The sequence below is a fragment of the Carcharhinus amblyrhynchos genome, chromosome 13 (genome assembly GCF_965287045.1).
Source record: "Carcharhinus amblyrhynchos chromosome 13, sCarAmb.v2.hapA, whole genome shotgun sequence".
In the NCBI taxonomy this organism is placed as follows: Eukaryota; Metazoa; Chordata; class Chondrichthyes; order Carcharhiniformes; family Carcharhinidae; genus Carcharhinus; species Carcharhinus amblyrhynchos.
Window position 1 is genome coordinate 48199099 of NC_137336.1, and position 67639 is coordinate 48266737.

General features: G+C 40.1%; 1 protein-coding gene across 7 annotated transcripts; it reads right to left on the reverse strand.

The window, feature by feature from the left end:
• Positions 1–6087: 6087 nt before the first annotated feature.
• On the reverse strand, positions 6088–57530 carry LOC145351894 (uncharacterized). 7 transcript variants are annotated; one of them, XM_080201659.1, is made up of 8 exons: positions 57457–57530; positions 54071–54134; positions 52177–52269; positions 24854–24932; positions 16368–19267; positions 14059–14149; positions 11750–11829; positions 6088–9010 (listed from the first exon to the last, which is right to left on the reverse strand). In XM_080201659.1, the coding sequence occupies exons 5-8, from the start codon at positions 19065–19067 to the stop codon at positions 8921–8923; spliced, it is 2961 nt and encodes a 986-aa protein (XP_080057785.1). In that variant the 5' UTR covers positions 19068–19267; positions 24854–24932; positions 52177–52269; positions 54071–54134; positions 57457–57530; the 3' UTR covers positions 6088–8920. The 7 variants fall into 7 exon arrangements, with proteins under 7 accessions (XP_080057785.1, XP_080057783.1, XP_080057786.1 ...); XM_080201657.1 differs by having other exon boundaries at positions 54066–54134; XM_080201660.1 differs by lacking the exon at positions 52177–52269.
• Positions 57531–67639: the final 10109 nt, after the last annotated feature.

Genomic DNA, 67639 nt, shown 5'->3' on the forward strand with positions numbered 1-67639 from the left:
GAATAAAGGTGTAGATTATTTTCCACTTGGGGAAAAATTTGGAAATCTGAAGCACAAAGGGACTCGGGAGTCCTGATTCAAGACTCTCTTAAGGTTGACAAGTTGGCAGTTAGGAAGGCAAATTCAACGTTAGCATTCATTTCTAGAGAGCTAGAATGCAAGAGCAGGAATGTACTGCTAAGGTTGTATAAGGCCCTGGTCATACCCCATTTGGAATATTGTGAGCAGTTTTGGACCCCATACCTAAGGAAGGATGTGCTGGCTTTGGAGTGGGTCCAGAGGAGGTTCACAAGAATGATCCCAGGAATGGAAGGTTGGTCATATGAGGAGTGATTGAGAAGTCTGTGTCTGTGCTTGATGGAGTTTGGAAGGATGAGGGGGATCTAATTGAAACTTACAGAACATTGAGAGGCTTAGCTAGAATGGACATGGAGAAGTTTCCACTAGTGGGAGAGACTAGAACTCAAGGGCACAACCTCAGAGTGAATAGATGCTTCTTTAAATCTGAGATGAGGAGGAATTTCTTCAGCCAGACAGTGGTGAATCTGTGGAACCTTTGCCACAGAGGGTTGTGGAGGCCAGGCCATTGAGTGTCTTTAAGACAGAGATAGATAGGTTCTTAATTAATAGGGGGATTAAGAATTATGGGGAGAAGGCAGGAGAATGGGAATGAGGAAAATATCGGCCATGATTGAATGGCAGAGCAAACCCAATAAACCAAATGGCCTAATTCTCCTTCTATATCCACATAAATACTCTGGTTGCCAGAGCAGGTCAAAGGCTAGAAAACCTCCTGACTCTCTGAAGTCTTGATGTGGGTATGCCGGCGTTGGACTGGCGTAAACACAGTAAAAAGTCTGACAACACCAGGTTTTAGTCCAACCTATTTATTTGATAATATACTCACAAGCTTTTGGGGTTAGTCCCTTCGTCAGGTGAATGGAGAGTTCTGGCCTCAGACATATGCTCTGTCTGAGGCCAGAACTCTCCATTCACCTGACGAAGGGACTAACCCCGAAAGCTTGTGAGTATATTATCAAATAAATAGGTTGGACTAAAACCTGGTGTTGTCAGACTTTTTACTGTGTCTCCGAAGTCTGTCAACCATTGACAAGGCAGTTAGGAGTTTGGAGGAATATGCTCCACTTGTCTGGATGAATATAGCTTCAACAACACAAGAAACTTGACACCATCCAGGAAAAAGCTTTCCACTTGATTGGCATCCCTCCCTAACATTCACTGATGCACAAAGCAGCATTGTATTCCATCCATGTGAAGCTCTGCAGAAATTCACTCTGGGAATGCCTCCTTTCAAACTCACAATCCCTACTATCTGGAAGGACAAGGGTAGCAAATACTTGGGAACACACCACCTGGAGGTGCCCCCACCCCCACCCCCAAGTGACTCAGCATCCTGATCTGGAAATATATTACTGTTTCACTAGGTCAAAATGATGAAACTCCCTCCCTAACAGTATTGTGGATGTATCTACTACTCATGGACTGCAGTGGCTCAAGAAGGCAGCTCACCACCACCCTCTCAAGGACAAGTGCGGATGGACATGATTGCTGGCCTAGCCAGCAAAGCCCACATCCCTGTAATGAATAACAAAAGAACTGAGGAACTTGGTCTTGTTTAGATAGAAGTTAACAGTTTTTGCAAAACAGTTGAAATGTGTGAGCAACAGACGTGCTGCATGGCCGTCAGCGAGGGTTGCAAATGTGTAAATTTGGCAAGCTGGAACATCCAAATACATTCAGCTTTTGGCTTAATAGATCTGTTGAAACAAGCAAATGGATAGTCTTGGCATGAAAGGGGAGATTACAGGCAGTTCACCATAAGCAAAGGTTGATTACATGCTGGGATAGTGTGCACATAATTGTCAAGTGACAGAACTTAAGTATAGCAAGATTCAGAGTGTGGGAGCCACTCTTTACCCTCTCATATCTCCTTATAAATCGATCTTGATAAAATACTCCTTTTGAAGAATTTTTTTTGAAAGTAAACTAGAGCACACAGTTAGAAACAGAACACTGCTGTTAATAGACTGTGACCACTCTTTGAGAATGTAAACAGCTGGTTTGCTTTGCAAAACACATTTGAAGTTGTTTAGTTCTGGCAGTGAATGTAGCAATCTTGACTGGTGATGCATTAAAACCTCAAACTTATTTTTAAAAAGACCACACATTTTGTTTTAATATTGCATGCAATTTGTACATGTGGAAAATAAGGTGATCTGATTGCTCACCACATATCAAAATGCTATTGGACATGAGTGCTCCAAAACGCTGGATCCAGTTACTTGCACCTTCCTCTAGCTGTGAATTCCTGAGCCCTGGGAAGTCCAGAAGGCTAATATTAACTTTAAATGCTTGCAAGAATCTGAGGAATTGGGCCTCATAAACATTCTATAGTCATGGACATATCTTTCAGGAATGGTTGACACAGAATGCCTCAAACCACCATTGTTTAACTGGGAGTAAGCATATTCGTAACAACTGCAATTCACAAATTTGACCCCTTACCCAATTCTGTCCCTCCCATTGTGCTGTGCTACAATTCTCTCCAATTTCTCAATGAATTGATTGTGCAACTCAAGTCCTATGGTTGATTGGGTTGTGGGGGAAAGAGGGGCAGGATCATCTTTAGGAGTAAGAGTTTAAGAGACATTTTAGCAACAATGCAATAACATTTTCTAATCTATGTCAGGTTTATGTTAGGTCGACCGAAATTGTTTCTCCCTTGTTGGAAGCACTAATTTCCAGATTCTGAGTACAGTGCAACTATAATGAATAACAAACTAGAAAAATAAAATAACCTTGTGTCAGATCAATAAAAGTATTTCTTTCAAATCAAAATCTCAATATCAAATTATTTCTTCCATGTCCAAGAAGACAGATGACTTATCTGGCGTCTGTGAAAGCCACTTTGAAATCAATTCTCTATTGCTATAAACTCTACCAATATCTTGGCCACTTTCTTCTGGTATGACCAATTCAAATACAATTTGATTACTTTCAAGCCAAGTGTCCTGAAGACTAAATCAGATGTTTATCTGCTTGTCTTCAGGTTCTTTTGAAACATTTAATGTTTCAAGTAACAGCAAACATTGACACAATCTCCATCATCTGGGCAAAAGAGGAATTGCAAAGCTTTCATTATCTTTTGGAGGAGATCCCCTTTGGTTCATTTCACTCATTAAAATGCAAACATCTTTCGTAGGATCTGTGCTATTTGAATTTAGGCCAAGACAAAATGCTGGAATGTTGATTCTCACCACTTTGTAGGTGGTCCTATTTTACAGCCTCTGATTTAGTAACTTGATTGCAGTGTTAATTAAGCCAACTTGTGACACTAATAAATGAATTTTAAACTTTTACTGGGCAGTGTTTCAACATGATTGGAAGAGTTGATCTCAGGAGTTAAAACTTTTAAATCATGAGAAAACTTACAGAAGTGGACTTGTCAATGCAGAACAGAATTATAGGGTACTGGTTCTAAATCTTTGTAATGCTGAAAGCCAATGATTTGCTTCTTAAAAAAGACTTTAAATTGTTCAAAGAGCAAGAAAACAAATACAAAATTTAAGACTAAATAGTAAAATAATCTTTCTCCCAACTTTTTTTGCAAATATGCAAAACTGACATAGAACGTAACAGCGCAGAACAGGCCCTTCGGCCCACGATGTTGCACCGACCAATTAAAAAAGCAATGACCCTCTAACCTAAACCAATCCCTTTCCATCCATAAACCTATCCACGGATCTCTTAAACGCCCCCAAACCAGGCACATCTACAACTGCAGCAGGCAGGGCATTCCAATCCCTCACCACCCTCTGGGTAAAGAACCTACCTCTGACATCCGTCCTATATCTACCACCCCTTAATTTAAAGCTATGCCCCCTCGTGCTAGCTTTCTCCAACCGAGGAAAAAGGCTATCACTGTCCACCCTATCTAAACCTCTAATCATCTTATATGTTTCAATAAGGTCCCCTCTTAGCTGCCTTCTTTCTAACGAAAACAACCCCAAATCCCTCAGTCTCTCCTCATAGGACTTTCCCTCCATACCAGGCAACATCCTGGTAAACCTCCTCTGCACCCTCTCCAATGCCTCCACATCCTTCCTATAATGTGGGGACCAGAACTGCACACAATACTCCAAGTGCGGATGCACCAGTTTTGTACAGTTGCAACATGATGTTGCGGCTCCTAAATTCAATCCCCCTACCAATAAACGCCAAGACACCGTATGCCTTCCTAACTACCTTATCTACTTGATTCCCAACTTTCAGGGATCTATGTACACATACACCTAGATCCCTCTGTTCATCAACACTATTCAGAGTCCTACCGTTAGCCCTATACTCTACACGTTATTCCTGCCAAAGTGAATTACCTCACACTTTTCCGCATTAAACTCCATCTGCCACCTCTCGGCCCAGCTCTGCAACTTGTCCAAGTCTCTCTGTAAACTATGACACCCCTCATCGCTATCTACCACTCCTCCGACTTTGGTGTCATCAGCAAATTTACTGATCCACCCAACTATACCCTCATCCAGATCATTTATAAAAATTACAAACAGCAGTGGCCCCAAAACAGACCCCTGAGGCACACCACTTGTAACCGAAAAACATCTAATAGAAAATGGTGAGTGATAGGAATGAGACACAGTATGAAAGAGAGAATGTCAAGCTCTTAGCAGGACTCCACTCAATTCTGATGCAAGGCACAACCTCTAACAATCTACATCCTTCTTTAGATATTAAGGACAAGCTGAAAAATTTCTGCAGTTTCTGTTTATCTCAATTTCCCCAATTTTTATGATTTTGGAATAGAATTTTCTTGGCTACTCTGGCAGAATCTGAGAAATTCCTTCTGCAAAGTTAGAAGCAGCACCATTGCCCACTTCTTACAAGACAAGCCACATTAAGAGCGAGAGCAATTGTGAAGATGAGAGCTCCCAAACCGGAAGCTTCTGTGACTGCTTCCACAGGGTGTTCTGGTGTAAAGCTCCAAGTTAGTATTTCCACCCAGTCAATAATCCGTATACTTGCAGTTACGTTAGTTGGGGTCATTGCCCTCCCACAGCCAGTGGGAAGGTTGTAGTTACAGCAGTGCTTCCATCTCACTATTGATATCGTTGGTATGAATGGCAAACAGGGAGGTGTTGATTTTTAAATCAGGACACAGGTTTGTTGGGTGGCTAGGGACTAGACTACGATCAGTTGAGCTGGGACTGGATTCTCCTCCTTGCCCCATCTTAACTTAGGGATGAGAGAAATGGTAACTGAAATAAGTAGTGAGTGCTCATTGACCAAAAACTCTTTACAGTTAGATTATTTTACTTAAGAATGCAAAAACAGCCCTTCAAGTCTTGCTCCACCAAAAAAAGGGTGATAATTAATACCAGATACACTTTCCTGCAAATTTCTTATAAACAAATTAATTTCAGACTTGTACGTACTCAATGACTAAGCAAACATAGCTATCTGGGATGGAGAATTTTGCAAGATTTTGTTAGCGAACAAATCCTCTTTTCTCAGTCCTAAATGGTAACCTTTCATTCTGAGACTGAGTGGAAATAGCTTTCAAGCATTAACCTTGTCAGTGGTCACGAACAGAGGTGCATGGTAAATGGGGTGCATAGCAAACAGATTATAAAGGTTGGGAATATGGTGAGACTTAATTATTTTGTAAGATCTTAAACTGAAATTTACTTTAACGTGATAATTTTGCCCAGTAATGTGTTATATTCATTTGAACCTGAGTAACTTTTATAGGTGTATATATAGGTCATGTTTCCTGAACTTTGATTATGTTTAAGAGCATTTTCAGCAATATGAAATAAGGATTAAATACTGATGGTTACAGCCTGGCATTATTGAAAGCAATGAGAGATTAACTAACATCATTAACAAGTACTGGTTCACTTGCAACTTCAGCTTAAGCAAATTGATAATAACACGCTAATAAATGCCTAATGATATCAATATAAGTGAAATTGGTCATCAACACGTATTCTATTTTCAAATTTGCAACCTAATTTAGTTATTTGAAAGCAATAAATAAAAAAACAAGATATATTGTGCATTATCTAACACTGATTTTATTTGGTTATGCAAAAGGTTTGACAATGAAACAGTTTCCAGTAAAAATGCATTTAAAATCAAAAATTCCACAGAATACAATCAGCACATTCCTTATAAAGGTATAAAACCAAACACAGATGTTGTGAATGTATAATGACTGTGCTATTTTAATGCATAATGCATGTTTTAATTATACTCTGTGGCACTAAATTATAAAACTAAATTCAGAAAATAACTTTTTTTGGCAAACAAATTTCTTTAGTCGGAGCATTCAAAAGCAGCTACAAATTAAGGAATTTTCCGTGCACTCTTTTATAACTGTTGTTTTACAAAGACTAATACTATAGGCATTTCTCCTCAGCTAAGAAAATGCAGAATCAGCTCTAGGTGGACTAAAACATTCTGCAACTATACTGTTTTTGGGTTATATTTATCAGGATCTATATACAACCTCTTTCTCCACAGTCCTCTCAATATTGCATGTGTTCAGACTTCCTGATTTTCCTTAAAAAAAAAAGCAAGGTCTGTTAAGATCCATATTGAATGAAATCTTGAGAAAACCTGTCTCCAAGTGTCTTAACACCAATTTAATCAAAACATTGGTCAGTGATGAAACCCAATATGAACAGAAATGCACATCTCTCAACTTCCACCATGTCATTTCATAAAGCACTCAAGTTGTTTATCACTTATTATTGAAAGTTCTACGTTATCTCTTTAATTTTAGCACAGCCACAATACGTAAATAAATAAGCCAAAAATATTATAGGAAAATACTAGTTCTGTTGAATAGAAATCTACCCAAACCATAAAGATCAGCAAGATCCTACAGGGACTGTGCTGACCTCAGTGAGTTAGCAATACAGATGCTCCAATTGGACTCAGCACCCCAGGTCTAGGAAAAACGTAATATCCCTAACCCAGTGGCTGAAGTGGGAAAGTGCATGTTAGGTTGGGGAAGCATTGGATTCAACTCCAATGTCCTCTCTGGTCAAAAGACCAGCAGACACCTATTATCAATATTGGCACATGAAGAACTGCTGTGTGGGTGAAGTGCCAGTATTCATGGAACTGTACGCAAACATGAATTATCACACTAGCAGGAAAAGGAAAAGAAAATTAATCTCCCCTTTCCCCCATAAGATTCTCCACACGATAACAATAAGAACATGTAGCATTTAAAGATCAAATATAAAGTATAAGAAAAATTTAATAAAAAGGCACTAAGAAATTGTTACTGAATATGGTTCAAGTATAGTAATGAAAAAGAGAAAAAAACTTTTATAAACTTGAACCATACAGAATTATAGGTTTGTACATGCTTGAAAATGGTCCTCAGCATGAAGCTTATCTTTCCTGATGGAAGACAAATAAGCACCACTGTAAGTATGTTAAATAAAACAAGTATGAGCACTTGTCAGTTTGACACACATGTACACACACACACAATCAATCACACACACACACAATCACTCGCGTACACACACATAGGTTCAAAAATTACAATGACCCAAGTTTTTAAATTAAATAGGAAGATACTTATATATTCGTGGGCATGATTACTTATGCCAAATAATTTGCGTTTGTGAGGAACATGCTACAAACTTTATTGGCAACTCACTGTGTGATTACATGCAAAATAAAGAAAGGGATTTAGGGATACTCACTAATAAAATTCCTAATTCTTCCTATCATACACTGAGAGCCAATGTATGAACAACATTACAAAGGTAGGGTACTGTGAAACTTCCGAGTCCAATCTAAAGTTAGGCTCATGGTTTAATTAAGTTTAAAAAGGCTTTAAAAATAGCTACAATAAAACTTAGCAGGTGTGATACTACATTATCAAGTATTTTTACCCAGTCACACAGAATATTTGTTTGCTACTGAAACACAAATATAAAAATATTACTCAAATGTAACCTAGATGCAATGACAAAATATGTCACAACACACGTAAAAATACTAATACAAAGTAAATATTTTTGTTTTACACTTTAGAGCCAGCAAATGACTGAAAGATTTAATTTATTCACTTTCTCTTTATTTAGTACTTGCACAGAAATATATAAAAGGATAGTATACTTGTGACATTACAACATGAAAGCTTTTGCAGGAAGTGTGAAAGATTCATAAATCATAATCACAACAAGCCAGAATAATTACAGATGTCTTTTACACAACTGAGAACACCTATAATGCACTTAGAAAGATGCAATATTCTGTGGGTTTGTTTATAAATACATTTGAAGCATCTTGTGGTGCAAGTGTTAAGTAATAACTAACCATCAGATTTATTTCCACTGGGGTTAATGTTCATATTCTTGGGACTGTGGAATTATCACAAATGTCTGTATCATGAAGCTCAATTAATCTATTTCTCACAGATATAGTTAATAGTGCCCAGTCAATTTTAACTTTTAAGCCCGATACAGCCACTAATGAATAAAACAAGTGTCAGAATCTCAGCTCCTGAAGAAGTTTTGTAAGAAGTTGACACACATTTTATAAATTATAGCACATATTCTACTTTAAAAGGGGAGAAACCTTTTTGAATAGATAATTTGATCTGGATCCACCAACTCCAGCAAAAATGCCTCAGTATGCAGCAAAGTGAACTCAGTTTTTCATTCACTGATACATAATCACACTGTTCAGAACTGCATCATTTGAAGATTTTCTAAGAAACCAAAGTAACCCTGTACAATACAAGCAGTTTTCTTGAACCATGAAGGCATTCACTTTATTGGAAGCTTTTTTTTTCTGGTGGGGAAAAGAGCAAACCAATTTGTAACTTTATACAACTAGGGTTTCTTCTAATATAGCCCTATGTTTTACAATCCTCCACACTGTTGCATGTATTTTGCTCTGTTCTCGGTTCCTCTGGCCCAATATCTGTTTCATTAGGCTTTGTAAGCTGGAAGAAAATAGAAGGTTGTTAACGTTTCACTGAAATAGTTTTTCATCATTTCTAAAACCAGAAATACCAGTTTTAGAGGTTAAAGTCCTCAAGCCATAGAATCTTACAGAAGTAGGCCATTAAGCCATAGTTTCTGGGCCAAATCCTGAACATATTGGCTATCTTCATGCTTGTGTACAAACAATATATTTTTACTATGAATGTTTGATAGCTGTGTCAATCCTATTCACATTCAACATCTGACCAGCACACCTCCCAGCTGGACAGCTGACAGTGAGGGACTGCTTCTCCACACTGCAGGCATCCCAATTTTCTTCCTGCTAACAGCATTATTCAAAACTACTTGTTTGTATAGTCAATATTACATAATTGGATGCATTTGCCAATAGAACCATCAGTAAGGATCAATGTGTAGTTTTGAGTTCATATGAAATTATTCTAGATGATTAATTCTTAAGCATCACAATGAAAATTTTCAGCTCACACTTGGATACTTAATTAAATAGGTATGTCTAACACTGCAGCCAATTTTCCATCTTTTGCTGGGCAGCCATTGTTCTAATTTTAATTCCTTATCCATGTGACTGGTTTCAAAGCCAATGCTATTAGCATTCATGCATTTTTAACAGCTTTAAACATGATACTTTGAAAAATAAATTGGATCTAAAATCCAAGCTAGGTATCTAGAGTCACAGAATCCCTACAGTGCAGAAGGAGGCAATTAGGCCCATCAAGGCCCCTATTTGTAATATATATATAAATGATTTGGAAGAGGGAGTAACTGGTGTGATCAGCAAGTTTGCAGATGACACAAAGATGGCTGGATTTGCTGATAGTAATGAGCAGTGTCAGACAATACAGCAGGATATAGACAGGCTGGTAAACTGGGCAGAGAAATGGCAGATGGAATTTAATCCAGATAAATGTGAGGTGATGCATTTTGGAAGAAATAATGTAGGGGGGAGTTATATGATAAATGGTAGGACTATTAAGAGTATAGAAACGTAGAGGGACCCAGGTGTGCAAGTACACAGGTCCTTGAAGGTGGCAGTACAGGTGGAGAAGGTGGTGAAGAATGCTAATGGTATGCTTGCCTTTACAGGAAGAGGTACAGAGTATAACAGCTGGCGTCTAATGTTGCAGTTGTATAGAACGTTGGTTAGACCACAATTGGAGTACTGCGTCTAGTTCTGGTTGACGTACTACCGGAAGGACGTGGAGACCGTGGAGAGTGCAGAGGATGTTTACCAGGATGCTGCCTGGTATGGAAGGTCTTAGCTATGAGGAGAGATTGGGCAAATTGGGGTTGTTCTCCCTGGAAAGACGGAGAGTGAGGGGAGATTTAATAGAGGTGTATAAGATTATGAAGGGTATAGATAGAGTGAAGCTTTCTCCCTGGTTCATAAAGGGCCACGGGCTTAGGGTGAGAGGGGAGATGTATAATTCAGATGTTAGAGGGAGGTTTTTCACGCAGAGGGTTGTGGGAGCCTCGAATGCACTGCCAAGTAGGGTGGCGGAGGCAGGCATGCTAGAGTTGTTTAAGGCTTACCTAGATAGGTACATGAGCAGACTAGAGATGGAGGGGTACAAAAGACTGCTCTAAAAAAGGAACAAGAGCCTCAGGACGTTCCTGGGAATCAATAGATTCCTATGGGCCGTCCAACATATTGTATGGCTCACCTGTCTTGCGTTTGAGCTTGTGGGGATCTTCCGTGGAGTCTGTATAAGCTGTGTATGTTTATTGATGTCTTTTTTTTTACATCCACAAGTGAATCGGTCTGCCTTGTTGGCCAACAAAGGGCATACATGCGGTGGGTCATGCGAGGGCTGCTCTTGGATGTGGCCCAGTGCTTCATGTCGTTAGTGTACACTTAAACTGGACCAACTGACGGGCAACAAGACAGCTCAGTGGTTATCACTGTTTGCTGTGCAGATACATGGACCTGGGTTGGATCTCCGACTTGGGTTGGTGTCTGTGGGAGCTTGCACTGTTTGCGTGGGTTTTCTCCGGGTGCTCTGGTTTCCTCCGACACCCCAAAAACGTGCTTTTAGGCTGATTGGTGTTAACAAATTGTCCCTAAATTAGACCTCCCTCAATCTGGCACACATAAAATTCTCTAAGTTTGCACTCCTTTATTGTGGAGTCCAAGAGGCGTAGGCAAAAGTCATAGGTAGAAGGAGGATTGGAATGAGGCGCTCACTGAATATTAAAATTGGTGCGTGGGCTTGTTGGGCCGAAGAGCCTGTTTCCTGTGCTGTGTTGTTCTTTGTAAGTCTGCACTGACCACAAACGCACCCAGGTCTTATCCCTTAACCCTAAGTATTATTACCCTGCTTGTCTCCTTCACACTAAGGGGCAATTTACCACGGCCAATCCATGGCGCAGTGATTAGCACTGCTGCTTCAGAGCACCAGGGATACAGCTTCAATTCTAGCCTCAGGTCACAGTCTGTGGGAAGTTTGCATATTCTCCCCATGCCTGCGTGGGTTTCCTCCAGCTGCTCCGGTTTCCTCCCACAGTCTAAAGATGTGTGAGTTAAGTTGATTGGCCATGCTAAACTGACCCTTGTATCAGGGGATTAGCAGGATAAATATGTTACGGGAATAGGATCTGGGTGGGATTGTGGTCAGTGCAGACTTGATGGGCCAAACGGCCTCCTTCTACACTGTAGAGATTCCATGATCCTCATTTTAAACACAGGTTCAAAAAATATTTTCAGAAGCTTTAAAACTTACAATTTGCTGTTCTTCATGTGTAGCTGAATTAGCATCTATGGATGTTACCCGAATAGTGGAATTTCTGCAGCATAAGGAATCTACATAAAAGAAAAACAACACCAGTTTAAAAATACTGCATTGTCTTCCTCAACCCTCCAACTCTCCAACTCTCTTTGCCTAAAGATGTTGACTTTTGGTGCAATGCAGTCTCATGGGTGTGAGAACTATTCATTGAAACTTCTGGTATCTTGCTTAGGTAGCAACTTTTCTGGCGTAAACCCAGACAGTGAGTGCCAGCAAACTGAACATTAAGAGCATTGCAGTTGAACCTGAACCATATTTGTTCGCTCACTCTCTTTCAAACAGGGATCAGAAGATAGCAATCTTGCAGATATTTCTCTAATGAGAAATAACATCCCAACATCATCTTGCTGAGTTCGGCTGATTCAGTACACACGGGATTTAGTCGGAGACCTGATCTTTATATAACATAATACTTCATGCAATTATTCATTAAGCCAGCGAAGAAAGCTATTGACACAAAGTAACAAACAAAATATTAAGCCAGCAAATGTCATCTTGGCTCAGTTGGTAGCACACTGTGTTCCAAGTTAGAAAGCATGGGTTCAAACCTGTCATTCCAGTTCCTGATGTAATTCTATCAATTGAGGTTAAGTACATACAGGTGGAGGGCATTGATTGATGGTTACTTAAGGACATAAAAAGAGCACTGTGGGAACTGGGATACCATACTGATCCTCTTAATCATGTTTTGGTTTACTGTTTTAAGTTTCATTTGTAATTTAATTTTCGTTTTAGGCAGTATCCTTTTAAAGGACTGACCCTTTAATTTATCCCTCAGTTTATTTACAAATGTGGAAAATAGAAACAGAAGTAGGCCATTCGACCCTTCAAGCCTGCTCTACCATTCATTTTGACTGTGGCTGATCATCAAATTCAATACCCTGATCTTATCTTCACCCCATATCACTTGATCCCTTTAGCCCCAAGAACTGTATCTAATTTCTTCTTGAAATCATGCAATATTTTGGTCTTTTCTGTGGTAGTGAATTCCACAAATTCACCACTCTTGAAATTTCTCCTCCCCTTATTCATAAAAGGTTTACCCCTTTTCCTCAAAATGTGACCCTAATTCTGGACTCCCCCACCATTGGGAACACTCTTCCTGAATCTATCCTGTCTAATCCTGTTAGAATTTTACAAGTTTCAATGAGATCCCCTCTCACCATTCTAAACTCCAATTAACATAATCCTAACCAATTTAGTCTCTCCTCATATTTGATTTAGTTTAATTGAATACTTCGTTTACCGAAAATAGGAAGGACATATAAAGAGACACCGACAAAGGAGTTGAGTAGAGTCAGGAGATATGTAGTTGTAATGTTTCACTCTGAATAAATCTATTCTAAGGAAAGGCTGGCTTTCCTTTCCCTCTTCAGCAACTGGCTATCAGGGTTATAAAATCTAACCTCAGTCAAAGTGGACACTTTAGTGCAGAGATGTGCTGCCACAGCAAAGGTGCCATTTTTGGGTGAGACTTTAAACCTGTCTTGATATAAAAGACACTGCAAGTACACATGATTTAAAGAATAACGCATTTTATGTTAAGCCCTGTTTGTAAATTAGGGATGTTTCCTGATTTGCATTGCCTCATTTTTGCTTTAGCAATTACCACCAATACAGTCTTTTTGAAAACCAAACTGCTATTTTACAGATTTCCATCCTTGGCCCTGCCACTTGGCATTCCTTCGCTAGACTTTCCCATTAGCCGTCTTCCCTGACCCGGCCCAGATGCCTGCCACCTCCCTCACCCGATCCTCCCACTCACCGTCTCCCTCCTCTGACCCAATGCTTCCCCCTCGTTCACCATCCTGCGCACTGACCACTCTTGCTCACCACGCAACATGATTAAAACTGCGTCTTTTTGCACTGGAGCTTTAGGAACTTTTTAAATTTGAGGTTGTTTTTTCTGTGTGTGGAAATATCCTCTGTATATTTGATCAGGTTGAAATAGGTAGAAATCTTTTTAAAGCCTCATCAACATATAACTTTACACAAAATAAACCAGCTTGCAGTGCAAATAAGTGTCATTTCAGAACTGTCCAACCACATAAGGGAGATCCATTCCTATAGCAGAGACTCTAGGTTTGGTGCAGCAATTGTTCAAATGTCCACCATTAACAGTAATACTTAAAAGTGTCACAGTTGTAACATGCATCTTTAATGGAGACTAATGATACAGTAGAATTGCCATGTCTATGCTCCTCAAATTTAAAAAAGAGCAACAACCTGCAAGATTTACTGACCTGTATTTGTTGAAGAAAGGCAGTTGTCAAGGAGCACGCAATACGTCTCTCTGGGACAATTCTTGGGGCTTTCTGCTTTGGGTAAGAGAACCTGAATAGAACATATTCATTCTTAGAATCAAGAACCTCTACGATATGCATTCTGAACCATATAAATTGATGGGAGAGAAGGGCATGTGGCCCACTGATCTGTGCCAACTCTTATGAGCACAATCCAAACATTATCTTACTTCTCTGGTTTCTTTCACAGTCCTGTATCATCTTATGCTTCAAATGATTATCTATTGTTAAATAAAACAAATAAATGTTCTCTGCTTCAGCTGTTACCAATTTTGCCCAGCTCAAAATATATCTTGAAAATATCACTTGAAAGATACAAGGATATAAGCATCTGGCCTAATCGTTGATTCTATCAGTACCTGAGAATCCTGATGGATGCCAAACTCAAGTATGGATTGTCATTGGGATAACTAGATGAGGGCAAAGGGTATTTTTGATTTTTACGCATTCAGTGCAGATTAAGCCAGTGGAATACAAAGGGTGAAAATGAAAAATTCCCCACCGCTGGTTTCCTCCAGTTAGTATGAAAACCATAATCAAACTGCGAACTTAATTTTTAGCCAAAAGGTAAAAGAGGTGTGGGGAGGAGGTTCTGGTTTATAATTCCCCATTACCTAGTACATTGAAGGAGAAATTGGCATTACAGTGGCCTTGCCAAAGTCATTTACACAAAGACCCGGGTTAATCTGCTCAGGGTAACCAAGCCTTACAATGTATTAGGGAAGTCTAGAATATAGAGGTTGTTGGCAGACTGCAAGCTTTCCTCCGCAACACTGTTGGCAGCTCTTCATATAGTCAACAAATAGAAATGACACCAGCTGCTGGACAGTGTTGTGAGGCTGCATGTGAGAACACTTACATATTCAAAGTTCAGTGCCAATTATAAACTGATTTCATAAACAGCAAGCAGAAACTGCTGAATTTTTCCGCACCTCAAACTGCTGAAACTATTTCTGCTGAAATCAGAATAGACTCACATTTTAATGTCAAGCTGTTCTGGTTGTGAGGAGCTCCTGGGCCTGTTGTCTACACAGTAATGGCTCAATATCACAAAAATTGTCAAAATTAGTGACTGCCCTCCGAGTTGTTTTAGGTCTTGAAGTTGTTTCAAGGTGACTCACCTGAAAATGTAAGTCAAAACCAAGCCAAACTATATGGCAGGCAAGCCTCAGAAAGCTCCTGGGCCAGCCAGAGTGGCTCTTTAATGGAATCTGCAGGCACAGGTCCAGGAAATAGAATTCTTTCCACAACTGCAAACAATCTTTAAAACCAACTGTTGTTACCCTTCTGCAAGTTTGAGGTACCACCAAACCTTAACTCTTGCCAACAACCTCTGTTTATTTTCTAAATTGACGGTGCTCTGATAGACAAATTGTGCAATACTGGGTAAACATCCAATGCAGATTTATCAGCAGCTTGGTTTGGAGATTGGGGGCAAGTTTTCAAGAGTGTATGACACTTAGCTGACTGAAAGAAATGTCTTGCAGAGTAAGGGGTGCCTTTCTGAACTTGGGACAGAATGGAGAGCACATTGCACTTCACTCAACTAGCTTATACCTGATTTTGGAATGATTGGTGCCGACTTGGAAGTGGAAAGTATTGTATGTCTATCACACAAACCAGCCTCCCATCCACTGATGGAAAAGGAGCTAGCATAATTAATGACACCATGCACCCTGGACATACTCTCTTCTACCTTCTTCCGTTGAGAAAGAGATAGAAAAGTCCGAGGACATGTACCAACTGACTTAAGATCAGTTTCTTCTCTGCTGCCAGACTTTTGAATGGACCTACCACATATTTAGTTGATCTTTCTCTACATCCTAGCTATGACTGTAACACTACGTTCTGCACTCCTTTCCTTCTCTAATTAGGTTTTGCTTTGTCTGTATAATGCACAAGAAGCAATACTTTTCACTGTGTACTAATACATGTGACATTAATAAATCAAATCAAAAGTTTTAGAAGAGGTCTTTCTCATTTTTAGCAATCAAATAAAAAATCAAGTTAAACTGCATATTCCATTTTTATGCATTAATTAATTCGGCTAATTAATGAACTATCAATACATCGTGAACATAGTAAATCCTTAAATTCAAATTAAGCAATGGAAATAATCTTGCGAAACAAACTGTGTGCTAGAATAAATTTAAATCAGTTCATTTTAATTACATAACTTTCAGTAGAATGCATTAAACTTCAATTAGATAATCATTCAAAAAATAATTTATCTATAATATTTCACAAACCTCTGGATGTCTGTGACAGAAAGGACAACTTTCCTTACGTAATTCATCCTCATCTTCATTCTTGTTTGCTTCATCTTTTCCTAATGGCAGTTGGTCATCTTCCTCTTTCTTTCTTGTACTGGAAACACAAAACTTGCAATCTGCAGTTTCCCTAGACTCTTGAAGAGTCTGCATATCTTGCGTCAGGTTGACGTTGGGAACTCTGTGGCATTCAAATTTCTCTGTACCTAATGTAGAATCTGAACTTCCTGACGTCATTTCAGATAGACTCTGCTGATTAGTGCAGAAATTACATTCTGTTTTTTGCACAGGAATGTCCTCCAATCTTGTAAGAACCACTTCTTTTGTAAATAATTGTCCGGTGGTAGGATAAATATTGGACTGCGCTGACAATGTCATACATTCATGATGTATTGAACTCATTAATTTGTCACTGTGGGGAATTATTAAATTTGAGCTGAGTTTTGGTATAGTCCTGGACTGTTGGTTCAATTCACCAGTGTTAGAATCTAATGGACTGGTTACAGTATTCATTTGTGGAAGAGGAAAACTGAGTTCAAAGGGGAGATAGGAGCACTCCCTTGGCTCTGTGGAATCATTTAGATAATCAGTTAAATTTCCCCACAAATCTTCAGGTAGGTCTATAGAAATGTTGTCATCAATTACATTTTGCTCCTCTACGCCTTCTACATTTTGTCGCAAACTAGCCTTTATCAAAGGCTTTGGATAAATAGTAAAGTCACTGGACTCTGATGTACTATGAGTGGATGCAGTTTTCAGAAGGGTGTTTTTCAAAGATGACAATTCATGCTCTTTCTCGTTACCTTGAGTCATTAAGTGTTCAATGCATTTTGTAACAGGATCAGCTGTCTCTTCAGAACCAATTTTCCACTCGGTACCCTGCTTTGTCACATCAATGTCCACTGAATCCAAAATTTGAGCTTTTCCCAGTTGGTCCTCCCAGAAATTACTTTCTGATTTCTGAAGTTTTGCAGGAGCCACTTGTTTCATAGATACGTCTGATCCTATAGAACAGCCTTGACATTTGGCAATTCCATCTTCTAAAAATGTTGTTTTATCCTCTTCTGGCGTGGCTTTCCATATCTCTTCGATAACTCTGGAGTTTAAATCATCCTTCTTTTCAGAAAGGCTTTCCTGACAAATTCCAAAGATTGGATTCCATTTTCCTGCTTTGATCTCATCTGTTTGAATACCATGTTTTGTTATCTCTAATTTTTCTTTTGAAGCCATGACTGGAAATTCAATTAAAAAGCTTTCATCCAACTGTAGATACTCGCTGCCAGGAAGCAAACTAAGTAGGTCATCTTCTGAGCAAGCAGTTGGGATGTCTGTAGCCACATTTACACTCAGCTCAACTGGATAGGTTACTGTGTCGATATTGTTTAAATTGCCAGATTTACATAAAGAAGACCAGGAATTACAGTCTTCTCGAAACATATTTGAAAAGCTGGATTTATTTTCACCAGAGTCTTCACCTTTGGTAGCAACTGACACAGAAGATTGAGATGGTTCTATTGAAATATTCTCACCTTGTGAATTATTTTCCCAATTAGTTGTTTCGCCAGAAAATACAATATCATTTTGATCTTTAATAACCGAAAAATAGGAATCTTTTTCACTGGTGTCTGAATGATCTTGCCAACCGACATCTTTATCCGATAAATCCTTGCACAGTGGTTGTGCTCCTGTTTTGCCAATTAAAGACAAATCAGAAGTGGATGACAACCAATGTTTAACTTGATCAGAGCTGAGCTGATTTGTGTAGGATTTACTCGCTGGAGAACTTAAGGTTTCCACTCCACCTGCTGTTGGGCCATCCTCCCATATATTCGAAGGTACTCCTTCTAATGCTACACTGTATTCCCCTTCAAATTGAGTTAGATCTTCATCTTTGCTTCTAATAAGGTTAAGGATTCTGCTGTCTTGTTTCAAATCAAAAGCTCCAGAATCCGCCACAGATTGATTAACATCTCCTTCACAAATAAAATTTACTGATTTCTGAAGATTATCCAGTGAATCCAAATTTGTTTTAGAACAATCTAAAATCTCACTGAACTCTCCTTTATCAAGCAATGCTGGAATATCAACAAAATGACCATCAACAAATGCACCTGTCCAGAGGTAATCTGTAGGACAAGTATCATCAATGCACAGATCCCTAATGGATGCTGGCAATTTTTCTAATAGGTCTGTATCAAATGAAGGTAAGCTGCTCTTGTAAGCAGTTTCTAATTTACTTTTTAAATTATTAGAGATTACATTGTCTGAAAGTGGCTCAGTATACCACTGAGGTTCTTCTTTGAACTCCTGTCCATTGTCTTTAAACTTCATATCTGTTGCAATGTTCAAATCTGCATTTTTTCTTCCAACTTTTGTAGATCTCTTCCATCTTTTATTATTTCGTTGCTTGTTCAACCCACCACCTTTGCCAGTACTTTTTCTTAATGAGGGTCTATCAGAAGAGCACAGAGATGCCCTAACTTGACTCTCCTTTGGTGTTTGGCTTCTCTCTGCCAACCATCTCTTGCACTGGGTTTGTGGAACTTTAGAAGTTTTAATTTCCTCAGGGTTTTCATAAAAGTCATTTTCAGCTTCGCTGGAGTCAGAGGAAATAGAACTTGAATGGGTTGTTGCCTGGATTGATTTTGTTTTCTCCAAACCAAAGATACCGTGCATCATTTTCGTTATTTTTTCTTGAAAAATGACCGAGACTTAATCGTATTGATAAAAAAGGACAGTTTCTCGGAGATTTGTTCAATTCTGCTGCACAATTGGACAAGCACTTGCAATACAGAAACACGTCAGATTTTCCCAAACTGCTTTTCCTTGCGACAGTGAAGAAATTTTCTCAGTTGAGTCTTGGAAAGGCTATAATACACCTAAAAATAAGTATTTAATATTAAATTGCATAGAAAAATGTTTATTATAGCTCTTTAGATAATTTTGTATTGAAATAGAACAGAAATAGAGTGGTAAAAAGCAAGAGGCTAAGTCGGTTAGGATTATATTCACTGGAGTTTAGAAGAGTGGGAGGGGATCTCATAGAAACTTATAAAATTCTAACAGGGTTAATTCAGAATGTTCCCAATGATGGGGGGGGGGGGGGGGGTCCCCCGAACTAGAGGGTCATAATTTGAGGATAAGGGGGAATCCTTTTACAACTGAGGAGAAATTTCTTCACCCAGAAAGTGGTGAATGTGTAGAATTCACTACCATGGATAGAGTCGAGGCTAAAACATTGTCTGATTTCAAGAAGAAATTAGATACAGCTCTACGGGCTAAAGGGATCAATGGATATAGGGGGATGAGGTTATTGAATTTGATGATTAGCCATGATCAAAAGAAACGGAACAGGCTGCATCTAGTTTCTATGTTAATAAAACAGATTGTGCCTCCAATTCCCAGTAATATGCATTTAATCAACCTCAGTCTTTGTGGTATTTGTATAGAATAGGCAGGCACTGTCATTATTTCTATGTTCCAGTAACAGAAATGTTGATAATATAAATCAGCTAGTGTTCATTCACCCGATCGCTGTCCACTAAGTACAACTCAAAAAGTGTATCGATGAATGCCAGATAAGAATCGGATTGTTTGATTGTAATCAAAGTTTACAAACAGTTCATTGTTCAGGATATAAACACAAATAAGTGGCTATCTGCTACCCTTTCTATTTAATAGGTCAATGTAGCCCAAGTCAGAATGTCATAAATGGTCCAGATTAAATCACTAAGTTAACTAATGTAAATATAATGGAAGTATGCAAAATACTGAAGCTGAAATGCAATATGAATTTGTCTGCATAAGATTGATCAAATGCATTGACAAAATATAACCTACTCAAAGGTACTCATTTGGGTACAGAGAAAAGAATAAACTATAAGGAACAGCACAGTCCTGACAGACTGGAGCCAAGACTACCAACAAATCTCAAAATATATCAAGACTTTTGCTTCTGGCCAAATTTTATTCTTTTGGGACTCTTCGGTTGGCACCCATTCTCCTAGAGTGAAAATTTACCTGCTCCGAGATCCTAAGTCTAGCCAAATTTAGTTAGCACTAAAGTTTGGGAACCTCAGATTTGCCCTCACAAACCTTATGCATTTCTCTCTTCAACACTGGGTCCACACAGAGGGAGAGGTCATGCTGACATTTATTTCTTTTTAATATTAAATCTTTCAGAATCCTCTAATTTCCAAGCAATAATGCTTTATTAAATCACATCTTGAACGTCAGTGGGAAATGTCACTATGTATTGAATTATTGACATTATTTCTCAAGTTTTAAGTGTGATTCCTATTCATGCTATTAGAATCATTCCCACTGAATTCAAAATTCTATATGTTTACAGAAAGTCCTGCTTCGGACTTAGAAAGCAAAAAGCCAGCAGTCTGCTGCTGTAGAGTTAGATATACAATTATGTCACCTGAGCCCAGCTAGATTTAAAAAAAGCACTACAAGCTCATGTAGCGCTATGACAGCAGAGTGAAACCTGGCCAGGAGGAGTTGGAGGAAGGGAACAGCAAAATTCCTCAGTATATCAAAACAGTGATCAATATAATTAGGGCATGATGTCAGTACAGTAGCCAATTGTTCAATACATTGTGATATTTCACACAAGTTCTAAACGTGATCAAATAAAAGCATTATTGCTTGGGAATTCACAGAAATGCAAAGACTTGATGTAAAAAATTATTACAAATATCCGTTTGCATATGTAACACAATGGAGTTTCTTTTATTGTGCTAGAAATCAGCAAGAATGACAATGTAAACTTCATTTCTTCATGATGGGCAACATTGGAAAGGAAGTTTTCATTAGGTCTGATAATATTTTCATTTGGCCAGCTGCCCCATTAGTAAACTTTTGAAAATCTGCGATGAAAAAAGGGGCAAGGACCTGCAAAATGAGAGAAACCTTGTGCAAATGTGCTGCTCATTGTGATCTGATATAACAATGTAATGGCCAGCAATTTCATAGAGTGGGTAGCAAAGCAAAGGAAAGGGCAGGGAGATAAATAGATGAAGTGCATGTTTTATGCAGAGAACAAGAGAGAATGTGCTCACTCCACAGATCGTGACGCCACGGTAAAGCCAGTTCAATTGAGATTCAGAAGTTCACAATGTATTTACGCTACTTGAACCAATTTGCTGTGATCCATCTTTATAACACTTACTATTATTTAGCTATCCATCATATTCTACTCTTAAGAACATAAGAAATAGGAGCAGGAGTAGGCCATCTAGCCCTTCGAGCCTGCCCCGCCATTCAAAAAGATCATGGCTGATCTGTCGTGGCTCAGTTCCACATTCCCGCCCTCTCCCCATAACCCCTAATCCCCTCTCTTATCAAAAACCCATCAATCCACGTCTTAAAAATATTTAGCGAGGCAGCCTCCACCACTTCAACGGGCAGAGAATTCCAGAGATTCACCACCCTTTGAGTGAAGAAGTTCCTCCTCAACTCCGTTCTAAACCGCCCCCCCTTTATCTTGAGGCTACGCCCCCAGTCCTACTATCTTTTTTGAGCGGGAAGAGTCTCTCCATCTCTATCCTATCCATCCCATTCATCATCTTATACGTCTCAATGAGATCTCCCCTCATTCTTGTAAACTCTAACGAGTACAAGCCTAGTTTATTCAGCCTCTCCTCATAGCTCAACCCCCTCAACTCCGGTATCAGCCTAGTAAACCTCCTCTGCACTCCCTCCAAGGCCAAAATATCTTTGCGCAGGTGCGGCACCCAAAAATGCACACAGTACTCCAGCTGCGGCCTCACCAATGCCCTATACAGCTGCAGCAAGACCTCCCTACTTTTATATTCAATCCCCCTCGTTATGAAGGCCAGCATCCCATTCGCCTTCCTGACCACCTGCTGCACCTGCAAGCTGGGTTTTTGCAACTCATGCACAAGGACCCCTAGGTCCCTCTGCACCGTCGCCTGCTGCAGTTTTTCGCCACGTAAGTAATAATCCTTCCTACCATTATTCCTACTCTTGACTCACAATTGTCAATTTCTCCAAATATAATTTTCTCCTAAATTATAAGTACAAGACACAACACGAAGTGACATACATCAAACCAAATACCACCATATAACTGCCATGAAGCACCACGCTCCAGCCCCAAACAACTTTAGATCAACAATTGGAAAATGCTTTAATACAGCAACACAAACATACAAGGCATTGTTACAGTTTCGGACCCATCCTAATACGTAGGTGTGCTATCAACTTGTAACCACTCCTATTGTTTAAATCTTATGTAATTGCTCCATTATTGGAGGAACTGGCTTCTGTTGTTATGCTCCGATTACCTTCCTAATCCCTTCTGCCTCTCAATCTGATTTTCCTCCTCTAAGGCACTTACTAAAACTTCCACTGTCTTTAATCTGTAAGACTGCTTGTCTGACATCAAGTGCTAGATGAGCAGAAATTTTCTCCAATAGATCAGATATTATCAGAGCCCACCATAAACTCATTTTTTTACGACACTGACTCAATTCCTCATCCTGGCAACCGTGAGCTCTACCAGCCTGTTCGCAAATTATGCAGCACATATGACAAAGCATCATCATTAAGTCTAGCTTTTCACCTGTCCAACATCACTCAACTTCACCCTGTCTCAGCTCAGCTATGGTTGAAAACTCATGCAAGCTTTGCTACCTCTATACTTGACAATTCTAACACATTTCTGGTCTATTCCATCAATCTAAAATATGGAAAAACATAAACTTGTTCACTTTGGCAGGAAGAACGGAATAGCAGTATACAATTTAAATGAAGAGAGATTGCAGAATTCTGAGGTGCAGAGGGATATGGGGGTCCTGGTACATGAATTTGGAGTTTGCCCATTCTCCTCGTGTCTGTGTGGGTTTCCTCTGGGTGCTCCAGTTTCCTCCCACAGTCCAAAGATGTGCAGGTTAGGTTGATTGACCATGCTAAAATTGCCCTTAGTATCTTGAGATGTGTAGGTTAGAGGGATTAGCGGGTAAAAGTATGTAGGGATATGGGGGTAGTTCCTGGGTGGGATTGTGGTCAGTGCAGACTCGATGGGCCAAATGGCCTTTCTCTGTACTGTAGGGATTCTATGATTCTGTTCTATGACTCAGAACAAGTTACTATGTAGGTACAGCAAGTGATTAGGAAGGCAAATGGAATATTGTTATTTATTGCAAAGGCAATGGAATATAAAAATGGGGAAGAACAATTGTAGCAGACACATGGAAAGGCCACCATCTACAAGATATCCTACAAGCCAACAGCAACCTGATTTGGAATTTAATTGCCCTTCTTTCACTGCTACTGGGTCAAAAACTTGGAAGTCCCTTCTTAATGGCATCATAGTGTACCAACAGCGTATGGACTGCAGTGGTTCAAGAAGGCAGCTCAGCACCACCTTCCTGAGGGTAATTATGGATGCACAATCAATGCTGGACTTGTCAGCAACACACGTCCTATGAATGAATAAAACAAGATCTTTCTTATGCTTGCCTTCACAGCCTTGTTATAAAATTGTGACCAGAATTGTGCATGTTGCTCCAAATGCAGTTCAACCAAAGTTTTGCATAACTTGTCTACTTTTCAATTCTATCCCTCTAGAGTTAAATCTTAGTGCTTACCTTCCTTTTAATAGTCTGATTAAATGGCATTGCAACTTCTAACAATTTGTGTATTTGTACTCCGAGCTCGCTTTGCTCCACTGTTCCATTCAGATACTTATTTTCCAAGTATTACATGGCCTTATTTTCTTACCAAAATGGAATACCTTATACTTAAGTGTGTTGAAATTAACTTACTGTTTATATGCCCATTATGTAAGTTTATTAATGCTTCTTGTAATTTGTTGCAGCCCTCCTCAGTATTGGTCAAGTTCCCAACTTAGTGTCATGCATAAATTTGAAAAGTCTGCTTTTGATTCTATAGTTTAAGGCTCTTTTTAAAACCTACCACTTTGACAAAGCTTTTAATCACCTTCCCTAATATCCTCTTATGTGGCTTGGTGTCAAATTTTGTTTTTAAGTCACTCCTATGCAGCTTGGAACATTTTACTAAATTATAGGTGCTTTATAAATGCAAGCTGTTGATTTGTAAGGCTCCAACTTGTAGCTATTCACTCCAAAGGAACTTTAAAATCAATATGAACATTCATCAAATAGAAAACCAAATAGCATTAGCATTTTAGTTTATGAAATATGAATATGCAATGTAATATTTGATGTACTTTAATTTAGAATGAGAAATTAAACTGTAACAAGTCTAAATTTTTGATAACATTAATACTTTTTGCTGTTTTTTTCAAACATTGCTCCTCAAAGTAATTGCTTCAACTAGAGGTGAAATTAAAATGCCTGAAAAAGTGGTTGGTGCATCATTAACACTTGCTGAAAACTTTAGTTGACATAGATATAGAAGTTTAGGTTACAAACTGAATCAAAAATGATTAGATTATACCTGCACTAACTCACCTTTCTCCTTGATCTCTGACTGATGAAAAGGCTTTGTTTTCACCTGAGTGGACAATGTTTGATGCAACTTTTTGTTTGTCTATAAAAGTCAAAATTCTTAAATAAATACTTATTTGTAAAATAATGAACTCAGTTCTGCCGAGAATTTTCTGGATTATAAAACTAGAAGAAGTAACAAAAGCACACAGAGGGGAAAAAGTGCTTTTTAAATAATATTAAAATTTGAATACTTTTGTATTTAGTTCTCAGGAAATGACTATAAACATTGCAGAAAGGTAGAATTACAGCAGCAGAAATTCAGCAGATACTGAAAACACCAAGGATCACAGTGTATAATACAAAACCAGGTGATGTGCCTTGGTTAACTTATTTTGATGCCCTTTAACTGATTACCTGCCATATACATATTTTATTACTGATAACTTCGGTATCTGAAAATTGGAAGCACCAACTAACTGGGAGCTAAATATAATCGTGCTATTCATTTCAGCAACTGCAAGAGATTTTCATTTCAGATGAGTCAATGTGCCACTCATTTTTATCATCAGGATGCTAAGCACCATTACATATAAATAAAAAACCTCAATCTTTGAGAACTGGCATAATTCGGCTCATTTTCAAGCAGATGAAAAACTTCACCTGGAACTGAAAAGGAAGTCAAATCTAACAATACGTTTTCTGAGAAGAAAAGGCTGAGTCATTTCTGAATTTAATATCAAGAAAAGGTATCCATTTATAAAGGAAATACCTACTTACCATGTTTAAACTGATGAGGTTTAGGTGTCACAACTTGACACCTTGTCTGATTGCTTTAAAAAAAATCAATTGCAGCAGTCAGCTGACACAGCGCACTGATTAAATGTCAAATGAGCACGTTCAGCCCAAGTAAAAATAAACTCCCAGTGTTTGTGCCAAGTATGAGGATACACATCTCTGTAGCTGTCACGAGGCACTCAAATAGTGTTCTTATGGCCAAGGTAGTACACAAGTTGATCAGAGTTTCCCTCCATCTTACAACTAGTGAATATGTGAAAGCGACATTATTTTGTGGGACAAATATAGTGAAGAAAAATGCAGTCAACAACTCAGTTGCACAACGTGTACAACTTGCATGCTACTTCTGCAGCTCCTTTTGCTGGTTTCTGAATTCACATTCTTGTTTTGCTTGTTTTTCTGACCTTCAACCCATTTTCTGCCTAAACATGTTGGCTCCCTCCTTTTACTTCCACAATCTCCTCTACTTAACTCTGGAACAGTTACCTACCCTCCAGCCACCTATACTGCTCGCTCAGTGTCCAGATTTTGCAGTCAGTAGCAAAGTAAGTTGAACTGAGAAATTTGGCAATTATGTGCAAAAATGTTAACTCTCAAAGCGCAATATATTGTAGGGTCATGTAATGGGAATTCCCAGTGTGCAGCTGCAATGATGTCATCAAACTGTCTCAACAGTCAATAACCACATTAAAGAATTCTCAGACATCTAGTAGGAAATTATTTTTTTTTAAACAGTGTGATATAAAGATTGGGACATATAGTTTATTTATTAGTCACAAATAGGCTTACATTAACACTGCAATGAAGTTACTGTGAAAATCCCCTAGTCGCCACACTCCGGCACCTGTTCAGCTACACTGAGGGAGGATTTAGCCTGGCCAATTCACTTAACCTGCACAACTTTGGACTGTGGGAGAAAACCAGAGCACCTGGAGGAAACCCATGCAGACTCAGGGAGAATGTGCAAACACCACAGACATTGACACAGGCCGGGAATCGAACCTGGGTCCCTGGCACTGTTAGGCAGCAGTGTTAATCATTGTGCCACGATGTCACCACCATATATATATATATAGTATATGGGAATACAGTAGAAACTGAAATATTATGAACAATCCTTAAAATTTTAAAATTTATTTACAAAACCTAGTTCAAAAACTGGGGAGTAATTATTATGGAGACATTTAGCAAGATTCCACAAATGTAATTTGCGTTTGAGATTTGTACCAGCTATTGTTAAGATCACTAAAATCAGTTCTAACATTACGTTTACTGATGATGCTTTACTTATAACAATATCCCCACCATCAACAAAGTTCCTCCTTTGAAATCCCCAAATGGGGAAGCTCTCCCTGACGAGTACAAGCAAACAGCCTGCTGGGTGGAGCACTATTGTGAACTATATCCCTGTGAGACAGTTATCTCTCTACCTGTGCTTGATGATCTTCTGCAGCTACTTGTTATGCCTGCGCTTGATGTAGAACCTTCATGTTTTGAGACTGAAAAGGCTATTGACTTCCAAGCAAAAGGGAAGTGGGGAATACGCTGGGTCACGTAAGTATAGAAAGCTCTATCTGCTACCATATCGCCATGACTTCCTTCACTGCTGGACAGTAGGCTCTATCCCCCATGACTCACGTGACACAAACATCATCAAGCTATAAAAGAAAAGCAATCGAGTGACTGCAATTACCATTGAGGCATAATACTGTTCAGCGTCACTTGGAAGACATTGTCAGAATTATTCTAATGAGGCTCTATTGACTAGCCAACAGGATACACCCAGAGGTACAGTGACAATTAAAAACAGGTAGATCCATGGTAGACTTGCCTTTCTTCCAATATCAGCTCTGAGAGGACGGCATAGTGAAAACACTACCCTAACTTGCTTTTGTAGACTTCAGAAGCGTATTTGGTAGTTTGAGCATAACAGGCCGCAACCAGACACAACAGAAGAATCAGCTGCCCTCCCAAGCTTCATAGTCTCATATAGAACATAGAACACTACAGCACAAACAGGCCCTTCGGCCCACGAGTTGCGCCGATCACATCAACACCTACCAACCTACAGACCTATCTATAACCCTCAATCTCATTAAACCCCATATACTCATCCAGAAGTCTTTTAAAAGACCCCAGCGAGTTCGCCTCCACCACCACTGACGGCAGCCGATTCCATTCACTCACCACCCTCTGAGTGAAAAACTTACCCCTAACATCACTTCTGAACTTCCCTCCCTGCACCTTAAATCTGTGTCCTCTCGTAGTAACCATTTCAACCCGGGGAAATAGCCTCTGAGAGTCCACCCTATCTATTCCTCTCAACATTTTGTAAACTTCTATCAGGTCGATAGAAGTTCTATATAGTTCTATATACTTCTATATAGTTCTTCCAATGATAACATATACCACAGCTTTAAGTTTGATGGCTCCACTTCCGACAGTTCTGAGACAAGAATGTGGATGAATCAGGGTTGCAACAAAGCCCTACTACTCTCTTTTGTATCTTTTTCTCTATCTTTCTGACTTATACTTTCTGGCAACATGGAAGAGCGTACTTGCACACACAATCTGAAAACAAAGGCAAAAGTAAAATCGCCAGCTCCAATGCACCCCTCCCAGATGAGCTCAATGTATTCTACACCCGTTTTGAACAAGAGGTCAGCAAGAGCACGCCTTCCACTCTGGAAGCCTTGGATGAACCTGTACCTGAGGTACCACTGTAGATGTCAGCATAGCTTTCTCAAAAGTCAACTCAAGAAAGCAACTTGCTCTGATGGGGTACCCGGACGAGCGCTTAGATCCTGTGTGGATCAGCTGACAGGAGTATTCACTGACATCTTCAATCTCTCTTTACCAACAATCTGAGGTCCCTAACCGCTTCAAGACAACAACCATCATCCCAGTACCAAAGAAAACCCAAGCAGCCTGCCTTAATGACATTCTGTAGTTCTGACATCCATCATTAGGAAGTGTTTTGAAAGGTTAGTCATTGCATGAATCAGTTCCAGCCTCCCGGACTGCCTGGATCCACTACAGTTCGCCTACCGCCGCAGCAGGTCCACAACAGGTCCATAGCTCTCCCTGGCCCTGCATTCAACCATTGAACACCTAGGTAACAAAGACATCTATGTCAGAGTCCTACTTATTGACTACAGCTCAGCTTTCAACATCGTTATTCATACAAAACTCATCTCCAAACTCCATGGCCTGCATCTCGTCTCCTCTCTCTACAACTGGATCCTGAACTTCCTAACCCACAGAGCACAATCAGTAAGGATAGGTAACAACATCTCCTCTACGATCATCCTCAACACAGGTGCCCCACAAAGCTATGTCCTCAGCCCCCTACTATATTCCTTATACACCAATGACTATATAGCCAAATTCCCCTCCAACTCAATTTTCAACTTTGCTGGCAACATCATCATAGTGGGTCAGATCTCAAATAATGATGAGACAGAGTACAGGAATGAGATAGAGAATCCAGTGAAGTGCGGCAACAATAATCTCTCCTTCAATGTCAAAACGAAGGAGATTGTCATCGACTTCAGGAGACAGTGTAGAACATCCCCTGTCTACATCAACAGGGACGATGTAAAAATGGTCAAGAACGTCGGGTTTTTTGGTGCCCAGATCACCAACAACCTTCCTGGCACCCCCATGCTGACACTATAGTTAAGAAAACCCACAAACATCTCAACTTTCTCAGAAGACTAAGGAAATCTGGCCTGTCAGTTACTACTCTCACCATATGGTGCACCATAGAAAGCATTCTTTCTGGTTGTATGGCTCTTGCTCTGCCCAAGACCATAACAGACTACAAAAAGTCATGAATGGAGCCCAACCCATCATGCAAACGAGCCTCCCATCCACTGGCTCTGTCTACACTTCCCGCTGCCTCGGAAAAGCAGCCAGCATAATTAAGGACCCTACGCACCCGAGACATTCTCTTTTCCACTTTCTGCCGACCGACTCAGGAACAGCTTCTTCCCTGCTACCATCAGATTTTTGAATGGACTTACCTTGCATTAAGTTGATCTTTCTCTACACCCTAACTATGACTGTAACACTATATTCTAAATTCTCTTCTTTCCTTCTCTATGAACTGCATGCTTTGTCTGCAGAAACAATACTTTTCACTGTATACTAATACACGTGACAATAATGAATCAAAGTGTGGCAATGTCTTGATCAGAAAAGTCTTGTATACTAATGTTGTTGTCAACACTAGTTGTCCAGGCTGAAAATCAGTTCTAAAGGGTCATGACTGTGTCTTGTTCTCCATTACTGTCAGTGTCAAAACAACTGTAAAAGGGTGTTTGTTGTGTCTCTGCCTGTGTTTAGACTCAACAGCACCCATCAGAAGCAGTCAGCAAATTCTGCTACTTTGACCTATAGTGACAGACAACTTGCATCTTTATGAAGAGCTCAGCAGGTGCATTGGAAAGGCAACCACCAACTCTGGCCAACTAACAAAATGGGTAAGGAAGAACAACAAAATGGCCCACACAGCTAAGATGCTTATCCACAAATTCTGAATCCTCTGCTCTAGGACATGAAACCTGGGCAACTTACACCTATCAATACAAATGGTTCAATGACTTCTCTCTCTAGTGTCTACGAAGCATCCTTGGCATCACATGGAAAGACAGTCACCAATAAAGTATTCCACTCCAGGGCAAACATGCCAAGCAAAATTAAAATCACTAGGAAAGCGGTACTGAGCGAATTGCTGGAGCTGCAGGCTGACAAGTCCCCAGGTACTACTGTTGGACTTCATCGTAGGGTCTTAAAAAGAGTGGCTTGAAAAAGAATTTTAATTTTCCAAAATTCCCTAACTTTGGGAAAGGTTCCATGAGAATGGAAAATAGCAGATGTAATTACTCCTTTATTCAAAATGGGAGACAGTAAGCAGGAAACTACAGGTCAGCTGGCTTAGTAAGGGGGAAGGTTAGAAGTGATAATTAAAGGCATTATAACAGGGTCTTCAGATTAATTCAAGATAATCAGGCATAGTCAACATGGTTTTGCTCCAAATTTACCAGTTACCTGTTTAACCAACTTATTTAAAGGGGAACCGATTAATATACTGTACTTAGATTTTCAGAAGGCATTTGATAAGGTTATCAAAGGTTATTGCAAAAGTAAAAGCTCATGGTGGAGAGGGTAACATAATGGCAAGGATAGAAGATTGGCTAGCTAACAGGAAATAGAAAGTAGGCATAAAGAGGCTACAAAGAGACACAGATAGATTAATTGACTGAGTAAAAGTCGGCCAAATTAGTATAATGTAGGAAAATGTGAAACTGTCCATTTTGGAAGGAAGGACAAAAAAGCATGTTATCTAAATGGTGAGGGATTGCGGAGCTGACAAGCAGAGGGCTCTGGGTGTTCTAATGTTTGAATCGCAAAAAGATTAGTATCTTTTAGCACATTGTTATTTATGGCAAGGAGAATTGAATATATAAGTAGAGAGCTTATGCTTCACTTATACAGGGCATTTGTGAGACCACAACTGGAGTACTGTGTACTGTATTGGTCTCCTTATTTAAGGAAGGATGTGATTGCGTTGAATGCAGCTCACAGAAGATTTACTACACTAATATCTGAATGGAAGGGTTATCTTACGAGCAAACGTTGGACAGGCTGACCTTGTATCTGCTGAAGATTAGGAGAGTAAGAGGCAACTTGATTGAAACCTTTAATATCCTGAAGCATCTTGACAGGGTGGATGCAGAACTGAAATTTCCTTTTGTGGGAGAATCTGGAACTAAGGGTCACCTACTTAAGTAGATATGAGGAGAAATTTTTTTTTTCAGATGGCAGAGGGTCTTTGGAACTCTCCTCAAAGTGCAGGAGAGGCAGAGTCTTTGAATATTTTTAAGGCAGTTAGATCGATTCTTGATAAGCAAAGGAGCAAAAGGTTACTGCGGGTGGGTGAGACTGTGGAGTTGAGGTTACAATTAGATCAGTCGTGATCTTATTGACTGGCAGAGCAGACTCCTTAGGGCCAAATGACCTACTCCTGCTCCTAATTCATGTGTTCACATAATATGCTATGCAAGGAACTAGCCCACGCCAGGACATCAGCAGGGGAACCAAAAAGCTCTCAATCTCAATCACGAGTAGAAAATTCTAGTTATCCATCATTGACACCACCAGCTGCTGTTTTGAAATGAAAGATAAGAGTAGATGGTCACCTTATTTGAAAATCAGCTTGGCAATGGCTGTCACTACAAAAATGCAACTCCAGCTGCAGAGGACTAGAAATAAATGTGATTTCAGTTAATATTTCACTGAACAATATGCACACATTTGGGTTAGAAACAAAACATTATGAAAAAATATCCAGTCAAATATTCATCGATATAAAATCTGATTGGGGAGATACAATAAAGAGTGGATATTTGAAACATAATGCTCTCATCTGTAATCAGAAAGAAAATTTTAATTTCCCAGCTAGATTGTAAAGCAACTGCCCATCTCAAGAACACAAGAAGTGTAAACAGCATGATTGTGTGAAAGAAATTTTGTCCACATAGGGCTCAACATAGCATGGGAAGCAGTTTAAAATCAATTCTTGGAACCTTAGACTATACTTTTTAACATCTAATCCTACAGCAACATCAGTGTAAACTGAATTAAGAGTCCTCCATCCAACCATAATTCAGACAGCGATTTTTTTTTGGCATAACACATTAAAAAGCTATGGAGAATGAGGTAAATTCTACAGAAAATCTTGTGTTCTGGTTGAGCAAGCATTATGAGATACTAACTTTTCCCCCCACTTTCCACTGTTATCTTTTGAGAGCGCAATATTCATTCTTCTGTGGAGTGTGTGGCCTTTAGACAAAAAAATGTGGCAATCTTATTTCCAGTAAATTTCAAAAAGCTGAGGAACCCTGGTTGAAACATTCCCTTGCACAAAATTATTCCAAGCACCTTCTTTTGCCTGTAGACATCACAATGATCTTGGGCAAATTATTTAAACCAAATGTCGAAAGAGGATTTTCAGAACCCTCTTTCTGCAACTGCTAGCATAATTCATAGAAACACAGAAGGTAGGAGCAGGAGAAGGTCATTTGGCCCTTCGAGCCTTATCTGCCATTTAGTACGATCATGGCTGATCATCCAACTCAATAACCTAATCTTGTTTTCTCCCCATAACCTTTGATCCTCTTCACGCCAAGCGCTCTTTCTGGCCACCTCTTGAATACATTCAACGTTTTGGCATCAACTACTTCCTGTAGAAATGAATTCCACAGGGACACCACTCTTTGGGTGAAGAAATGTCTCCTCACCTCCGTCCAAAATGGTTTACCCTGAATCTTCAGACTGTGACCCCTGGTTCTGGACTCCCCCACCATCGGGAATATCCTCCCTGCATCAACCCTGTCTAGTCCTGTTAGAATTTTATAAATCTCAGTGAGATGCCCCCTCATTCGTCTGAGCAAAAACAATCCTAACCTCGTCCACCTCTTCTCATACATCAGCCCCACCATCCCCAGAATCAGCCTAGTAAATCTTCGCTGCACTCCCTCAAAAGCAAGAACATCCTTCCTCAGAAAAGGAGAACAAAACTGCACACAATACTCTTAGGTGTGGTCTTACCAAGGCACTGTATAATTGCAAACAACACATCCCTGCTCCTGTACTCGAAACTTCTTGCAATGAAGGTCAACATGCCATTTGCCTTCTTTACTGCCTGCTGCACCTGCTTGCTTACCTTCAATGACTGATGCACAAGACACCCAAGTCCCACTGCATGCTCCCCTCTTCCAATTTACAGCCATTCAGGTTGTAATCTGTCTTCTTGTTTTTGCTTCCAAAGTGAATAACGGCACATTTATCCAAATTGTACTGCATCTGCCATTGATTTGCCCACTCACCTAACCTGTCCAGATCATTCTGAAGGGTCTTGGCATCTCATCACAGTTCACCCTCCCACCCAAGTTGGTATCATCTGTAAACTTTGTTATATTTTGTTCGCTCATTCAAATCAATATATATTGTGAATAGCTGGGGTCCCAGCACCAATCCCTGTGGCACCTCACTAGTTACTGCCTGCCAATTTGAAAAGCACCCATTAATTCCTATTCATGTTCCCTCTCTGCCAACCCATTTTCTATCCATCTCAATGTACTTCCTCCAATTTCATGCGCTTTAATCTTGCATAATAACCCCTTGTATGGGATTTTGTCACTTTCTGAAAGTCCAAATATACCACATCTATAGATTCTCCCTTGTCAACTCTACTAGTTACATCTTCAAACAATTCCAACAGATTTGTCAAGCATGATTTCCCCTTCATAAATCTATGCTGACTCTGTCTGATCCTGCCACTACTTTTTAAGTGTTCGGCTATAAAATCCTTAATAAATGGATTTGAAAATTTTCCCCACTACGGATGTTAAGCTTACAGATCTATAATTATCTTGTTTTCTCTCTACCTCCCTTTTTGAATACTAGATTTTTGTGTGGATTTTAGGTTGCTGTCTGTATGGAATTATGATATCAAGGAAAACTTAGCAATGACTTTAGAACAGGACATGTTGGTCAGAATTTTCATGCTCAGGTTGTTTAATAATTGATTTGGAAAATCAAAGGGCAATGAAACCATTTCACGGCAAGACTACTGGCGCTCCGCAGTCATCCTGTTAACACTGCAGGACAGACTCAGAACAATGGTGGAAAAATGCATTACACGCAAAGACAAAGGGTGGGATTTTACGACTTTGCTCAGGTGAAGCTCATAAAATCCAGCCCGAGGCCAATGGAGAATTCTGTTTTGCGAGCCTTGCTCGTCCCAATTCCGGGGCGGACAAGATGGTAAAATTCCGGCCAACATGTACTGTTCTAATAGTCATTGATAAATTTTCCATGATGTCACAATAAATTCCATACAGGCAGCAAACTAAAATCCACACAAAAATAGCACATTAGATCCAGCGACATATTCCTTAATGAACATCCATCCTGGATTAAAGTGCATACTTAATTTGTGAGACATACATTAATTAAAAGCACTGAATTAGAATTAAAGCATTCAACCTCCTTCCGCTTTTATCTGTCAGTGAGTTGAACTTCACAACACAGTTGCATTTTGAAATGTAACTTTAACTGAAAATGAAACAGAATACTTCTGCTTGGAGACATATCCAGGTGATCCCCTTGCCATCGGAAAAGAAACTCAAACAGGAACCAATGAGTATTGGATGCCACTTTTTACAGCATACCAACGTGAAGGAGCAGTTGTTGTTTGAGACAGAGATACAAAGAAGATACTGTTGTGGGGAAACACAAACTGTTTTAAGTTACTGACCAGGCAGGATTTTGTTGAGAATTCAGTTTCCATTCAAAACAAAGGAAACAGAAAAGGTAGGACTCAAGGTTTCAAGGACAGAGATTTGTCAAGGTGTACCTTGCTAATGGTTACCGTATTTGGGAAAAGCTGGGCTGAGTGAGACAAATACCAAAGAAAACTGAAATCTTCTGCCTGGCATGGTGTTGAGAATTGAACCAACTTAAGAGCTGGGCACAACTGTAGGACTGTTTCTCTGATGCTGCACATCTGCCAGAAATACGGTGCACACAATGAAAAGGCTTTACAAGACATATTTCAGTTAATTAGTTAATGCAAAATTTAACTTTTTGTTGCTTGATGCATTAGTTGCCTTTTAATGTATGATCTATGACGATTTCAGTTTGTTACAGCAGAATTCTTAAAAATCTGAAATCATGTCCTTTGGTTCTCTGTCATGAGCTGGGAAATTCACCTCTTTTTTAAAGGTAATCAATCTCAATGGGGATCATGACGAATTAGGGACTCATGCGGGATCAAAACTAGAGGCACGCTGTAATTTTCCAAAGTTCAAACAGGATTTTACACTTGCTTTTGCTGCATTCAGTGAAAAATCAACATGGCTACTTCTATGGCTCAGGTGCTTTTGGAAAGAGAAAGACCTGTCTCTCAGTGCCTTTTAATCATTAACAAAGGTTAATTTGAAGGCTGTGGCAGGGAAATTAGAGGTTGACATGAAAGTCAGGGCTAAAAAACAGAATTTGTTGAACTATTGGTTCACTGCTTCAACTTTGAAGGGAAAGGGTGATCACAGTGCCATCAGTAAGAATTAATTAGAATACAAGCAAAATTCTGTAGATGCTACAAATCTGAAGAGGAGTCATACGGACTCAAAACATTAACTCTGTTTCTCAAGCTACTGATGCTGCTAGACTTGCTGGGCTTACCCAGCATTTTCTGTTTTAGTTTAGAATTAGCTAGACTTCAGTTACAAATAAAACAACTTGCACTGGCATCAGAAAGAGCAAAACTTGAATGGGAAAGAGATAAAGACAAAATCTTGAATTCAAGAAAGAAATAGAAAGATGTCAGAACAAGAAACAGAAGGAGGAAAATCTTGAATTCTAGAAAGTCTAGTGAAAACATTTCAACTGAACGGGGATAAGCTTTTGATTATGCAGAGTGGTGGTAAAATTTGAGGATGACTCAGAATAAACTCCTGGCTTTGATTTGCCAAGAAATATTTGCTTGGTGCTTAAATTCAGTGAGGAAGCAATTGAAATACATTTCATGACACTTCAGAAAACTGCCACGAAGCTGCAGCAGCTGAGACAAAATTGGACTATTTCACTGCAGATAGAAGCTGTCATTTTCAGGCAAACAGTCTGGTGACTATCATACAGTGAAAACTGTTGTTGCCATTATCTAGCCGTTATTGCCAGAGGCTTAGAGGCAGAAGTGTATGAAAGAAAGTTAGATTTTTGTGGAATTTTCTAGAGAATAGGGAATGGTATTTTAAGATGGTATAGGTTAATGAAGGTTGAACAAAACTTTGAAAACGTTAGCGATGACCCTGATGGAAGAATATAAAATAGTGTCCCTTTGAGAATAACGTCCCACCCAGAAGAGTATCAAGTTTCTAAGATAAGGGAGGCTGTCATAATGGCCGATGACTGACAAGCTTTTTTACTAGCACAGGTTTCTTTTTGGAGACTCAAGAGAAACTGGAGAGATAAGAAATCTGATTATAGTGGGAAAATGATGATGGAGAAGAAAATTCACTGTTTCCCTGTTCTTCTATCCTTTATCTTTCTGACTTCTTTATTTTTTTCCCCTCGAATTAATGCTTTTGCATCTCTATCTCTTCCCAAATTTAAGTTTTGCTTGAGACACAGTCTGAAAATAAATTTCATTCAAAAGAATCAACATGTTACCCTTTTCATAAATAAGACTGATGAAGGCTGAATTTTGGAAAGTAAATGGCAAAACTGTAGCACTTGTGAAGCCAGAGTGCCTCTCCAGAAGAGTCCGTGAATAAAGCTTATTTCAGGCCTGCAAACTCTCCTGTGTTTACTACTAAACACAGAATCAGAATGCAGGAAATTATTGAAATTTTCTGTTTAACTATTAAGTGTCTTCTTTCTTATTTCTTGAGGCAGGAAAGCCAATTGTTATTCTTGATCAGAACAATCACTGATGCTAGCAGTGGCAGGAATTTCTCTCCAGGGGGTTTGCGAAATAAAAACATATTTGACGTGGGATATTGATGGAAATTGTTTACCTATTCCTTTATGGAGAGTTAGTTTTAAACATGGCTTATTCACTGGTCCTGTAATCGTTGATGTTCTTAATTTGTCTCTTGATGGTGTAGATTTCTCATTAGGAAATTATTTTGCTAGTGAAAAGGTATTGCTGTCTCCAGTGGTTTTGGGAAAGCCTGCTGAGACCGAAGGTGTATAGGAAAAGATGAGAATCTTAAAGAAGTCAATGACTTTCTGCAATACTGCTGCATAAATTAATGCTTCAACAATAGATATATCCAAAATATCAAAAACACGCTGGTAAGTAAAAGTTAATGGCAGCTGGAGACGAGCTAAAGTCGTCCAAATTCAGAACGCAGAAAAAAATGGGCAAGGTGTGGCAAAGCGGACAGCAACAGTATTCTAATGATGAAACAAAGGAAAGGAAAGCTTCAAAGAAGAATGGAAAAGCTGAATCTAGTGCTGCTATTACAGATGTGTTCTTGCATGTAAATTAAACTTCAAAGTACAAGGCAATTGTGCTTATTAGAAGGGAATTAGACAGTGTTTCCCAAACTTTTCTGGCTATGAAAACTTTTTGACATCTCAAGAGTACTGACAGAACCCTTAAGAAGCATTCCTGATATGTGGAAGAGTTAAACCACAGAAATTTGATTGGGCAATAAGTACAAGCATATAAAATCAATCTTACAGAAGTCTTTTCTATTTCTGATATGTTTACATTTATAACTAAAAAGTTATCTTATTTCATAAATAAGTATTTTTGTCATTTATAATGGGCAGTGATGCTGCTTCTACACACACACACACACACTCTCTCTCTCTCTCTCACTTGGTTTTATGGGGCTATGAATGCTGAACTTCATGAAGGTCATTTTTTAAAATATCCTTTTAACACAACGAAAGCAGAGAATTCTAGATGAACATTTCAGCTCAGAGACGTGTCCATGTTATCTCTCTGTCATGGGAAGTGAAACTCAAACAGAAATTCAATTAAATAATGGATGGCAGTTTTAACAGTATTCCATAGAAAAAGGACAGTTGTTGTTTGAGACAGTGAGTCAAAGCAGCTATTGCTATGGGGAAACAGGGTGGACTGTTTTGTCCAACCATGCAGAATGCTGCTGAGAGTCCAGTTTATGTTCAAAAGGAAGAAAACTGAATAGACGAGGCTCCTTCAGATCTCAGGAACAGGAAATTGTGCCTTGCTGGCGTATCTGGGAAAACTCAAGCTAAGTAGAACTGTTGAACAACAATGGAAGTTTTGGCCTGATGTGTTGGCAGAATGGAAGCTACCCTGAGAGATGGGAGTGACAATTAGACTGTTTTTATAATGCTACACATCTAACAGAAGTCACATTACATACATCAAAAGGGTTTCCTAAAATTTATTTTGTTTGCATTAATGCAAAACCTATCTTTTTCGTTAATTTGATGCATTAGCATTAATTGACGTCGATTTATATTGGTTTTAGTTAGCTTGTTACAGTAAAAGTCTTAAAATGTGGAATCATGCCCTTTGATTCTTTCCACTGGCTGGTGGAAAATTAATCTTGTTCTAAAAAGTGTTCAGTCTCAATGAAAATCATCAGCAGTATTTAGAATCATACAGCGCAGAAAAGGCCCTTCAGCTCAAGTCCAGACCGACACATTAAAAGCACCTGAAGGCCCACCTAATTCCACCAGCCAGTACTTGACCCACAGCCTCGAATATTATAATGTGCTCATCCAGACACTTTTTAAAGGATGCAAGGCATTTCTTCTCTACCATCCTCTCAGGCGGCGCATTTCAGATCATCACCACCCTCTGGGTAAAGAAGACTTTCCTTACATCCCCCCTAAACCACCTGCCCCTCACCTTAAACCCATGACCTCTGGTGACCAACCCTTCAACTAAGAAGAATAGCTGCTCCTTATCCACTCGGTCCATGTCTGTCATAATCTTGTACACCTCAATCTTCTTTGCTCATATGAAAACACATCTTTAGATGTCCTAATTATACTACAGCCATGAATAAGGAAAAAAATTTGTAGTTAGAGAACTCCAGACTGGGAAGAGTTGAAGATTCTTGCCCTTCCTTGTCATTTGACCAAGGTTGGTTGAAAGCAGCCAAATCTGAACTACTGAAATGTGGTAATGAATTCCAATAAAAAGAACATGCCTTTTGAATCAAGTGAATATTTTCCAATTTCCTTGGTACAACCTTTGATAAACCTGAGCAGATTCAAGGCAGAAGTTCTGGAATTACTGGAAGGGAAAAGCATTTTCATGTAGCATTTGGTGCATGTGATCAATTTCAAAAAGAATGAATTCTAGTGAGCTAACCTTTGTAGATGTGAAATACCACCCTTTTCTTTTTGCTTCTTTAGGCAAGACAACAAGCCACACCAAGGCCTTAAAATTATGCTGTGAGCCACCAGCAGAGTTGTTAATCCACTTATGTTGGAGACTAAATACAACATCAAATAGTGGAGAGGAATTTCAAATTAACATATCAACACATCAATAGTATTGCACATTTACTTGTATTGCACAACACAAGTTCAAGATCATTATTTCTAAACAGACTCAGGGCGGGTGGGGGGGGGCACTATTCTCCCATCATGACATGCTTGTTTTTTGACAAGTCGGGCCAGGAGATTCGTGTCTTCACCAATTCACGGGATTTGGGCATGCATTCCCAATGCGAGCACATCTCCCAACAGTTGGCGCCACGCTGGAAACCGGCAGGACCTGCAGGCAAGTAACTTATATCTTATTTTAATGTTACTTAAATGCAAGTATTGGGCCCAGGATTGAATTCTCTGGGCCTGATAGCATGCCCCATTCTGCCAGTACAATTTCACTCTGGTGGGGTTTACAGTAGCTCCCCATTTTCGAGGAACTAGAACTGAGGTGAGGAGAAATGTCTTCACCCTGTGGGAACTTTCAAGCGTTTACTGGATAGGCACGTGGAGCACACTAGAATGATAGGGAGGGGATAGCTTGATCTTGGGATTGGACATAGCTCGGCACAACATTGAGGGCCGAAGGGCCTGTACTGTGCTGTAATGTTCTATGTTCTATAAGATCCCATTGGACTGAAAGGAGGGGGGGGGGGATTGAGACTGGGTGGCAGAGGTGGTGTTGCCCCGAAGGGGCATAAGGCAGTACCACAGGGTGATCGCTGGGGGGGGGGTCCCACTGCCACTCTGCATTTGGATCAATCGGGTAAGAGAGTAAACAATCAGCAGCTTTTTCTAAAATACGCCTAAGAAGCTACTGAGATAACACTGATCGGTACAGAATTCAAAACACTCTCCAGTTTAACAAATACATTTGTGTGCATGATATTAGACAGGAATTTGAAGACTGTGATGACTTCCACTGACTCCCGAGGTACTTGAGCCTGTTTAACCTCACTGGATTCCTGTATATTTTTTATTTTTCCAATTTCTGTTACCATGCCACTTTTTGTTTTGCATTATTTTCAACTGTCACTTGTATCACCTTTTTCTTTTTTCCTTTTATGGTTCCTTTTCTCTCTTTCTACTCCTTATTAGCTGCTCAGCTGTAACTTTGTTTCATTTTCCATATCTTGTATTCAGTACTTTGTTTCATATGGGCTCAGTTGAGGGTTGAACAGTATGTCAAGATTGCAGAGTTGGGGTCAGTTTGAGGTAATGGCAGGGAGAAGTCTGGAATTTGTGGTAAGGGCTAAAGCTGATGGCTTCAATGTTTACTGAGTCAGATCCAGGGTTGAATGTCAGCCTTACAGTATGAAAATACAGATGCACTGCACAACATGTAGAGGGTTTGTGAAGGCTGATCTAAAAACTGTGGATGTGATCACCCAATGACAAAATACAGATATGTGAAAACTAAACATAGATTCATGGGTGCTTGAAGAACCGGGATAAGGTCACAGCAGGAGATTATATGGCAAGCACTGCTGCCTCACAGTGCCAGGGACCTGGGTTCGATTCTTGGCATGGGTCACTGTCTGTGTGGAGTTTGCACATTCTTCCCGTGTCTGCATGGATTTCTTCCGGGTGCGTCTGAAAGGCATGTTGGTTAGGTGCATTGACCCAAACAGGTGCCAGGGTGTGGCGACTGGGGGAATTTCACAGTTACTTCATTGCAGTGTTATTGTAAGCCTTGCCTGTGACTAATAAATAAACTTTTACTTTTTATGATGAGATACGTGGGAGTGAGATGTTGTTTGGGTTGCTTCAAGGACATACATCTGATTTGGACGATTCAACATCAAGTTGCAGAAAAGATGGGGCATGGCTATGGAAAGTGACAACATGTTCACAAAATTTTCAGGGGGAAAGCAGATTGCCTTTCATGGCAATCTTGGCATGGGTGGCATGATGGCACAGTGGTTAGCTCTGTTGCTTCACAGTGCCAATGATCCTGGCTTGGGTCATTGTCTGTGTGCAGCCTGCATGTTCTTTCTGTGTCTATGTGGGTTTCCTCCAGGTGCTCCAGTTTCCTCCCACAGCCTGAAAGACGTGCTGGTTAGGTGCATTGGCCATGCTAAATTCTCCCTCAGTGTACCTGAACAGGCACCAGACTGTGACAACTAGGAGCTTTATACAGCAACTTAATTGCAGTGGTAATGTAAGCATTTGAGATTGCAGTTGGAGCAATAGCTTTCAAAGGACCAAAAGTTGCAGGGTGATATTAGAGGGCAGGGGTGTGTGTGTGTGTAAGTGGGGGAGAAGAGTTGGAGAGAATGGGGGACTGATAATGGTGGTTTTGAAAGGGAAAGTGAACCATTTGTACTCTTCAGCACGCAGGGATATTGGGAGCAAAGTTGAGTGGTCGGATTGAGGAGGACGAGGAGAAAATGAATGATAGAATATAAGGACAAAATGAGCCCAGAGGGTGAAGCACAAGGGGAAATAGCAGAGAAAACATATTTTGGAAAATCTTGGCTTGGCAGGCAAAGTTTGTGTGTGTGTGTGTAGAAGAGGGGTTACGATGACAGATGAATGATGGTTTAAATCTTAATGACAAAGAGATCCATGAGTCTCTAAGATTTGCTGTTGAAGGCAAAAGTTAAGGAAATGGTGAGTATTTCATCACAGAACTGAAGGAAAGCGGGAGGATATCTTGGGAAGAAATTCAGCAAGGCTTGGTGGGCAGTGCACAGGAGTTATTAAGTAAGAAGTACATATGACATTACTGGTAGCAATCATCTAATTGCCAAATTGTGAATAATTTTGATTTTATGATAGCATAAAGATGGCAATAGTCCTCCCCAAATAAATCTGATTTTTCACCGTTGGTTTACCGATAACTATAACCCTTTTGCGCCCCCCATACCCTCTTCCTGTGAATTAATATTATTGAATTAACATTACTTTACTAAACCATATTATTGTTTTCCAGCTGTGATAATCCATAGCAGATTAGATATTTTAGACAGTTTGTCATCACAACATCGGCACCCAAATGGAACTTTTCAAACCTGTTATTTATATTAAAGCAGTATGTTCAACATAAACACTCCAGAAGTTGATCTCTCTGCACTTGTAAATACTATATCCTTGTGACTTGGTTCACTAGCTTTAAATGGAATCTGAGAAATTCTTGGAAGGCAACTAATGTTATTACTGGAAAGAGTTGGAGTTGTATGGAGAAAAATCCATATAAAGAAGAAATGCAGATAGGAATGCATAATCCAATTCAAATTTGCTAAAATCTTCTCACTTACACAACTGTAACCTAATGCTTTACATTTAAAAATGGTTTTGACAAGCTGGATGAACTTGTAAGAAAACAGTTTAGTAGCTCTGCAAATTCAATTACAGTTGAAGCTTTAGAAATTTGCTACATTAAAAATAAATGCACAAAAAACAGGTATGCATTACAGATTTTTCCATGAGGAAATTGTTCTTATATGAGATAAATATGAAAAATTGAATGATTGAAAGCTTTAAAACAATTCTAATTTACACACAACTCATTTCATACATGAATTGCGATTTCACAAACAGAAATGAAGAATGACCCTGACTAAATGAAGCAATGCACATCAGGATGAGGAGTCAGAATCAGCTATGACGATCAAGCACTTCACCTTCATTCGCTTTCCAGACTCATTATGAAGAGACCACCTGGGCAAGACATCAGAAAACAAACATAACAGAATCATAGTGCAGCACGAACTGCTGTTTTCAGGAGTGGAGGTATGAAGGAAGATTGAAAAAAACACTTAACCAAATGCCTGAAGTTTAAATTCATAAAGCTGCATTTTTTTAAATTTTAAAATGTAACTTACTGAATTGCCTAGGTTTTAGATCATAGTAAGTTAGAGGAAGTGCTATTTCACAGGAGGTGCAATACACCATGCTCTACTGCATTGCCAAAGTTAGCCTTATCCTTCAGGGCCACACTAATTGCTGAAAATAACACAACTTGACATTGTCAGGTCAAACTAAGTTGCTGTTTGCTGAAGAAAGCTTGTTTGAACTGAGGGTACTGTAAATAACAAATTCATTAAAAAAAACAAAATTTATTTTTATTTTTCGCACTTAAGTTATTCTTAACTAGAACGTTTTCAACATGATAGACATATGTTTATATCATGTGGAACCAAAGAACTTTTAAACTACAGTCCCAGGCTACAAGTCTATGGTCTACACGAAGTCAATTCAACAACGACATAATCCTCTATGACTCACAACACAAAATCAATTTACTGGTTTATAAAAAGATACGAGAACAAAAACACTGCACTTTAGTCAACTGACCTTGCATAAACACACTGCCATATGATTCAAGATTTTAAAATATTTATTTCTTTGGCTTGACCACACAAATATAACTTGCAACTTGATTAAATGATAAATTCAATTAATTGCACTAATTTGGCACAGCTTGTTTGGAGCAGTGTGTTTTCTTCATTTAACATGAGCTTATTTTTCTGAAAAAGTTAAATTCTGAAGTAAATTACTGTATTTGTTTGACAGTTAGAATATATTAATGTTCATAATTACACCTCAGATAGCTGCTTTATCTTCTAAAGGAAAATGAGGGATCCCAAGTGTTTTTTCTTCTACAGTTCTGTTTTTCCTTTAGTTGACTTTTCAAAGCAACATTTCTTAAGAGAACCAGATTGGAAGGAAGGACAAGTTGTAAAGAGTTTGAAGTGACTCAGCAGTTGCCCTTGGGCACAGAATACCAGAGAACAGAGAATTAATTGTCGTGTGACAGTGAAAAGGGGCAGGGGGGACATAAAATTTGACTAGCAGATTTAAAGAAATGCCACAGTGAAATGCTGGCAAGAAGTATTGCTAGCAAGGCCAGCATTTATTGCCCATCCCCAAATGCTCTATGCAAAGTGGTGCTGAACCACTCAATCCATGTGCTATACATTAACCTTTTTTAAGGAGGCAGTTCAGGTTTTTGACCCAACAAATGATGGAGCATCAATAAATTTCCAAGTCAGGTTGGTGCGTGATTTGGAGGGGAATGTGCAGATGGTGGTGTTCCCATGCGCATACTGCCATTATTCTTCAAGATGGTAGAGGTTGCGGGTTTGGAAGATGCCGAAGGAACTTTGTGGAGCTGCTGCAGTCTTGTTGATGGTGCACAGTGTGTGCTGGTGGTGAATCGGGTGCACATCAAATGAGCTGCTTTGTCCTGGATGGTATCAAACTTCTTGAGGGTTGTAGGAGCTGCACTCATACAGGAACATGGAGAGCATTCCATCATGCTCCTATCTTTGGGAAGTCAAATAGGTACTCGCCATAAAATTCCCAATGTTTGACCTGCTCTTGAAGCCACAATATCTATATGGTTGGTTCAGTTAAGTCTCTGCTTAATGGTCAAGATGCAGATGGTGGGGATTCAGCAATGGTAATGATGCTGAATGCCAAGTGGAAATGGTTAGATTCTCTGTTGGTGATGGTTATTGATTGGTACTCATGTGATATAAATGTTATTTTCACTTATCATCCCAAGCCTGAATGTTGTTCAGGTCTTTCTGCACGTGGGCATGACTATTTCAATATCTGACGAGTTACAAATGTACAGAACATTGTGTAATTGAATATGCCCTCTTCTGACTTTATGGGGGGAAGTCTTTGATGAAGCAGTTGGAAGATCAATGTGCCTTGGACACTATCCTGAAGCCCTCGTGATGCAATGGTCTGGGGCAGCAATATTCTGGGCTGTCATGACTGGCTTCCAAAAACACAACTATGTTCTTTGTGATAGGTGATTCTAACAGTTTCCCCTAATTCCCATGGATTTCAATTTTGCGCAGATTCTTTGATGCCACAGTCAAATGCTGCCTCGATGCCAAGGGCAGTCACTCTTCCGTTCACCTTTGGAATTCAATTCCTTTGTCCATATTTGAACCAAGGCTACGATGACATCAGAAGCCAAGTGGCCCTGAGCATTGGCAAGCAGGTTACTGTTGATTAAATGCTACTTTATGACACTGTTGATGACATCATCGATCATTTTGCTGAAGCTTAAGTGTGGGCTGATGGAGCAATAATTGGTTGGAATGGATTTGTCTTTTTTTTATGGATAGGTCACACCCGGGCAATTTTGCTCATGCTGGATAATCACAGTCTTGTCGCTATAATGGTGTGATCCAGGGCACTGGTAGTTCTGGAGCACAATGCTACAATGAAGATGTTGTCAGGGTCCACTATATTTGCATACCAGTGTGTTCAGCCATTTCTTGACAAAACATGGAGTTAACTGAATTAGTTGTAGATAGGCATCCGTGATGTTGGGGACCTCAAGAGAAAGATCAAAGAGGAAGAGGTAGTGCTTCTAGCACTTTCCATTCAGCTGTTCCCCATTACTGTTAGGTAATCATGTCCTCTTCACATTTCCACCATCTAGGGTAGCAGAAATTTGGAACCTTTTCTCCCACCACTACCCTGGCAAATCTTAGGATAGTTAGATATTTCAAACAGATATAGATAGATTTTTCTTAGATAAGAGTGTCAAGTGATATGGAGCAAAGGAAGAAAAACAAAGTTGAGGCTCAGATCAGCTGCAATCTAACTGAATGGTAGAGTGGCACCAAGAGGCAAATTAGCACCTGCTCACCAAATTAAGTTCATGTCATTATTGCACTGGGTGAAAATATTTTTATGAAGGCACAAGAAACACAAGGCAAAACAAAACAATGGTTAAATTAAAAGTGTATTGTTGCTAATTTAAAAAAAAATTATTTTGGGTAAACCTGTGCTCTTGACATTAAGAGATTTGTGTTACTGAAGAAAAATGTACTATGAAATAATATTTAGAAAACATTGCGCAAATGGTGAGAACCTAATGACCCTGATTGTGCGGAACAGCAAACCAGCACAGGCATATTCATTTGGCATACAAATTCATAGCAGAAACGTGACATAAAAATATTAGACACAAGGTGCAAAAATTATTACGAGCTAAGTAAGCAATGCAGACAGGAAAATAATTTTAACAGATTACTTTAAACCTTAGTCTTCTCTCTGAGTTTAAGTATCTTCCCTCTTTATTTTTGTTCTGTTCCTAGTATCTTTTGCTAATTTTCCATAATTTTCATCAGCTTGCATTAGGAATTTAATTCTGATCAAGACTGAAATACACCGCTTCACTCAGTTTCAGTCACTACTTACTGGAGTCAAAACATACAACTCTAAACTTGATCACCCCTTTAAAAGCACAATTTCCCACTGCACTGCTTCTACTTTCTTGAAAAAAACAGCCCAGGCCAATTATAATAACAAAGGTACTAAGCTTAAGTCCTTGTGACATGGACATTGTTTTTTTAGATACTACCCTGATACAAGCTGGTCATATCTGACATTCATCACAGTAATGCAGATAAAGATCAAAAATCCTTTCTAAATTCCAATGTGCCACTTGGAGTAGGTGGAAAAAATGTTTAAGAAGTGAATATTTTGTAGGGCTTAGAAATGACTCTTTTATGAGTTTTACTACTCTATCAAAAGTAGGTCTTAATAGAACTTAATTGATGCAGCAGTACTGGAATTATGCATCAAAATTCTAAGTTATGTGTGATCACAAACAAGAACAGGTATAGATCAATCCTTTCATCCCTCACAAGGGCACATGCAGCTCTGCAAAAAGAATCCACCATTTTAAGCTGCTAGCGGTGACTCAGTGTTTGCACTCATACTTCCAGTCAGAGGGTTGAGAGCTCAGCATGATGGAGACTTGAACACATAATATATATGGACATTCCAGTATTGTCTTTTTGATAAGATGTTAACACTTGGCACAGTCTCTGGTAGTTGGAAAAGAACCAATGGCACAGTTGGAAATAGGGACATTTACCCTCAGTCAACATCTAAAACCAGTGACCTGTTTGTTTATTTCATTGTGGGATCTCACTATGTATTCATTTGTTACATTTTCCTGCATCTGAGACATCACCATTTATTAGCTTTTTGAGGATATAACTAGGAGGGTGGATAGAGGAGAACCAATAACGTAGTATACCTGTATTTCCAAAAGGCATTTGACAAGGTGCCACATGAAAGGTTAATAGGTAAGATAAAGGCTCATGAAGTTGGGATAATATATTAGCACGGATTTAAAACAGAGTGAGCATAAATGAGCTTTTTCAGGTTGGCAGGTATGCCGCAAAGATCAGTGCCTGGACCTCAGTTATTTACAATCTATATTAATGAATTAGATGAAGAGACAGAGAGTCTCTTCATCTAATCTGTGAAATGAATTCCACAGACTCACCATTCTTTGGCTGAAGGAATGTCTCTTCACCTCCATCCTAAATGATCTACCCTGAATCCTCAGACTCTGACTCCTGGTTCTAGACTCCCTCACCATCAGGAATATCCTCCCTGCATCTACCCAGTCTTGTCCTGTTAGAATTTTATAAATCTCAGTGAGATTCCCCCCTCATTTGCCTGAACTCCAGCAAAAACAATCCCAACCAAGTTACTCTCTCCTTAAAAATCAGTCCCGCCTGCCCCGGAATCAGCCGAGTGAATCTTCGCTGCGCTCCCTCAAGAGCGAGGACATCCTTCCTCAGAAAAGAATACCAAAACTGCATACAATATCTAGGTGTGGTCTCAAGGCCCTGTAATAATTGCAACAACACATCCCTGCTCCTGTATCCTAAATCTTGCGCAATGAAGGCCAACATGCCATTTGCCTTTTTTATCACCTGCTACACCTGCATGCTTCCTTCAGTGACTGGTGCACAAGAACACCCAGGTCTGGCTGCATGCTCCCCTCTCCCAATTTACAGTAATTTAGATAGTAATCCACCTTCTCGTTTTTGCTTCCAAAGTGAATAACCTCATATTTATCCAAATTGTACTGCATCTGCCATAGATTTGCCCACTCACCCAACCTGCCTGGATCATTCTGAAGGATCTCTGCGTCCATGTCACAGTTCACCCTCCCACCTAAGTTGGCATCATCTGCAAACTTTGAGATGTTAATTTTCTTCCCTCATCCAAATCATTAATAGATATTGTGAATAATGAAAAGTTATTCACTTTGGTCACGAGGATAGAAAACAGAATATATTTTAATGTGTAAATGTTCATGCTCAAAGACAGTTGGATGTGCTTTTACAAGGAACAGAGAAATAAAAAATATACTTGCATTGGAGGTGGGATAGCAAAAGTTCATTAAATCAATTCCTGGGACGAGGAAGTTTTCCTATGGTGGGATTAAATTGGGTTTATATTCTCTATAGTTTAGAGGAATGAGAGGTGATCTCATTGAAACCTACATAATTCAGAAGCGGTTTAATCGGGTGGATGCTGATGTTTCCATTGGTCAGGGAATCTAAAACAGAGACTCACAGTCTCAGTATAACAAGTCAATCATTTTGGACTGAGATGTGGAGAAATTAGTTCACTCAAAGGGTTATGAAACTTCCAAATTCTTTATTTCACAGGTTATCACGTTCCATTGTTGAATAATTTTGAGCTGGCAAAGACAAATGTTTGGTCTCTCAGGAATTAAGGGATATAGGGTACAGGGAAGAAAATGGAATTGAGGCCCAAGATCAGTCATGATTACACTGAATGGTGGAGTATTCTCAATGGGTTGTAAGCCCCACTCCTGTTCCTATTTTTTAGGTTATTACAAGTGGCTACGCTGCCAATCAATTTTTCTTTCCCAAATAAATACTTTTGGATATCCTGAGGTTGTGAAAAGTGCTAAATAAAAATAGATTCCTTAATTCTTTATTTAGATCTTGAGACATGGTGTTAAGCAAGTGATACAAGTCAACATTTTATTCTCTTTTGTGCTCCTTTTCCCCCACCAAAATGAATGTTTTCTAGCTGTAGTAACATATTTAATCATTCAAGTGGCAAACACAAGCCATCCCATTGTATCCTTTAGTTGCATTCTGCTATCAAATGCACAACACTATTATCCTGTAATTTGAGCATTCCTATGACATGCTCAGTTTAAATTAAAATTAAAACTGAATTGGCCTAGGCATATAAATACTGTGGCTACAACAGCAGGACAGAGGATAGGAATCCTGTAGTGAGTAACTCACTTCCTGATTCCCAAAACCTGTCTACCTTCTATAAGGCACAAGTCAGGAGTGTGATGGAATATTCTCCACTTGCCTGGATGAGTGCAGCTCCAACAATATTCAAGAAGCCTGATATCATCCAGGACAGCTCAGAGATTTGCAACTCAATATTCACTCCCTCCATCACTGATGCACAGTGTGTACTGTTTACAAGATGCACTGCAGGAACTCACCAAAGATTGTTAGACAGCATCTTCTAAATCTACAACTACAACCAACTAGGACAAGGGCAGCAGATACATGGGAACCCCCATCACCTGCAAGTTCCCCTCCAAGCCACTCATCATCCTGATTTGGAAACGTACCACTTTTTTTTCAACATCACTGGGTAAACATCCTACAATTCCCTCCCTAACTGCACTGTGGGTATATCCACACCATATGTATTATAGTGATTCAAGAAAGCAGCTCAACACCAATTTCTCAAGGCAATAAGTGCTGGCTTAGCCAGCAAACCACATCCCATGAGTGAATAAAACATACACATGGGAAAATATAAAATTATTTTTTCATTTTGCTGATGACGCGCAGCAATAATTATGAACTTAGTATATTGTTAAATCTAAGTTAGAGTTCATTTAGTGATGTAACTTTTCTCAAGTGTTTTAAAATAACAAAAACTAATAGCATCAAAGGGGCAGGTTTCAATTAGTCATGACTTCTACTTGATTGCAGTCTGGAAGGATTTCAAACAATGCACCCTACAGAATCAATGATTGCAACACCTGGAGTTTTGTATTTAACTGCATGCATGGACTCTAGAGAGTTTCAGAAGAGTAACAATGACAAATGTTGACAGTTTAGCTATTATTTACAGGTTAATTGCTAAGTGGAATTTCTATAGATTGAAGTTATTCATAAATTATTGGCTTTTCTCACTTTTGTTAATTTTTTAAAGCAATTACACAGTCATGTTTTGATACTATATCCATCTGGAACAAGAGAGACATTTTAAAGTTACCCATGATGAAACATGAGTATATGGTGTTTTATAACACACAATGCATCACTAGTACCATTGATTTACAATAGCTGAATGCATCTTTTTTTTTGTTCCACAGTGTTCCAGAATTTTTACCTACATTTTGAGGAATTAAATCCCACGTTTTTCTATTTTCCCCAAAAAACCATGAAAAAGTCAGCTTGATTACTATAGGTTAATTTATCCATGGATTTTATCAACTTTCAAAAAATATCCTTCCACAACAAACAAAGATGTCTAGACAACATATAGCAGACTGGAAACAAAACCCCAGCTGGAAACATCCATCCAAGGCTGATGAAGGAAGTTAAGGACAGAATGAGATAAAAGAAGAGGTTTATAATGTTGCAAAGTATAGTAGTAAGCCTGAGAACTTGAATGTGTTTTAGAAATAGCAAAAGGTGGCAACATTAAAAGAGAATAGCAGCATGAAAATAACAATAGGTTGCAAGAGCTTTTACAAATATATAAAAAGGAGAACAGCAAAAGTAAAGGTTGGTCCCTTAGACGGAGAGGCAGAAAAATCTATCTTCATTCCCCATTTGTCACGGGGAATGAAGAAACAGCATAGGCAATGAACAAATACTTCATCACAATCGGACACAAGTTACAGATCAGAAATAAAGGTAATCAAGGTGCTAATATAAGCAGACAAAGAAATCTGAAGAAACTTAAGGAACGAAAATTCAACAAATCCCCGGAATCTGATGGCCTACATCCTGGTAGCTGCAGAGATAAAAAAGGTAGCTGCAGAGATATTGAATGCACTGGTTATAATTTTCCAAACTCTCTCAACTGTAGGAAAGTCCCAGTGGATTAGAAATTAGCAAATACAATACTACTATCCAAGAAAAAAGGGAGAGAGAAAAGAGGGAACTAAGGACCTATTAGCCTGACATGTCATAACACAAGAAGCAAAGAGTTTGGGATAGATGGTGCATTTTCAAGTTGGTGGGCTGTAACAAGTAGAATGCCGAAAGGATCAGTGTTGAGGCTTCAGCTATTGACAATCTATATTAATGACTTTGACAAAAAGACAGAGTAATGTATCTAAATTTTCTGATGATACAAAGTTAGGTGGGAATGTAAGCTATGAGAAGGACACAAAAGTTGCGGAGATAGTGATAGATTAAGAGGGTGGGCAGCAAAGTAATAGGTAGAACGTAAGCGGGCAAGTGTGAGGTTATTTACTTGATAGTAAGAATATGAGTGTTTTTTAAAAAAGCATGGAACTTTGAAATGTTGACCTTCAAAGAGGAATAGTTGTACATGTACAAGAAACATAAGCATGCATAGACAGCAAGCAATTAGGAAGGCAAATGGTACTTTCATCCTTATTTCAAAGGGATTGTAATATAAGAACAAAATCCTTGTCACCATTTTATAGGCAAAACCACAGCTTGAATACTGTGCACAGTTTCGGTTTCCATATTTAAGGAAAATATACTTACACTGGAAGCAGTACAGCAAAGGTTCACTGGATTGGTCCCTGGGATGAGAGGGCTTTCCTATACTGAGAAGCTGAGTAAACTGTGCCAATCTCTCTGGAGTTAAGAAGAATGAGGGGTGATCTAATTGAAACATACAATAAGAGTCTAACAACACCAGGTTAAAGTCCAACAGATTTATTTGGATCACATGCTTTTGGAGCACTGCTCCTTCATCAGGATTTTAACGTGGTGTTGTGAGACTTCTGACTGTTCCCCCTCCCCCAAACCCCCCTCCACTCCAACGCCGGCATCTCCACATCATGAAACATACAAAATTCTGAAAGGGCTTAATAGTATTTACAGAGAGATGGTTTCCCTTTGTATCTGGAACTTGGGGGCACAGTCTCAGGATGAGGCATCAGTCATTTAGGATTGAGATGAGTAATTTCTTCAAAGAATTATGCACCTTTGAAATTCTTACTGTCAAGAAGGGTGTGGATGCTCCATTATTGCATATATTTAAATCTGAGATGGACCAAAAATCTATCTATCACAGAATCAAGGAAATACATGGGAAAGTGAAATTGAGGCAGAAAATCAACCATAATTGTACTGAATAGTGCAGCAGGCTCAAAGAGCAATCCTGTTCCTATTTCTTATACTATTAGTAGGGTACAGAGGTTCAGAATGGCAGTGCTTTTGGAGCAGGGCATGTGTTTAGTAACACTATGTGTTTTATTGGGAAATTCCTTGTGTTTGGCACAAGTGATAGGGACCTTGTGAAATGGCATTCCAGAGTCTATCAGTGCTAAAGAATGGGGGCTTCCAAGAGGATACCAGGGGTTCAGGCATTGAAGCCAAGACTTATTGGGGTTGCAGAACAGTTATGTGGCAGTGAGTGGGTATACAACCAGGATGGGATTCAGAGGGATTGCAGGGTCTAATGGGATTGAAAAGGGGGTCAAATAATGGGATTGGGATTTTGGATTGAGGACTTTTATGGGGGCAGAGGGGTGTTGAAAGATGGTCTGTATGCTTTCAGCACTGATAGGAATAGGTCTGAGAAGAATCTGCCCCAATGCATCCTGTACGTGGCTGCACCCAGCCTTCAATGCACTCACAGTTGGCAAATACAGTGTTAACATGCATTTTTCACAGAATGTCAGCCAAGAAATAGGATGGTGGAAGAGTGTGTTTGACAACTTATAGGCAAATGAAGATGAATTTCACTTATTTTTGCGTACCAGTTATGTTGTAGGTTTTATATTTTATCATGGAGTAATGAAAGGTTGAGGGGGGAAAATGTACTTAAAATTTTCAAATGAGATTTTGAGAGATTAAACTAGTTTGTGTCCTTTGAGAAGTTTACATATGGCCAAATTACAATTGATAAATCTACATTAAAAGTAATAAATTTGAGAGTGGATGATAGTCCTGAGATTTGTCAACTTAAGTGCTACCTAGGAGAACAAGCTTGAAAAACTCAAACAGTGGTGACAAACACGTATAAACAAGTGTTAATCATTAGAAGGACATGACTAAAAAGTTTGATGATGCCAGTATAAGATCATATCAGGACATCTAAGTGCAGGCAAGTGAACAAGGAAAAGAAGAAATGATATTCAATAAATCTAACTATATAAAATTAAAAGCTGTTTGAAATCTCTATAAATGCTCTAATATTTGTGGGTTTGTTTTACTATCATATATTGATATTGGTGAGAGGCTGGCACAACATTTTGATCAAAAAAATTCTTGAACCAGATGATAACTTAACAATTAGTACAAGACATTACGTTAAATACAAGTATGGCTTACGTAAAGAAGAAAATAACAAAAAAAACTGCCCAAACTCTATACATCAAGTACTGGCTTCACACTAAGTGTAAGTTTTGTTGAGCTTAACTTACCGTACCTAAGAAGTACACACTTGCTTGCTGAGGCAGAAACTTGAAGTCACACAAGCGTAATTCTTTCTCCTGAATTGAAAGTACACAAAAATATACATAAAGAATATACATTGCACACAAGAAATAAGTTTTAATATGTCAATAGTTTGACAAAATTCCTAATATCAAAAATGTAAAATTTTTAAATTTAGAAAGGAATGTACTAAAATCTAATTTTACTGGCTTAAAATATTGAAATTGAAGTGGCCCATTCATTTTGTGCATAAAAGACCAAGTACAGGTCATCTGTAGAGAAAAATGAAGTGTTTCTGGTACTACAACAGGATGTTCATATAGATTCCAGTTTTAAACAGTAGTGAAGCACCAGACACACAAAATGTTCAATCATTATTGCCTCCTCACATATCCAAAGATCGCTGACAGGTGCTCACCTGCTCCTTGGCAAATACATTTGCTTGCCTTTTTGGATCAGATCCTTTCTTTGCATCATCAGGCATGCCCACCATCAGTGCCACAGTAACATTTAATTTAAAAGCATTGGAAAATGTCAATTTGACTTTATTTAAAAAACAGTTGCAAAAATAGGTTAAATGAAACACTGAATCTGGGGATGGGGCACGGAAGATTATTGAAAGCTCACTTCATGCCTCAAGTTCATGTCCTGAATTGTGCCACTCATGCTGCCTCAAGATTTCTTCAACTTCAAATATAATTATGAATAGCTCAATTATGAAGCTGCTGGAGATAATATCACAATAGCAATGCAATGATCCTATCAATTCAAGATCAAATATCTTCCATTCAATACCATGTCACACTAGGATCAGTATAACTCCATGCTATCCTTCAAATTAACAGTTTTTAATAAAATTTAAAAAATTCATGATATATAGGTTTTTAAATATGATTCCGCTCCTGATATCCACTATAAACCAATATCATTTCTGGATTTTTGCAAAATAGCATTAAAGCAGTTATTTTGACATGTAAAGCAAAAGAAAAACACTGCATTTTGGGCAAAATGTTAAAAAGTTAAAAGAATTGAGTATCAAAAACAGCATCAAGAATTTTCATCACTGCTCCCAAAAAAGACCTTTTAGAAGAACTGGACAATTTTCTAACACACAAATGCTAGTCAATGGTAGTAGTTCTAAGTGCCATTCTGAGGTCATCATGGCCTTTGAACAAAACCTATGGCTTTCATATTTCATTGGATAACATATATAACTTTTGGGAGACTCTTGATAAAAAATCTTAAGGAAAGCATGGCTAGGAATGCACCTACATACAAGAAATAGAGAAGTGTGATCAGATTAAACACTTCAATCTCATCACTAAGCTCAAACTTATTCAAGCAAAAAACGCTATTTGCAGCACTAAGTTCCACAGATTTGGAATCAGCTATCATGAGATGTAATATGGCATATTGTGAAAATTCATATTTCTGCTACTGACCAGAACTTTGATCTTTGGATTGTCTGTTCAGATCACTTCCAATAATTTGCACTTATATATTTTCTCACAGAAAGATACCTAAAAGTGACTGATTGCCATCAAGCTGGAGAGGGGAACGATTAAGTGGATACAGGAAACAAAAACAGATTTAAAAAATCTTTGAAAGGAGTTGGAGAGCAAAGTAGCTGAAGTGGGAGAAGTTTAGAAGAGCAAGGGTGTAGTGACTGAAACAATTTCTGTCAATGGTACAGCACAAAATGAACGTAGTTAGAGGGACAGTGTGGATGATGACATTAGGCTGGTGAAGATTGCATAATAAAGCTATGTGATTAAGAAGAAGTTTGTTGAAACTGATTTGCAGGAGAATAATCTCTCAGGTTTTCTGCAATTGCGGTTTTAGGCCAAAGCAATGAAATTGCAGTGCATCTTTCTAGAAAGGTTATCTAGATATGAATGAGACTTGGACATTTGCGAACTGTTTCCAACTGCTTGGGATGCCAAACTGGTTTGCGATAGATGTTGCTGCTGGTTTTAGAAACTTTGTTGTGCTCAGAACTTACAAAGCAGGTAAGTATAGGGAAACTATGTAGTTCTTCCTTCCTTGCAAATTCTGACAGGAAAATATTGAGAAATTCCAGTGAAAAATCTATTTAAAAAAACTTCAACTGCTGATGAAACATAGAAGCAAAATCCAAGCAGGCTTGCATTTGCTGAAGGAGGCTAGGGGAAAGAAGGAATGGGCACTGGAGAAGGTGGCTGCAGAGGAGAATAGACACCACAGAGGTGACTGAGAGAGGCAATGGGTGCTGCTGATGGGACTGCAGGACCAGGAACAATGGGCACAGCCAAGGTGGAGAGGAAATGGGCACTGCCAACAGGGCTGAGGCAAACCAGCGACTGCATAGGAAGGGGGATGGCAATGAGGGGAAGGAAGCCAGGGGAGATCATAGATCACAGAAAAGATCATAGAAACCCTACAGTACAGAAAGAGACCATTCGGCCCATTGAATCTGCACGGACCATAATCCCACCCAGGCCCTACCCCCATATCCCTATACATTTGCCCACTAATCTCTCTAACCTACACATCTCAGGACACTAAGGGGCAATTTTAGCATGGCCCATCAACCTAACCTGCACATCTTTGGGCTATGGGAGGAAACAGGAGCAACCAGAGGAAACCCATGCAGAGACGAGGAAAATGTGCACACTCCACACAGACAATGACCCAAGCGAGTAATCGAACCCAGGTCCCTGGAGCTATGAAGCAGCAGTACCAACCACTGTGCTACCATGCCACCGGGAGGTTGGGGAGTGGCAGCATAGGAGGACTGGGGAGAAGGGGGCATGAAGAGCAAAGAGAGGTGGCAGGAGAGGGGGGAGAGAGAGAAAGATGATGGAGATAGAGAAATGATGGGGAGGGGGAGAGATGATTGATTGGGGGAAGAAAGGGTGCTGGCGGCCGGACAAAGCCCGGGATCTCTCTCCCACGCCGCACTCAGAGTTGTCTCGGGAACTGATGGAAAGTTCTTGTTGTTGGGAAGGGGCGTGGGTGGGTGGCTAGCTGAGGCTGTCTGTCATCGCAGTGAGTGAGTGACCGACGGCGCCGCCTCGAACTCTTCTCCGCCAACCCCCCCCCCCCCCCCCCCAACATCGGGAGAGTCGGCGACAGCTTCGACCACCCCCGGCCCGGGGAGCGGCTCCGCCCCTACAGCCGAGAGCCCGGGGCCCAGTCGGCAGGCAAGGGGGAGGGGGGAACTGAGAGAGGCCCCACCTTCCCCGGCCCCTAGGACCGTTAGCCTGTCCCAGCCTGGCCTAGACTAGCCGCGCGCTGTCCCGCCAGCCCCCCCGGGCTGGTAGCCGGTTGATTGTTGCCCCCAGGGTGCCAGCCTCACCCCTCCCTCCGTCCCTCCTCCTCCTCCCCTCTCACACTCACTCTCTCTCTCCCTCCGGCAGCTGTCCGTTTGCGGCGCGCGCGGATCCGGCGATTGTGGAACGCACGGCGGGGGGGGGGGGGGGGAGAAATCGTCCGGCCCACCACGTCACAATGCCCTGGGCTCCTCGGCCAATGGGGGCCGAGCTCCGGCAACTCGTCCGCCCCTTCCCCCCCCCCCTCCCCACGTCAACATTCCAGAGGGCGAGGCGCGTGAGGGGCGGCAGTGCTTTGTGCTGCTGCTCAGAGCCCACAGTGAGAGATAGGCTGCAGACCATAGCACATTCCGCTGACAAACATCTCAGGAAAAAAATGTCTCATCCACTTCTAAAATAACGTAGCATTGTGGATGCTGCATTTGCTGCAAGACATCTTGCTGCTTAAAATCACATTTGAATCATACTATCTAGAAATAAACTTTTGGTAATATCTAATTGTTTAATATTGCTAAGACCATATTTCATATTGCTAAAGCCAAATGTAGACAATTGAATTGCAATTTTTTTTGCACCGAAGGACAAAGTCGTTACATTTCGTGAAAAGAATACAGTTCCCCTCATGTAAGGCTCCCCAGAAGTCTGCATAACAATGTCTAACATTTCTTAACTGGTGCTATGACTCAGAAGCAGGCCTTTCAGCCACCTCTTCCCCAGCCCTCTTCCAAAGTAATTGTGAAGATCTAGTTCTAATCTCCTGTCTTTTTTCACGTAACACTTCTGCATCCAATTCCTGTTTGAAAGCCACGATTGAATCTGCCTCCTCCATCACACTTAATCTAATTCAGGTCCCCACCGTTCACTACACGACAGTACTTTTACAAATAGCTTATTTTGTTCTCTTCCATTCTTCAGCGTTCACCTCATTGCAGTCCCTTCCATCGTACAGCAGAACTGTTAATTGAGAATCCTGAGCCCCTCTCCTAGATCTCCTATTTTCTGACTGCTATAGCCTCAAAGGTTTCACTGAGGCCTGCTGTGATCCCTTCAATTAAGAATTTTTTCTGTGACAGAGTTGGTGCATCACCCCACCCATCCTTCCCAATTTGTTGATAAGACAATAAGTGGGATGATTTTTAGTTTATTAGTATCAAGAGTAGGTTTACACTAACACTGCAATGAAGTTACTGTGGTTTGCTCTTCTTGCTCCATATGGGAAACCAGACATCGAGTGCCCAGGGCCAGAATGTATGCAAGAATGTGTCCAGCTACAGCTCCTGGAAACTCAAGTTTCAGAGCTGAAACCACAGCTAGGGACACTGTCGCGCACCCATGAGTCAGAGTATTTAGAACACTGGATAAAAGCAAATTACTGCAGATGCTGGAATCTGAAACCAAAAGAGAAAAAGCTGGAAAATCTCAGCAAGTCTGGCAACATCTGTAAAGAGAGGAAAGAGCTATTGTCGCGTCCAGCTGACCCTTTGTCAAAGCAAAGGGAGGTGTTCATACCGCAACTGAAAGGACTTAAGGAACAGAATGGGTGACCACCAGATAGTCCAAGAGATGTAGACGGGTAGTTCAGGAGTCCCTTGGAGTCTCGCCTGCAAATTGGTATTCTATTTTAGAGGCTGATGAGGACGCTGGTTCCTTTAGGGAATGCAGACAGAACCAAGCTTCTGGCACCACAAGTTGCCTGTCTGTATGGGGCGGGGCAGGGTGGAGAGGAGAGCGAGAGAGCGGCAGGGCAATAGTAAAAGGGGATTCAATAGTCAGGGGTATAGATAAGCACCACTGTGGCCAATGTGACTCCAAGATGGTACGCTGCCTCCCTGGTGCTAGGGTCTGGGATGTCATTGAATGGCTGCAGGGCATTCTGAAGGGGATGATAAAGGCAGAGGTCATGGTATGTTTTGCTACCAATGACATAGATAGACAGAGAGATGAGGTCATGCATCAAGAATACAGAGTGTTAGGCAATAGACTAAAAGGCAAAATCTCTCAGGTTATAACCTCAGGATTACACCCAGTGCTGTGTGCTAGCAAGCACAAAAACAGGAGGTTAGTGCAGATGAATGCATGGTTTAACAATTGGTGTAGAAGGGAGGGTTTTAGATTCCTGGATCACTGGGACCATTTCTGAGGAAGGCAGGACTGTTTACGTTTCAATCAGAACAGGAATAACATCCTTGTGAGACGTTTTGCTAGTGCTGTTGGAAGGAACTAAAGTAATTTGGCAGGGGAAGGGGACACAGACTGTTCGCAGAATAATACAGCAAAAAAAAGTCAGAGGGAGTGCAGTTTCAAGGGAGTAAGGCTGGGCTGGATGGCCCCTATTTTAATGCCAGCAGTATTGCAGGTAAAATAGATGAGTTGAGGGCAATGATTGATATGTGGAAGTGTGATATAGTAGCTATCACAAGGACACAGTTGAAGGAAGGACACAATTGACAACATTCCAGGATTAGAATCTTCAGGTGAGGTGGTAAAAGTGGAGGAGACATTGCATTATTTGTTAAGAAATCAGTTACTAAGTAACGAGAGATGATGTATGGGAGGGGGCATCAAATGAAACTTTATGGGTAGAGGTTAGGAATAAAAAAAAGGACAGCCACATTTTTAGGTGTTTATTATAGACCCCCAGATAGTCAGAGGGATATTGAGGAGCAAATGTGTGCTCATTTTGTAGATGTGTATAAAAATAATAAATAGGGTTACTGTATGAGATGATTTCAACTTTCCCAATATTAACTGGGATTATACATAGTGTTAAGGGCTTGAATGGAATACATTTCTTAAATGTGTACAGGAGAACTTTTTAAATCAATATGTGGACAATCCAGCAAGGGAGGGAGCTGTGCCTGACCTGATTCTGGGGAATGAAGCCAGTCAGGTAGTTGAGGTGGTGGTGGGGGATGGCGATCACAACATGGTACGATCTGGCTAAGGTAAACTGAGAACAACTACTTATGGGAAAATCTACAGAAGAGCAGTGGGCGGCATTCAAAAAGGAAACGGGGAGCGTGCAAGCCCAGCATGTTCCCCCTAGGGTGACAGGTAGGAATAACAAGCCCAGAGAATCATGGATCACCAGAGACATTCAGGATATAAGGAAAAGGAAAATAAAAAGGCTTTTTTAAAAAGTACAAGGGGAGCAAATCAGTGGGGGCATTAGTAAGGTATAGAAAGTGCAGGGTGGAGCTTAAGAAAGCAATTAGGAAAGCGAAAAAGTGTTATGAGAAAGCTCTGGCTGGTAAAAGTAGGGAAAATCCCAAGATATTCTGTAAGTATATCAACAGGAAGAGGATAACCAGGGAAAGAGTACAGCCCATTAGGGAACTCAGGAGGCAGTCTGTGGATGCAGCCAGAGGACATCGGTAGAGTGTTGAATGAATATTTCACATCTGTCTTTACCCAAGAGAATGAGGACGATGATACAGCATTCAGGGAGAGGGACTGTGAGATTCTTCAGCAAATTGACATAGGGAAGGACAAGGTATTGGCAGCTTAAAAGTGGATAAATATCCAGGTTCAGATGGATTATGCCCTAAGCTGCTATGGGAGACAAGGGAAGAAATTGCAAGGGCTCTGACCCAAATTTTCAATTCATCTCTGGCCACAGGGGAGGTATGATGTGGAGATGCTAGCATTGGACCGGGGTAAACAATAAAAGTCTCACAACACCAGGTTAAAGTCCAACAAGTTTATTTGGTAGCATAAGCCACTAGCTTTCAGAGCACTACTCCATCAGGTGATAGGAGTTCTACTCACAAACAGGACATACAAAGACACAAACTCAATTTACAAGATAATGATGGGAAAGTGAGTCTTTACAGGTATTCAAGTCTTAAAGGTACAATGTGAGTGGAGAGAGGGTTAAGCACAGGTTAAAGAGATGTACATTGTCTCCAGACAGGACAGTTAGTGAGGGTTACAGATATTGTGGCATGAACCCAAGATCCTGGTTGAGGCCATCCTCATGTGTGTGGAACTTGGCTATCAGTCTCTGCTCAGCGACTGACTCTGCATTGTCGTGTGTCATGAAGGCCGCCTTGGAAAATGTTTACCCGAAGATCAGAGACCAAATGCCATGACCGCTGAAGTGTTCCCTAACAGAAAAAGAACACTCTTGCCTGGTGATTGTTGAGCGGTGTTCATTCATCTGTGTCCTTTAAGACTTGATTACCAGTAAAGACTCACATTCCAACCATTATCTTGGAAATTGAGTTTGTCTTTATATGCCCTGTTTGTGAATAGAACTTCCACTCACCTGATGAAGGGGCAACACTCCGAAAGCTAGTGGCTAGTGGTAAACCTATTGGACTTTAACCTGGTGTTGTGAGATTTCTTATTGAGTTTATCCCAGTCCAAAGCCGGCACCTCCACATCACAGGAGAGGTGCCAGACAACCAGAGAACTAATGTGGTTTTGCTATTTCAGATGGACTGTAGAGATAAACCAGGGAACTGCAGACCAGTGAGTCTGAGGTCAGTGGTAGGGAAACTATTGGAGAAACTTCTGAAGGAGAGCATCAATCTCTGCTTGGAGAGACAAAGCTTCAGAGGGAGGTCATGACTCTCAAATTTGATTGAATTTTTGAGGCAGTGACCAGGTATATAGACAAGGTAATGCAGTCAATGTAGTTTATATTGATTTCAACAAAACTTTTGACAAGGTCTCACATGGGAGACTTATAAAGAAGGCACATGCACATGGGATATAGGATAATTTGATAAAGTGGATTCAAAATTGGCTCAGTTGTAGGAGACAGAGGATGACGACAGAAGGCTGCTTTAGTGACTGGAAGTCAGCAACCAACAATGTACCACAGGGATGTGTCTTGGGCCCCCCATTATTTGTCATTTATATAAATTATATTGACAATTATGTGGGGGTAGAATTAGTAAGTTTGCAGATGGCACAAAAATTGAACTGTTGGTTAACAGTAAGGTGGTGTGGCTTGGGCTACAAAAGATGTAGATGGTCAAATGGGCAGATAAGTGGCAGATGGAATTTAACCCTGAAAAGTGTGAAGTGATTTGGAAGGTGCAATTTGACAAAAAAAATCCTCAATGAATGGTAGGACGCTACGAAGTTCTGTGGAAAAAGCGACCTTGGCATCTTTGTCCACAGATCTCTGAAACCAAAAGGCTTATTAGCAGGGTGGTGAAAAAGGCATAATGGACACCTGCCTTTATCAATTGAGGCATAAATTACAAAAGCAGAAAAGTCATGTTGGAGTTAGACAGCACTTTGATAAGGCCACAGCTATGTACAGTTCTGTGTGCCACTGTTGGAAGCATGTGATTGCATTGGAGGGGATGCAGAGGAGATTTACCAGGATGTTGCCTGGGATAGAACATTTAAGTTAGGAAGAGAGGTTGGATAGGTTTGGGTTGTTTTCACTGGAGCACAGAAGACTGAGGGCTAACCTGATCGAAGTGTACAAGATTATAAGGGTAAGGAGCTTTAGTTGAAGGGTCATCACAAGGGGTCATAGGTTCAATGTGAGGGGCAGGAGATTTTGGGAGAAGGGAGTTGGGGGGGGGGGGGGGATGTGAGGAAAATCTTTCTTAACCAGAGGGTAGTGACGATCTGGAATACGCTGCTGGGGACAGTGGTAGAGGTGGGTTGTCTCACACCCTTTAAAAATTATCTGGATGAGCACTCAGCATATCATAACAATCAGGGCTACTAAGCCTTTCTGCGCTCTACAATTCTATGAAAGTCGCCACACTCTGCTGCCTGTTCAGATACATGGAGGGAGAAATCAGCGTGGCCAATGCACCTAACTGACAAGTCTTTTGGACTGAAGGAGGAAACCAAGGAAATCCTTGCAGACACAGGGAGAATGTGCAGACTCTGTATGGACAGTGACCAAAGCCAGGAATCGAATCTAGGTCTCTGGCGCTGTGAGGCAGCAGTGCTAACCACTGTGCCACAATGTTGCCCATAAAATCAAGTGTAGGATCAGGCACAAGATCAGGTATATTGCCTGCTCTTATCATCTTAGATCTAGTACATCTCATCTGTGGGGACCATGAATTGATTTGAATTTGATTTCATTTTTGTAGCAGGTTAAAATCTTGTCCTGTCCACTCTGCACATTGGCTTTGTTAACTCAGTGAAAGGAATAAAGTTTAAAGAGCAACAGCCAAGGACACCATTCAGAGTCTCATTCTAGACACAAATCCCCTCGGATTACTAGTCTACAGTTGGAAAGGTTTCAAAAAGGAATTCCAGAGTTTAAGATCTAGGTAGTTGGAAACATTGTCACCAATAGTAATTATGTAAAAATAAGGTGTGCAAGAGGCCAAAATTAAAGGAGCACAGATATCTTGGAAGGTTGTAGGGTTGGCAGAATTTACAGAGATAGGCAGATGTGAGATAATTAAAGAATTTGAGAAGGAGGATGATAATCTTACAATCGTGGCATTCAGACTGGCAGCCAATGTAGGTTGCTATGCACAGGGGTGAGTGATGAACAGGATTGGTGCAAGTCAGGATTCAGGCAGGAGAATTTTGGATGAGCTTAAGTTTATGAAAAGTGGAAAGCCAAACAGCAGTGTATTGGAATAGTCAAATTGAGTGAACAAAGACACGGGGGAGAGTCTCGGCAGCATACGACTTAAGGCAGGAGTGGAGTTGAATAGAGGTGGAAATAGGTGGTCTTGGTGATGGCATAAATATGGTCAAAAATCATCATAAAACCAAATATGAGATTAAGGTAGCAGATACTCCGGTTCAGCTTCAGACAGTTGCCAGAAAGAGATGGAGATGACAACAAACAAACAGAGTTTCTGGGGAGGATCAAAGACAATGGCTTCTCTCTTCATAATATTGTTAGAGAAAATTTCTGCTCATCCCATACAGGACATCAAGCAAACAGTCTGGCAATACAGAAATCAAAGAGGGGTTAAGAGAGGTGATGATGAGCTTGAGCTGAGTGTTTTTAGTATAAAATGGAAACTGATGTTGTTTTCAAATGATGTCCCCAAAAGGCAACATGTAAGTGAAAACTAAAAAGGGGTGACGGATAGATCCTTCAAGGACTCCAGAAATAATAGTGCAGGAGCAGGAAGACAGCACCAGTGATTCTCACAAATTACATCTCAGTTAAGAAACTCACCAACATGTCTATTTTCTAAGATTAAAGAAATTCAGCATGTCCATAATGACTCCTACCAATTTTTACAGATGCACCATAGAAAGCATCCATTCCAGATGTATCACAGTTTGCTATGGCTCCTGCTCTGACCAAAGGACTACAAAGGATCGTGAGTGTAGCCCAGTCCATCAGGCAAACCAGCCTCTCATCCATTTACACTTCCTGCTGCCTTGGAAAAGCAGCCAGCATGATCAAGGACCCCATGCACCCCAGATACACTCTTCCATCATCTTCTGTTGAGAAAAAGATAGAAAAGTCTGAAAGCACATACCAACAGGCTCAAGAACAGCTTCTATCTGCTATCATTAGCATGAAATATTATGGCATCAGGTCTGGGAAAAAACTTCTGCCGATTACCATCTAAAAACCCTCCGGCCCTTTGATCTTATCCCCACCATTCGACCTGTCACAACTGCATTTGTCCATGACCGTACTGGTAGGAGTGACCACTGCATAGTCCTGACGGAGACCAAATTCTGTCTTCACTCCATCGTGTGTGGCACTACTACCATGCTAAATGGGACAGATCTAGCAAATCAAAACTGGGCATCCATGAGGTACTGCAGATGCAGAAGCAGCAGAATTGTAAAAATCAAAATCTGTCAGCTTGTGGTTTAGCATATCCTCAATTCTATCATTACTATCAAGTCAAATAGTCAATTCTGGTTCAATGAAGAGTGCAGGAAGGTATGCTAGGGGCAGCAACATGCATACCTAAAAATGAGGTGTCAACCTGGTGAAGCTACAACACAGGACTACCTGCATGTCAAACAACAGAAACAGCATGCAACAGATAGAGCTAAACAATTCCATAACCAAGCAATTATATATAAATTCTGTAGTCCTTACATATCCAGCTGTGAACAGTGGTCACAATTAATCAACTCACTGGAGACGGCAGTGGTTCCACAAATATCTCATCCTCAATCAAGGGGAGCCCAGGACATCAGTGCAAAAATATAAGGCTGAAGCATTTGCAACCATTTTCATCCAGAAGTGGTGAGTGGGTTAAAATTTGAGGTGACCAGGTGTGGATGTGGGTAATGCAGTTGATGTAGTTTGGATGGATTCCAGCAGTCTTTGATAAAGCCACATGTGGGAGACTAATAAAGAAGGTAAATGCATGTGGGATACAGGGTAATTTGAGAACATGGATTCAAAATTGGCTAAGTTCTAATGATGGAAGAGGCTTATTTAGTGATTGGAAGCCAGTGTCCAGTGGCATACCACAGAGATCTGTGCTGGGTTCTCTATTATTCATCATTTATATAAATGACAAAGATGACTATTTTTGGGTGGGGGGGGTGGGTGGTGGTGGTAGGATTAGTAAGTTTGCAGATAATACAAAGATTGGTTGGGTGGTTAACAGTGAAATCAAGTGTCTTGAGCTTGAAGATGATATGGACAGGATGAGAAGTTTGAAGTGATACACTTTGAGGGAGTAATGTCACAATGAAGTATTCAGTGAACGGCATGACGTTAGGGAGGTTCTGTGGGACAAAGGGACCTTGGTGTTTTTGTCCATAGATCTCGGAAGGTGGAAGGGCATGTTAGAAAGATAGTGAAGAAGGCATATGGTACACTTGCCTTTATCAATCGAGGCACAGATTACAAAAGCAGGGAAGTCATGTTGGAGTTCTATAGCACTTTGGTGAGGCCACAGCTTGAATTGTGTGCGCAGTTGTGGTTACCACATTGTCAAAAGGATGTTATTGCACTGGAGAAGGCAGAGGAGATTCACCAGGATGTTGTCTGGGATGGAACATTTAAGTTATAAACAGAAGTTGTATAGGTTTGGGTTGTTTTTGCTGGAACAGAGAAGACCGAGGAGCAACCTGTACAAGATTACAAGGGGCATGGGCAGAGTGGATAAGGAGCAGCTGTTTCCCTCAGTTGATGGGTCTGCCCTGAAGGGACAAAGGTTCAAGGTGGGGGGCAGGAGGTTTAGGGAATGTGAGGAAAAACCTTTTTACCCAGAGGGTGGTGACGAGCACTTGGAATGTCAATGTTGAAGGCTATGGTACATGGGATTAGGTGGGAGGTCAGGTACTTATGTGTGGTGCCAACTTGATGGGCCTCTTCTGCACTTTGATTCCATGGTTCCTCCTGAAGTGTCTAGCATCACAGATGCCAATTCAATTCATGCCAATTCAAAAAATGGCTGAAGACACTGGAAACTGCAAGGGCAATGGGCCCTGACAACATTCCAGCAACAGTCTCCTGCTCCAGAATTAGCTGTGCCACTAGCCAAATTGTTCCAATACAGCTGCAACACCAGCAATATGAAAATTTGTCCAGTTACGTCCTGTACGCAAAAAGCAGGACATATCCAACCTGGCTAATTACAACTCCACCAGTCTACTCTTAATCATCAGTAAAGTGTTGTGGACAATACTATCAAGCATGACACATCAATAACCTTATCGCTGCCCAGTTTGGGTTTTGCCAGGGACACTGAAATCTTGGCCTTAGCGTCTTGGTTCAAGAGAACTGAACTTGAGGGCAGGAGAGAGCAAATGCCCTTGCCATCAAGGTAGCACTTAACCAAGTGTGATATTAAGGAGTACTAGCAAAAAATAGGAATTAGAGGAAATCTTTCCACAGATTGAGAGTTGTACCTAGTACTAAGACAGACAGTTGTTGTTGTTGGAGGACAGTTATCTCAGCTCTTGGCCTAACCATTTTCAGTTGCCTCAAATTATCTTCCTTCCATTATAACATCATAAATGGGGGTGTTTGCAGATGATTGCACAATATTTTGCAACTCCTCAGTTATTGAAGCAGTCTGTCTCCAAATGCAACAAGCCCTGGAAAACATTTAAGCTTTAGTTGACAAATGGCAAGTAACAGTTACATAAAGTGCTGGACAATGCCCATTTCCAACAAGAGCAAATCCAGCCATTTCTCCAATGACATTAAATTACTTTACCATCACTGAATCCCCATCTATGAATATCCTGAGACTTAGCATTGACCAGAAATTGAACTGGACCAGCCATATAAACATAGTGGCTACAAGAGCAGGTTAAAGGTTGGGAATTCTGTGGCAAGTAACTCACCTCCTGACTTCCCAAAGCCTGCCCAT

What these genes read in the sequence shown, in the direction of transcription:
- LOC145351894 (XM_080201661.1), bottom strand. Translation starts at nt 19,067, where the DNA reads ATGATGCACGGTATCTTTGGTTTGGAGAAAACAAAATCAATCCAGGCA. An exon ending in TCTGTCACAGACATCCAGAG is followed by an intron (nt 14,150 to 16,367) that starts GTTTGTGAAATA and finishes TGTTCTATTCAG; the next exon opens with GTTCTCTTACCCAAAGCAGA. An exon ending in CCTTTCTTCAACAAATACAG is followed by an intron (nt 11,830 to 14,058) that starts GTCAGTAAATCT and finishes TCTTTTATGTAG; the next exon opens with ATTCCTTATGCTGCAGAAAT.